This window comes from Eschrichtius robustus, chromosome X (genome assembly GCF_028021215.1).
Source record: "Eschrichtius robustus isolate mEscRob2 chromosome X, mEscRob2.pri, whole genome shotgun sequence".
Classification (NCBI taxonomy): Eukaryota; Metazoa; Chordata; class Mammalia; order Artiodactyla; family Eschrichtiidae; genus Eschrichtius; species Eschrichtius robustus.
In genome coordinates this window covers 10,612,631-10,684,719 of record NC_090845.1, presented here as the reverse complement: position 1 = coordinate 10,684,719, position 72,089 = coordinate 10,612,631, and the positions used below count along the sequence as shown (strand labels likewise).

At 44.5% G+C, this 72,089-nt stretch overlaps 2 protein-coding genes across 3 annotated transcripts; both read right to left on the bottom strand.

Moving 5' to 3' along the window:
* Positions 1-6,493: 6,493 nt before the first annotated feature.
* TLR7 (toll like receptor 7) lies at positions 6,494-9,652 on the bottom strand. Its single transcript, XM_068533363.1, has one exon. The coding sequence runs from the start codon at positions 9,632-9,634 to the stop codon at positions 6,494-6,496; it is 3,141 nt and encodes a 1,046-aa protein (XP_068389464.1). The 5' UTR covers positions 9,635-9,652.
* Positions 9,653-38,043: 28,391 nt separating this feature from the next.
* PRPS2 (phosphoribosyl pyrophosphate synthetase 2) lies at positions 38,044-69,540 on the bottom strand. 2 transcript variants are annotated; one of them, XM_068532988.1, is made up of 8 exons: positions 69,305-69,540; positions 63,847-64,030; positions 55,901-55,999; positions 54,740-54,864; positions 48,553-48,726; positions 47,469-47,628; positions 46,366-46,472; positions 38,044-38,170 (listed from the first exon to the last, which is right to left on the bottom strand). In XM_068532988.1, the coding sequence occupies exons 1-7, from the start codon at positions 69,424-69,426 to the stop codon at positions 46,380-46,382; spliced, it is 957 nt and encodes a 318-aa protein (XP_068389089.1). In that variant the 5' UTR covers positions 69,427-69,540; the 3' UTR covers positions 38,044-38,170; positions 46,366-46,379. The 2 variants fall into 2 exon arrangements, with proteins under 2 accessions (XP_068389089.1, XP_068389088.1); XM_068532987.1 differs by lacking the exon at positions 38,044-38,170 and having other exon boundaries at positions 43,867-46,472; positions 69,305-69,539.
* Between the last annotated feature and the right edge of the window lie 2,549 nt (positions 69,541-72,089).

Here is a 72,089-nt window from a genome sequence, read left to right as displayed (position 1 = left end):
TGTATAATAGCAAGTGAGCATTCCATCATCTCTGACTTGCTTAATGTTGCCTGTGGGAAGTGGGCATGAAACCCGCAAGCATCATGCCCACCCAGAGACAGTTTTCATGAACTCACAGTTAAGTAGGATGAAAAAGACCGCTAATCCTCAAACTATTAAATTACAGCAGGCTTTGAAGATGCCATTTATGGGCTGGGGTGGGGATGAGGGGGTGGTGGAGGAGAACAGTTAGTAGTTAGATTATTCAGAAATAGGAGAGAGGGAGAGAGCGCTCAGTGAGTGAGATTGGAATCGAGAGAGCGACAGAGGGCACTAGAGAGATGCTAAGACGGTGTCATTGCTACAAAAGCCACGGTTTAACATGGGGGCCACGCTGTATGAAAAGAGGAAATGTGTCATAGGGAAAAGAAGGCTGCTCACCTGGTTAACTCAGGTTTTTCATCTATGCCTGCGCGTGCAAAGGGCAATGCACGGCCAGCCCCATCTTGAGACACCAAATCAAAGCAATGGAAATGAGTGGTCAAAACAAAGATTTGATAGTCTATGGTCTCCAATACTTTTTACATTGCCCTCTCATCAATAAACAACATTGAACATACAGCCCTACATATTTCTGTATTAATACACTACGTATATGATAAAATAGCCACAGACACACTTTCTAAAAGATGATTATATCTATTCTTATATTTTCTTCCCACACCCCACTTTGGAGACCTAGCCAAGGGTCTCAGTAGCAGACCAGCAACACCCATGAGGTTCCATTAGGTGGCACTCTGCACCGTATACGTAGAACCACAGTTAGTGTCTAATTCAGTCAGATACTAGGAAAATTACAGTCAAGACATCCTTTAAACCGTGAACACAAGCAGCAGCTCTACTGGTCAGGACTTATGGGACCGCGAATCAGCTGTCCACCTGCCTCTGTCTCTGCCCAAATCTGCTCAGTGTGCTTGCCCAAACTGTCTTCACATGTTAGCCCTGAACAGAACCGCCCATCCTGTACGGGTAGCTTATATCCCTCCTGAAAACAAGTGCCTAATGGGAAGCAATTTGGGTTGAAGTGCAGCTCCGTTTCCGAGCAGTGGGTTAAGAACGCTGAGGGTTATACACAGAAGGAGAGAGAGAAATTGAGCATACCTGGGGGTTCAGGCTTTCCTTGCTGAAGTGATCCCTGAGTTAACAATCTCTGGTATCCCAAAGGAAGATGTGGCGCTTCCCAAACGGGGCTCCGCAGAGCAGCTGCTTCAGAAGCACTTGGGCTAGTTTCAGAAATGCAGGGTCCTGGGTCCCAGAGATCAGGATCTCTGGTGTGGAGGCCCGCAACCACATGGTTTCCAAGCTCCTTCGGTGATTCTGATCCCCTGTAAAATTGGAGAACCAGCTGACCTGGCCGGACAGAGCTGGGTCAGTTCGGGGCAGGGCCATTTACTGCCTCTGTGACCTTGGCAGTTGACTTAACATGTCTGATCCCACCTTCATCTCTGAGTTAACCCATCCTCTTTGAGATGGAGCTCTTAATACCAGCCTCAAAGAGCTGATGTGAAGATTTAACGGAATAAATGAAGCCTTGAACTTGGCTTTGCTGCTTAATAAATATGATTCCTTCCCTCCTCTTCCTCCTCCAGACCCCACTCGGTAACGCTGTCCAGGTACCAGTGACTTCACCTTACGCCCTTCATCGTTAAGATCCTCCTCGCTCTCTCCTCACCCCGTCATTCCCTTGGGGGCCTGTCCTCAGGAGTAGGAGACAAATTGGTGATTATTTTAAAACTCATTCTTCTAATTCAGCTTCCATCAAAAGGCAACTAAATGGTGGGAAATGAGGACCTAGGGGAGTGAGATGGGCACTGTAAACCATTTTATTTAATGCATGTCACCTGGTCACAAGGTCCTGCTTGGTGGGCCTCCATTTGGACCTGGCCCAGGAGTGTTACCCACTGTCCCAGGGTGACTGCAGGACAGCAGGCTAGTTCTAACTGCCAGAACAGCCCCCCCCCACCCCTGCTCTTCTTAGCAGCTTGGTCCCCCTGGACAATGGGCCTCAGATATGGGTTCATGGAGATGTTCCTACAAACTTCTATGGCTCAAGACGTAAGCTCAGGCAATTCACAATTCTGAAAGCCTCTGGAATCTCTGACCCGCTGCATCTCCTTGGTCAGTGAGAAGTGAGGCAGTCATGTGTATCATACAAGACAAAGATGGTGCCCTAGTTGGCTGTCTCTGTCTGGCCTTTGCTTCAGGGGTGCCACCAGCCAGAAGGACATTGAGAACCATTTTCTGCGTGTGGAAGCATCTGCCCGCCTCACCCTGACCACTGGTGGGCTCTAGGGATGTGTGAAAACTGCCACGAGGCCACGGGGGCTTCCTCTTATCCTCCAGAACCTAACAGACTCTTTCTGGGGGGTGCTTGTTGTGAGCCACTGGGACTCAAACCTCCTCAGTCAGTGTGTCTGGGCTCTTCCAAAACAATTCGTATAAATCACCAAGAGGGAGAAGGGATATATACATGAAGAAATACAATCATTGAAATGTCATGGCAAACACGTTAGAAATTAATTACAACCCAAGAGTAGGGTAATCTTGAGGCAGAGCACCAGATCTTACTCAGTTTCTTAACCCACATGCTTGAAAGTTGGGATAAGTTGAAAGAATATGAGTTTGAATGTGACAGAGAGTCCGGCCAGTGTCACCCAGGGAAGGTTTCACCATGCCAATTACAGAAGCTCATGCTCACTGAAGCAGGTGGGGATTTACTCTGTATGTGTGGGAAAGAGACCAGTTTTAAACCAAAAGTACACACCAAACCACCGCTTCCAAACAGAAGAATCCACCTGCAACAACGGCTCTTTCTGTTCATTCTTGTGTAGGACACGAGGCTGGCCGTGGGTGCCTAAAGCCGAAAAGGAAACTGAGAGGGAGGGGAAGGCAAAAGAAGAAAGATGGAAAAACATACAAAACCCCAAACAGTGTGAAACTGCCCTGTTGTCATCTCATTGTCACCAGCATGGATGGCCCCTGTGTCACCAGGCCTTCTTCCACACAATCTCGTCACAAGTTTGGGACTTTTTCCTCTCTTTGTAACCCTTCCCCTTCACTAGGTTGGTTGGTTGGTTGGTTGGTGCCCCTCGTGTTCTCCTTCATCACATTAACTCAATGACATGGATTCACTTTCAGTCCTCGTGTTCTCCAGAGAACATCTCCTTTTGAGTCGCCCTCTATCACGTTCTTTGGTCATTTCCCTCCCACACTGATATCTGTGCTTCAGAAGATACAAAGAATTCCCAGTGCTTCTTAGGCTCAAGGGTTCGAGTTTCCAGCAGAGGTGACTGGTGGCGTGTCCCACTACTAACTGCTCCTGAGGCCTGGTATCCCAAGGCTCCAAGGAGGGATGAGCTTCCACAGCCAGGCTAGTAAATCTGCCCCATAACCAGTGTTCTCTGCCCACTTGAGTGCGTGCAGGAGAGGCAGAGGACAAAGCAAACCCTATCCCCACCCCCGTTTTAAAACTGGGCCATAAATACCTCACAGGAGATGCAACCTGGTTCTCTCTGGTTAGGATGAGGAGGAGGAAGTAAATAAAAAGCATGTTTTATGGGGGTGGAGGGGGACAGGTTCCTGAGAAAGAAGGAATCCTTCTGTCCCCAGTGCATCCTTGCTGTCCCCATTACAGCTTCCTTGGAGACTGGGGAACAAGATGCCCAGGTTGTTAAGTCACCATTGCCCCTCTCATATACTCTGTATTCCCTGACTGCATTTAGGAGACCAGCTGGACCTAAGACCATTCAGACAGATAGAGCTGGAAGTAGATGTGAGGATGGGGCCAAGAGACCCTGACTCAGCAGCGGAGCTACGGTTAGACTCACCTTCTCTCCGTTCTATGGGCTGCGAACACTTGCTTTGCCTTTTTCTCAGCCGTACACTTACCTGCCTAATGCTTCCCTTGGCTTGGATCCTACAAATGCCCAAGTCTTGCTGAGGTACAGCCTCTATCCGAGGAGGAAGGACACATCCTGGCCAGGTTCAGGGTGGAAAGAGGTTGGGAACCCCCTGATGGTAGAGTGGGATTTATGGAGACTCGGGATTCCCTTCTAGAGCAGCGCCAACCAGAAGCGGGTCAGCTGAAAGCAGGACACTCGGAGCCTGGCAGGAGAACTAGCAATCATGCGCTCCTGGTGGCCTGAGTTGGTGGCTTTTGATCTGTGCCATCTATGAATGGCTCCAATAGAACAGGACTCCACAGAAGACCGTCAGGAGGTTCAAAGAGTGACTTGTCGAGATTACAAAGGAATTAAAATTAAAACCATCTGTTGAAGTGCTTTTGGTCATTTCTTACAACAAACCACTGTACACAATCTCATGTTGAAATACGTTGTGGTTTCTGAGTTGCATTGCTTTCAGTTTCCCTTCCTCTTGATCCATTTCAGATGTTTAAGTTGTCTTCAAGTGCTTCATGGTTTATAAATCACCAAACTAGCTTAAACCTTATGTATTTATGTGTGTGTGTGTTTTTTGGCTGTACCTCGTGGCACGCGGGATCTTAGTTCCCCGACCAGGGATCGAACCGGTGCCCCCTGCAGTGGAAGCACAGAGTCTTAACCACTGGACCACCACGGGAAGTCCCTGTATTTATGTGTTTTAATAGAAGAAAGTTTATCATGCCAAAGCCAATTTTTATGATGCTATCTTTGTTTTCACCGAAGAAGGCATCTATGAAGTACAATCAAGTTTACAGAGGTTGTCAGATCATTGGCTCTATTCAATCCAGAAATTAATCTGGGAATTTGTGACTCTTATTAATTGATTATGTGTCCTTTGGAAATAATTTATATACTGTGTATTGATAGCCATCCTTAAAGTAAAACCTTTGGCTTTTCCACATACGAGGAAAACACAGTATCTCCCAGCTCATACTCTCGGATTTGAACCCTTACACACTATCTTCCAAAGGGCACAGACACCTCTGTAGATAACTTCTTTCATGAAATAAAAACAAATTGGTCACGTTTCAAACTTTGAACTCATGCAAATTTATACTCACTTGGAAGGTGTGTCTCCAGAACATCTTGGTCCTTTCTGTTGTTTTTTTGAGTAGTGAAGCCGAAGCTCAAGACCGAAGCTTTCTCAGTGTTAAGGTCGATAAACCTCTGTTCCTCCCCCCAACCCCAAATTTAAAGGAATCCATGCAATTGTCATCCCTGCCTGACAACTCTAAATAAATACATGCTCTTGGGGTCCTTCTTCAGAGTTTACCGCCAAAATCGTCTAATGTTGATGGATCAAGTTTTCAGACGATTATAAATATACAGTATTAGTTAACAAAGCAGTTTGAAAGATCATTGGATGAGGCAATTTTTCTTTGGATACAGTACTTTTCAATGCAGATGAAAATATCTGTCTTAGCTTGGTCGCTATAACAAAACATCACAAACTGGGTGGCTTAAAGAACAAACATTTATTTCTCACAGGTCTGAAGGACGGAAGTCTGAGATGAGAGTGCCAACATGCTCTGGCTCTGGTGAGAGTTCTCTCGTGGCTTGCAGACGGCCCACCTCTCTTTGTATCCTCACGTGGTGGGAACACGGCAAGTTATGCCTCTGGCTGCTTCTTCTAAGGCAGTAATCCCGTCATGAGGGCTCCGCTCTCGTGATCTAATCACCTCTCAAAAACCCCACCTCCTAATACCATCATACTGGGGGTTAGGATTTCAGCATATGAATTTGGGGGTGGGCACAAACATTTAGTCCACAGCAATATTTAAGCAGGTAAATTATCATCAAAGGTAAAGACCATCATTTTGCATAAAGGCAGAGCACTTTATTTTTCTCCCATTTGTAAGTAGGCTATGTCCATCAATGGCAAAGGTGTTTCTGTTTCCCCACAGAACCCAATAACAGGCCCAGGGGAAAAGAGCGAGGAGCACCTCAGCAGCAACCACCTGTTGGGCGCCAACACTCAGTCTGCACAGAAGGGGGTGCCAGATTATACTCAAGCACTTGGTTGAGGAGTTAACTGTTTTTGTTTTTGGTTTATTCCCACTAATTAACTCTGGTACATTTTAATGTCATATAGGTAGACCCCGAGCATTTTTTTTTACCCTATTTCCATACATACCAGTACTTCTTAAGGGTAGAAATGCAGTTCTTCTCAATTTAGTGACTGTGTGTTTATGTAATAATCACAATTCCAGGAGAATCAAAGTGCCACGTCCTCCTCTACTTGCCACCCTTCTCCCAACAGTATTTTATACAGCAGCAGAAGGCAGAGACTCAAGTGCAAATGGAGACACAGAGAGCTAAGAAAGACGACTTGGTGCTTATATAAATCCCAATTTTCCAGTTCCTTTGTCATATATCGGTGACTCCTCTCCAATATGGGCAATCTCAGGGCTTGGAAAAGTTTAAAACACTCTTTCGGTGGGACATGCATGAGCCAATCTAGGCAGCCGAGCCTCTCCTTGGTAAGTTAGGCAGACACATTTTGCAAAGAAGGGCTAGGCTGTCTCTTTGAACACCTGGCTGTAGGTCACGTGATTGTCTGTGGCCAGGGCGTTTTTCAGACACTGCCAGAAGTACGGATGGGCCTGTGGGTTTGTTGGCCACTCAAGGACAGAACTCCCACAGAGCCTCTTCCGGAGCTGGAGAAACTTGGACTTCTGAAGGGGCTTCTCAAGGAATATCAAGATAATTACGTCCACTTTTTCATCCATGAGCCTCTGATGGGACAAGTAAAATGCTATCTTAAAATTCTCAGTCTTTGCATACTTGTCTGTCATGACAAACACTGTCTTTTTGCTAAGCTGTATGCTCTGGGAAAGATTTTCCAGAACAGGCTGCCCTGGTAACCAGTCCCTTTCCTCGAGACATAAATTAAAACATTTCTCTTTTGGGTCTTCCAATTTGGCCACCAGCTCATCCAAAACCCACTCTGTCACTGCTGGGTCTTTAGTGTCATACACAATAAAAGCGTCATAGCAAGAATTCGGTGATATCAGACGTCGATACCCCTTTATCTTGGCCTTACAGAAATGGTAACTATACCACACATCCCAGAAATAGAGATGGTTTGCTGTTGTGATCATCATCAGAAAGAGAACTGCCGATATGGAAAGTGAGAACAGGATGAAGTTAGTCAGATCTAACTCACAGGTATATAGATCCAGAGAGACTACACTCTGGCCCTTGTGTGCTCCTGGTCCCATACAAGTCACATCTGTGGCCAAGTAAGGAATCGTCACCTCTGTATGGTTAACCCACCAGACAAACCACACAGCGTCACAGTTGCACAGAAACCGATTGTGATGCAAAAACAAAATGTCCAGATTGTTGAGGACGTTTTCTGGAAAACTAGTCTTTTGGATAACCTGGATTTTATTTGAGCTCAGGTCCAGATGTCGTAACTGGAAAGCATCTTGTAGAAAATACTTTGTCAGGTGCCTGATTTGATTGTTCTTAAGTATGAATTTCTTGAGGCTGTGGGAACAGTTGGATAATCTCTCAGGGACAGTCTTCAGTTGGTTGTAGCTGAGATCCAACGTTTCTAGATTCCTCAGATACTGGAGTCTTCCCCAACTGAAAGACTTGAGCCCATTTTTGGCCAAGGAGAGAGTCTTTAGATTTGGAGGCATACCATCAAAAACTCCACTGGGTAAGAAACTCAGGGAATTTTCAGAGATGTCTAATTCCTCTAAGTTCAGCAGATTCTTAAAGAATTTTAAGTATCTGTTATCACCATCTCTCCATAAAATATCCAAATGATTTCCTCTGAATTCCAGAATTTTAAGAGATTCGCTCTCCATGGTCCTGCTGGTGGAGGTAGCGATGTCATTGTTGTTCATCATCAGTTTCTTCAGAACCTTTAGGTTCTTGGTAAAGTTTAGCATGTGAGTTATTCCTTCTGATTGAAAATAATGGCTGTTACTACTTATATCTAGGACTTCCAGGTTGCGTAGCTCCTCAAATGCTGTTGAGTAGAGTAAATCAAGTCGATTGTTAGAGAAGTCCAAATATTTCAACTCCACTAAAGGCTGAAATTCACTACCATTAAGCGTTTGGCTAATGGTATTTCCCGATAAGTTTAGGCATTTGAGGAAAGAAAGATACTGAAACTCAGAAGACTTGATAAAAAATATATTATTTCCACTTAGGTCCAAGGTCGGCCCATACTTGTAACAATCTTCATTAAGAGGCAAGAGAGACGGAGGCTCTTTGTTTTTGGACCTGCAACTCCTTGCAAATTCATCATACCTGAAATAATGTAATGCTTCAAGGACCTGGGGCCCATGACCTTCTACAGAAGTTCTCATGTTAGAGCAGAAGCCATCTTCACTTGAATCTCCTGAAGGTGATATTTTATTCACTGAGAGATCTATGAATTTCAACGTTTTAAATTGTTTAAACATGCTGAGGTCAGCAATTTTTATAAAGTTAGTGCCGAGATCAAGAACTTCAAGATTGGAAAGATTATGTAATGGGGAGAGGTATGAACTTCTCAGCTCTTTAAAGACATAGCCTTTGATCCGCAAAACTTTCAAGTTTTTCAGTGAAGAAAATGCATCTGACAGATTCATAAATGCATGATAGACCTGAAGTTCATAATTGAAAGACAGATCCAATTGGACAAGGTTGTGAAGAAGATGCAAAAATTTGGCATCCCCAATTTCTTTGGCCAAGAAGTTTTGGGAAAGATCTAGTTCTTTAAGTTTGTTAACGTTTTTAAACCATCTTTGGGGCACATACTGAAGAGAGTTACTGTGTAGACGTAAAACTTGTAATTCTGTCAATGCATCAAAAGCATTTAGGTCGATCTGTAGGGGAGAATTATTTTCACAGGGTGTACAAGGAAACGGAGCATTATAACAGCGAGGGCAATTTCCACTTAGGTCAAGAACTTGCAGTCGATTGAGGTTATTAAAATCATCTTCTTGGATCTTTGCAATGATGTTGTTATAAAGATAGAGTTCAGTTAAAGTAGGTGGCAAAATAGTGGGGACAGCTGAGATATTGTTATCTTTTAGGGAGAGCAATTTTAAATTTGTCATATTTAGGAAAGCATCTTTTTCAATGGAAAACGAAACATTACAAGGATTGCGATAGTAACAGTTTTGGCCCAGGTAGAGTATTTCTAGGTTGGCCAGCTCTGTTAGATTCTCTTTCATGATCGAGAAGATGCTGTTGGCCTCAAGGCTCAGCAGCTGTAAGCTGGGAGGAAGATCCTGAGGTATTTCTAGAAGCTGGTTTCCATCCAGGTAAAGAGATTTTAAATAAGCGAGTTTACTAAAGCTGCTGGGTTTAATCTGCAGCCTTCTGGTGCACACATTGTCTTTTGGCCCCGGTCGAACAGGTACACAGTTGCATCTGAAATCGATCTCTACCAGATGGTCCAGCCGGTAGAAGGACGCTGGAGAGATACCCGCTATATGGTTAATGGTGAGGGTGAGGTTGGTGGCATTGGTGGGAATACCTCCAGGAATTTCTGTCAAATGCTTGTCTGTGCAGTCCACGATCACATGGGCGTTTGGAGCATCCAGAGTGACATCACAGGGCAGAGTTTTAGGAAACCATCTAGCCCCAAGGAGTTCGGAAATTAGGATCATGTTAAAAAGGATGAGAAACTGTCTCTTCGAGGTCCACATTGGAAACACCTGAAAGCATAAGAAAGAACAAATCGCCCTTCTAAAATACACCAAGAATCAGAATTTAAAATTCCCGTTTGCTGCCTCTCTTTTGCTACATTTGAAACTAAACAGTCCGGCTTGATGCTTCTCAGTGGTCTAAACAGCACCCGGACCTCCACCCCATGACTGTAGTTGTCAATTACTGAGGTTCATAAAAAACTTGGTTACATATTTAGCTCTTAGCATCTTAGCTTTTCAGTATTATAGCTTTTAAGTTGGGAGAAGCAGTGTTTTCCTATTCACTGTTATTTAGAATGCTGCAATGGAAGAGCCATCAATTAGCTGCCAAAGTCTGAAATTTGAGAGGGGTGTGGGGCGGTGAAGGAATGTTAAAATGCAGCTACATCTGGGAAGAAAAACTTTAGTGCAGTTAATGTTTGTTTGTTAAGCCTGCTCTGGTACACATCAGAAGAGTCCTTCACAAGACTCGAGCCTCTTAATATTCTAAGGAGGGAAACAAAGGTGATCCATTACCCCCATTTTACAGATTAAGACACAGCTCAGCAATATTAACTGATTTGTCTAAGGTCGTACAACTCCCGCCATTTTGGCACTACTATCTATAAGCCGGGCTTTCCTCTTGGACTGTTTTTGGAAATCATCTCCGAGATGATTTGGGGATGAACGTTTTCCCTACACATTGGGTTTACATTACACAAATTTGGAAAGGGGAGGGTAGAGAGTCAGGGCACTGCCTGGGTGACCCCCGATTGATCAGACAGGATACTCACGGGAATGAAAGGGGAGGGGCTGTTAATAATTTATGCCAAGACCGCAGGCATAAACTAAGACTCCCTCGGGCCAACTGGGACATGTGGGAACCTACTCTTAACGGCGATTCTTGGGCATCCAGGTTTAGCATGAGAGACACTTGCACCCTGGGGAGAAAGCCCTTAAAAGCGAACATGGGACACACTTGAAGAGCTTTACTAACCATCATATTAACTCGAGCTTGCCCTGCAGAGAGGGTGGTTTAACCACAGACTTGTTCTCCAGTTTCAGGACTTCTAGCAGTATCTTCCTCCAGAACACTGGTTTTCATTTAACCGGTGTTTATCCATGGAATGATCCAGCCTGTGTCTCTACAGCAGACTTTCAGCTCCATTAATGCTTCTGTCCTCCCAATTGACTGAATCAACCACTCATACTGATATCTAATAAACCAAGTGCCTACTTCCCTTAATTCCTCCAATAGAGGGTAAATAAGCAAAATTTCCCCTCAGCTTTCTTGTTCTCTAATGCAAGATGGTTAAGAAGGATCTCAAAGAGCTTCTTCACATATCTTTACATGCCTAAAGTGTGTTGGAATTAGAGGTACAATACTGTCTTTTTCTTCTTTTTCTTTCACCACTCTGTCTCCTCCCCATGATTAAAACCATTCACTGTGGGCTTCCCTGGTGGCGCAGTGGTTGAGAATCTGCCTGCCAATGCAGGGGACACGGGTTCGAGCCCTGGTCCGGGAAGATCCCACATGCCGCGGAGCAACTGGGCCCGTGAGCCACAACTACTGAGCCTGCGCGTCTGGAGCCTGTGCTCCGCAACACGAGAGGCCACGATAGTGAGAGGCCCGCGCACTGCGATGAAGAGCGGCCCCCGCTCGCTGCAACTGGAGAAAGCCCTCGCATAGAAACGAAGACCCAACACGGTCAAAAATAAATAAATAAATTTATTATTAAAAAAAAAAAACCATTCACTGAGTCCAGTTGACCTCCTTTGTTGTCCTTCTTGACGTCCTCCTTGCTTTGCCATTTTAGCTGATACAATCTCAGGTGAGATTATCCCATCCTTGGTCCGCTCCAAAGCCTCACCCTTGTCCCCAGGCTCTCACTCCTCCAATCCACCTATCCATCAAGCTTCCCAAGCAGTAATCAGATGATATTGCTCTGAAATCTTTAAATGGTTTTCTTTTTCTTCTTTCTTCTTTACCGAATGAGCCCTAACTTTTTATCATGGTGTCCAAAGTCTTCCATAATTTGGCTCCATCTCCTTGTCTAGGTTGACCTCATACAACTCCCCTACCAGCTTCTCTAATCACTAAGCCCAAGACCAGCTTGCAGTTCCCTGACCTGCAAGTCCCTCCACCTGGAGTACTCTTCCCTACCATTTCCACCCACCAGAATTCTGGTTACCTTTTAAGGCTGTACTTCTCAATCTGGAGCACTCAGATCCCTGGGAAGGTATGGCAAAGGCCGGGAGTATGGCAAGCCCTTAGCTAAATAGTGTACCTTCCTTGGGCATCAATCTTACTCAAAGATTTAGGAAAAGCGTCCACCACTCAGGGAAGAGGGATTAAGTCAAGATGGGGGGGAAGGGCTTTAGAAGAGGGAAAGGGGAGAAGTACAGTGAGCTATTTGTATGGTCCCTGTAACAGGATCCCAGACCCTGAACCCATCCTCAGCTATGCGTCTGTCGGAAGACATGATGGGTTCATGAATCCCACTATCAAAAGGCAATAAGTAATGCTGCTAAGAGTGATATTAAGGACCAGGGAGGTCCAGGCGGGGACTAAATGGATAAAGGACAAAGACAAATCATGAACCAGGTGCCCTCTTCCGATCCCATTCCCACGAACCCAGATGAGACCCTGGGAAAGCAGCAGAAGGACCCCTGAATTGAGTTAAAAACATGAAGTGACTGAGACAGCATTCATCAAGCTGAGTTTTCCAGGATATGCCTAGTTCAAATATTTTTTGATTAGGGGGAAATGAAGGCTCTAAGAGAAAGGAAGCTAGTTATAGAAAAAAATAACAGTGGTGTGCTGGTAAATGTTTAACAACCAGCTTTCTCTCCTGCACCCCCAATTTCTGATTTGTTAAGTCCTGATTTGTAGCGTTTGCCAATGCCCGTAGTGTAAATACCCCCATCGTGGTCAATTCCAAGCTGCCAGTGTGATGTCCCTGAATGCAGAGTTGGAGAGAGATGTGCAGAATTGCTCTGGCAAGCCTGTAGGAGCTGGGTCCAGCAAACCACTGACCTTAACACACTGGAGACCCTGGCTGTGACATTCGCAGCCGCTATACGTGGACATGTTATAAATTACAACGAATGCAAAATTAATCAGAAAGTCTTCTTCTCCCTTATTTCTAAACTTTTTCTCACACCTGTCCACTTTTCTCCTTGTCTGCTACCCCAACCCTACTCCACTTTGCCATGAGGTCTCACCTGTACTACACACTGGCCTCCAACCTGGTCTCCCTAACTCCCCTCCTCCTCCACAATTCATCCATCAAGAGCATCAGAGCAGTCTTTATAAACACGAATCAGATCAACTACAACGATTTCTTATCACATTTTGAATGAAGTCCAAAGTCTTTACCATTGTTTATATCGTGCATGTTCTGACTCCAGCCTACCACTCTGACCTTGAACCAACTTTCCCCTTCTTTGACCACATACCAGACATCCGGCCTGTTTTCTGTTCTGCACTTGAGCCAGTCTTGGCACTTGCTGTTCCCTCTTCCTGAAGTTACCTTGCTCTTCCTCTTCCCACAGCCAGGTCGTTCTCATCCCTTGGGTGTCTGCTTAAATGACACATCCTCAGAGAGGCCGTCTCTAAGCAACTTTTCTAAATACCCTCCCATGTAATAATAGTGATAAAGGCAGGAACAGTAAGTAACTTAGCTGGCATTTACCATATGCTGGGCAACGGTTTCAGTGCTTTACATATATTAACTCATTTAATCCTCATAATAACTGCGTGAGGTCTTCAATCCCTTATCCACAGCCTTTGGACCTAGATGTGTTTTGGAACCCAGAATTTTTCAGATTGTAGAAGGTAATATGATGCATGTACCTCGTATTATGTAATACTCCAACTGGAGTCTGGGGTAGCATCTCATAATCAAACACACAAAAATTTGCGCAGTGAAGCACAGGACTGTCCACTCTAAGTGGGACTTTAAAAAAAGAAGAAGAACAACAACAACAACTACTACTACTACTACTACATCATTCGGTTCAGGTCACGATGCACTTCCAAATGAGTTCAGGTCAAGTCGTGTTTGCCATCAACTGAATTAGGACAAAGCTTTCAGTTAGGGGGTTTTGGAACTGTAGACCTCTATTATTATCTCCATTTCACACATGAGTCAACTGAGGCACAGAGAGGTATATGTACTCTGTACTAGACTACTCTGGCTTTATTTCTTTCATAGCCTTAAGCACCATCAGAAATTATCTTGTTGATCATTTATGTGTTTCTGGTTTATGTGTTTATTTGTTTTATATCTATTCTGCATGAAAATGGAAGCTTCAAGAGAGCAGGGTCTTGTGTGTCTTCATAAACGACAATGTCTGGCACTTAATGCTGCATTATGCTTGCTAAATACACGAATGAAAGAATGAATGCGTACATGAATGAACAGTGAAACAGAGCAAAATAGTTAAAAGAAATTTCTCCTTGGAGTAGGTTCCTTCAGGCTACACCCCCAGCCTCCTCAGGGGTCACATTCTGCCTCTTCTATTTGCCCTGGGGTTCCTTGGGGGGAAAGGTTTAGGAAGCTCTGCTTTTATAATGCCCAGTTCAAACCTATCTTCTTCAAGAAGCTTTCTGGGATCAACCCAGACAGAAGCAGTTGCTTTCTCCTCTCATCTCCTACTCCATTGATTACACGTGAGGTTGTGAGAAGAACTCCAGATGGAGGTTGGACCAACTGGGTCCTGCCCTGCCTTCGTAGTTCACTCTCTGTGTACCCTTCAGAGGTGGGCACTGTGCTCAGGAGAAGATCCCCTACAAGAGGATGATGGACACAGAAATAACAATATGGGATACCAAGGACCCAGACAACCTTCCTAGATCAAGACAACGGACTTGGACTGGAAAATTCCCCAACAGTTCTTTAGCTTGAAACTGTACCAAGTATCTGGTGAGAAAGAATTTATTTAAAAAAATATCAGAATTCTACTGACTCACTCATTCTTTCATTTGACAAATACTTACTGGATACCTACTAGGGGCAGCAGACATAGAATCTCTGTCCTTAAAGAGCTCAAAGCCTAGTGGAGAAGGGAAAAGATATACAGATTTAAAATAGAATGTGAAGGACTTCCCTGGTGGCACAGTGGTTAAGAATCCACCCGCCAGTGCAGGGGACACGGGTTCGAGCCCTGGTCCGGGAAGATCCCACATGCCGTGGAGCAACTAAGCCCGTGCGCCACAGCTACTGAGCCTGCGCTCTAGAGCCCGTGAGCCACAACTACTGAGCCCACTCGCCTAGAGCCCATGCTCCGCAACAAGAGAAGCCACCGCAGTGAGAAGCCCGTGCACCACAATGAAGAGTAGCCCCTGCTCACTGCAACTAGCGAAAGCTCACGCGGAGCAACAAAGACCCAACGCAGCCAAAAATTAAAAAATAAATGAAAAATAAAATAAAATAGAATGTGGAACACCATTAGTTCTTTCCAGATGAGATGCTGCCAATTCCTTTTATTATTCTCAGAGGCTCCAGAGATTGTTCTGTATCTATATATTTTTTTCCCCTTTCTTTCATCTCATAGTGATTGAATCTCCATTTAGAGTTGGGCATATGCCACTCTGAAAAAAGATTACATTTCCCAGACTCCCTTGCAGCTATCTATGACCATATGACTAAGTTAAAGCCAATGTGATGGGAGAGGAAGTGAGATGTGTAATTTCTGGGACATATCCTTAAACAGTGAGACTCTTCCCCTTCCTCCTGTCTACTTCCATCTGGCTTCTTGTAATATGGATATTGTAGCCACCATCTTGGACTGATGCAAATGAGGAAAACGTGCTAGGGTTGGTGAAGCAACAAGGTAGATGATCCAGAGTATCTAGATCCTTGCATGACCTCATAGAGCAGAGTGGAAACAAAAGGTCTGAACTGCTGACTTCTAGGAGTTTATGAGAAATCACAAGATTGTTATGCTCAGCCAGTGTTAACTGGAATTTCTATTGCATGAATGCAAACCTAATTTTAGTGGCGTAGAATTCAGAATGACACAAATGTACATATCTATGTACATATCTATGAAACAGAAACAGACTCACAGATACAGAGAACAGACTTGTGGTTGGCAAGGGGGGGCGTGGGGGAGAGATGGACTGGGAGTTTGGGATGAGCAGATGCAAACTAATATATATAGGATGGATAAACAACAAGGTCCTACTGTAGAGCACGGGGAACTGTATTCAGTATCCTGTAATACACCATAATGGAAAAGAATATGATAAAGAACATATACATATATGTATAACTGGGTCACTGTGCTGTACAGCGGAAATTAACACAACATTGTAAATCAACTATACTTCAATAAAATTAATTTAAAAAGAAAGAAAGAAAGACTCACTTTTTTATTGGAAACTAAAAAACTAGTGACCCATGTTATGCTGTCACAAAAACACTTGATACAACTCTCACCTATGCTATCTTGGAAGGCAGAACACCTGCCAACTGTGACTTTTGTTTTTCCGGCCTTATTGAAATATAATTGACATACAGCATTGTATTAGTTTTAGGTGTACAACATAATGATTTAATATGTGTATATATCGTGAAATGATCACCACAGTAAGTTTGGTTACCGTGCATCACTGCACAGAGTTACAATTTTTTTCTTGTGATGAGAACTTTTAAGATCTACTGTCTTAGCAACTTTTAAATATGCAGTATAATATTATGAACTATAGTCACCACGCTGTACATGACATCCCCAGAATGCCAACTGCAACTTTACTCTTAGGGGAGATGGTTTGACAATATTCATAATGATGGCATGTGTTGATGACTTCTTCTTGTTCTAGGCAATCTTATGAGAGAAATGACCTAGGGCTGAAGTTAGTTAGCCTAGCAGGGATGGAAGGAAATATAGCTTTGCTAAGTGAGGTTTTCTCTGCCTGCAGCCTGAACTCTAAAGATGATTAAGACTTCCTTAATTTGGGGCCTTGTGGGGTTGAAAAAGCCAACTGCCTCACCCTAAACGACAGCAGATGTCGCGGATACGGCTTTAAGAGGAAGTAAGTGTATGCTCTCATGCATTTTTCGAGCACTTTCCATTACGCATTTTCTAGCAGACAGTGAACGCCAGTCCAGGGCCCAAAAAATCTGATTAAGAGTGTTGCCTTCCTCTTGACTCAGACAGCCTCTGGGAAGTTGATTAAATTCAGAGAGAAGAACACTGAGAGAACACAGAATCTTTAGACTCAAAAGGGTCTAAAGCTGCTCTGGCCAATGTGACAGCCACCAGTCATGCGGTTGTTTAAATTTAAATGAATTAAAATTAAGTGCAATTTTCAAATTCAGCTCCTCAGTCACACTAACCATATTTCAAGGGCTCAAAGTCACATCAGGCTCATGGCTACCGTATTCGAGCATGCAGATACGGAACATTTTCCATCATTGTAGAAAGTTCTATTAGACAGTGTTGGTCAGGACCAGGGCTTGGCAAACATTTTCTGTAAAGGGCCAGACAGCCAATATTGCAGACCAAATTGAGGCTGTTATGTGGCTACTTAAATAACTATTTAGAACACAACGAATTAAGGTGGTCAGAACCATTCTTACCTCACAAAATCAGGTGGTGGGACAGATTTGGTCCACGGCCCATAGTTTTCAGGCCCCTGGTCTAGACAAAACCTTCCACTTGCACATGGAATTAGCTCTAAGCAAACTCAGGCCAAGTCTGCCAAATATGAGAAGAAATCATATTACCTGTGACCCTCTAAGTCCATTCACGTGCCACTAATTTCAACCAATAGCGTTTAGCCAATTATTTCACCCTCACCCCGAGAAATAGGTACATTTACAGTGAGGACAGTGAGATGCAGAGGCTAGAGAACCTGCCTGCCGTGAGATCCGGGCAACTCAGATACAGAGCTGGCCCTCAGCCATCCTGCTAGCCTACCTTTCCAGGAGTCTTGGTATCAACTCACCCATCTCTCCCTCTAGGTGCTAAACTCTCTGAGGTTCACGGCCTTGTTTGTCTTTACTGGTGATGGTGACACCTGCCACCTCCTGAGCGCAAGGTAAGTGTCTGCTGAGTAAATCAAGGCGTTGAACATTCTTAAAATCCCACGGAAGGCTCAATGATCATAAATAGTAAAGTCTTTCCAAAGATCAGATTTTTGACAAGGGGACGAGGAGAGACCAGGAGGGTTGGGGGCCTCTAAAAGAAGGGTTGAAATGGAAAGAGAGCCACAGAAGAAAAGGGGATGGAGTCAGAGGGAGGCTGTGGGAAGCAGACCCGCAGAAGAACTCTAGGCAATCTGTTTTCTCAGAAGTTCTGCCCCCTTGAGCCCGAAACCCTAGTGAGAGCACAGAGCTCATCTGTCTCTCCTGGGAACAGACACAGCCAGGACGGGACTGTCCCCGTCTTATACTCAGTCGCTGAGTCCCAGCCCAAATGGCCCTTGGAACGCTGTATGCAAGGCAAGCCCTCTCTCGGCTCTCTGCGCAGGCTGCCTGGAACTCACAGACGGACCCTGATCAAGCAGGTGAGGAAGAAAACTGAGTCAATGAACAAAGCCTTTCTAAATTTGTTATTACAGAGAAATAATACCTTTGAGGCTTCTGAACGAAAAGATATTCTTGAGAAGATGACTTCAAAATGTGAAATATTCCTTTATTCCCGTGGAAATTTCTCCTTTCAAACCATGGGGAACTACCTGCTTCAGACTGAAGCTAGGACCTTCGCTTCAACTAATGCTATTTTTAAATGTAAGCGTTCGTTCAGCATCACGCCAGGTCTCTTTTTTTTTCATTTCATACAAATAATCCACGTTATTTTGTTTTTTTGCTTTTTTGGCAGTGATTGCCCAAAACGTAAGTCTTTCAGGAATTTGATTTGTAAAATAGCATAATACACCATAATAGGCCCGGCTTTAGTCATGAATCATAGCTAATTACGCACGCAAATACACTGGGTAAATTTGGATGCTCAATTAGTGAGCTAATTATGGTAAAAATGGGAATGTTTGATTCTGTATGCACAGGTGTTCTGTTCTCTCAGTAAATCATCTCTTTTTGTTAAAATGGAAAATGTAGAATTCACGTTGAAGCATCATCAGACAATCATTTGTGTTCGTTTTTTTAATAACAACTGCCATTTATCAGGTATTTATCATGTGTCAGATGCCAAAATAGATACATTGTTTATATCACATCACTGAGCCCTGACAATGAAGTTGAAGAGACATAAATATTCCCATTTCACTGCTCAGAAAACAGAGATCAGAGAGGCATTTTCAAACCAAGATTCCAACTCCATTTTGATCAATTATCTTCCATACTGTTCCACTTGGTATGATGCATACCTGCATCTTGGTTAATTTCCTTTTCAGTTAAAGGGTTCTTGGCTGTCTAATGTTTTGATATTGTGCTATTTGGAGTTTTCATAAGAAAATGTCCAAATATTAAGAAAAGACATTTATGATTTGACTGGGACCAACTCGAGGGGAAAAAAGAGACTTTTCGGATCATATATTTCTTATGAGTGCATTCATGCCCAGTAATGCTATGTTAGCATAGTTTATGAATTTATAAATTTAAAGGCAGGCTGAGCTTTAGCTTCATAATAAAGAAGTATATGCTCACGTAGTCATTCAACAAACATTACTGGGAATCTCCTCCACGCAAGGCACTACGTTAGAGGCAGTAGGGGAATGATAACGAGTTACACACCATTCCTGCCCAATTAGGAACCAAATTCCTCCACTGCCGCGTCTCAGAAGCCGTGTGTATTCCCAAGCAGAGAACTCTTTACTTTCAGGGAAATCCACGGCAGGGGAGAAAGAAGAGTTTGTGGGATGGGGGCTAGTCAGGCCTAAAGGTAATGCTGCCTGCCCACCCTTCAAACAGAAGCTTGAATACACAACCCTTTGAAGAGGCGACGCGTGTCCCCTTAGATGCCTCATTTTTGTGGCAGGACTGTATTCAAAAGTGTATTCTCCTGATGTGAGATCCATTTTAGATTCCTGCTAGAATGTCTTCGGTTGTAGAGCTATGACTCCTAATAGGAAAACACATGGACTCAGATGAGTCTAACTTTGTGCTTTGCTGACTGTTTTTAGCTTCAAGACTTTGCAAGCTCCTGACATGGATGCAATCTGAGGAGACAGAAGGACAGATGGCAGGAGGGAGGAACTGAGTTTAAGTGGTTTGAGTTTTGCAACAAGTTAGAGGAAGACCAGGATTAGTCTGACTTCTCATGTTTATGTATTCTGGGGCTTAGCTCCTGTGAACTCAAAGTCAGATCAGGAGTCAGCCTAGAGATTATCACAGTAAGTGAAGTAAGACAAATATCATATGATATATGTAGAATCTACAAAAAATGATACAAATGGACTTACTTACAAAATAGAAACAGACTCACAGACATAGGAAACAAACTTACGGTTTGTTTGGGAAAGAGAGGAGGGATAAATTGGGAGCAGCGGATCAACATATACACACTACTATATATAAAATAGATAAACAACAAGAACCTACTGTAGAGCACAGGGAACTCTACTCAATATTCTGTAATAACCTACAATGGAATAGAATGAAAAAGAGAATACAGATACACACACACATATGTATGTATGTATAACCGAATCACTCCGCTGTACACCTGAAACTAACACAATATTGTAAATCAACTATACTTCAATAAAAAATAAATAAAAATTAAACTTAAAGAAAGTCAACCGCTCTGATGAACACCTACTGACTGAATTCTCCTAAACCCTGACTTTCTCATCTACACACTATGGCGACTGAGCTAACTGACCTCAATGCTCCTTCCTAGCCCCCCAGAACCTCAGGCTGCTGTTCTTTCAAAACGGTCTAAGCAGGGCTTCACTGGTGGTGCAGTGGTTAAGAATCCACCTGCCTATTGTAAATAGAGCTGCAGTGAACATTGTGGTACATGACTCTTTTTGAATTATGGTTTTCTCAGGGTATATGCCCAGGAGTGGGATTGCTGGGTCATATGGTGGTTCTCTTTTTAAGGAACCTCCATACTGCTCTCCATAGTGGCTGTATCAATTTACATTCCCACCAACAGTGCAAGAGGGTTCCCTATTCTCCACACCCTCTCCAGCATTTATTGTTTGTAGATTTTTTGATGATGGCCTTTCTGACCGGTGTCAGGTGATAGCTCACTGTAGTTTTGATGTGCATTTCCCTAATAATTAGTGATGTTGAGCATCTTTTCATGTGTTTGTTGGCAATCTGTATATCTTCATATATACACTACCAAATGTAAAATAGATAGCTAGTGGAAAACAGCTGCATAGCACAGGGAGATCAGCTTGGTGCTTTACGACCACCTAGAGGGGTGGGATAGGGAGTGTGGGAGGGAGACGCAAGAGGGAGGGGATATGGGGATATACGTATGCATATAGCTGATTCACTTTGTTATACAGCAGAAACTAACACAACATTGTAAAGCAATCATACTCCAATAAAGATGTTTAAAAAAAAAAAAAAAGGCAAAAAAAGAATCCGCTTGCCAACACAGGGGACACAGGTTTGAGCCCTGGGCCGGGAAGATCCCACATGCCGCGGAGCAACTAAGCCCGTGCGCCACAACTACTGAGCCTGCGCTCTAGAGCCTGCGAGGCACAACTACTGAGCCCATGAGCCACAACTACTGAATGAAGCCCGCGCGCCTAGAGCCCATGCTCCGCAACAAGAGAAGCCACCGCAATGAGAAGCCTGCACACGGCAACAAAGAGTAGCCCCTGCTCGCCGCAACTAGAGAAAGCCCACGCAGCAACAAAGACCCAACACAGCCAAAAATAAATAAATAAATTTAAAAGACAAAAAACAAAGAGGGAGGGGCCCCAGGCCCACGCCAAGGATGCCTACAGGGCCTAGTCGGCCATCCCAACAAGGAGCGGCAGGCCGATCCATTGCAAGTTTTTCAGCCAAAGAGTGCTACGGTCTGACTTCATGTTAGAAGGATCACGCTGGTTGCTGTGTTGAAAGAGACAACGAGGGGAAGCGTGGAGACCAGTCAAGAGGCTATTATGGTAATTCAAGCAAAAGCCCCAGCTGGCAGGGGTGGAGGTGGTAAGAACTTGCCAGATACTGGATAGATTCTGAAGGTGAAGCCAAAGCAAATATGACTTCCAAGTTCTTGGAAGAATGTGAGGGCAGGAGCTGGAGGCGGCAAACATTTCTGGGAACAAAGATACTGGTGGTAGTTCCCGGGGCCAAGAGGGTCAAGAGGATATATTTGAGGATGGGAAGCGGAACAGCATGTTGTAATACTGGTGAGAGTGGGAAAAAACTTCCCAAAACCCCCATCATTAATAATAATGCCGATGAAGATGCAGGAGAGACAGGGGAGGGGAGGGTGCGGGCGCGTTGAGCCCGGGGAGGAAAGCAGGGAGGTGGCCCAGCGCACTAGCGGGGCGACTGGCTTTGGCAAGGATTATGAAAATTCCACCCTTAGTATAAGAGTCTGCAAACTGGTTCACCTATTTGCATCTTCCTTTGAACCTGGGCAGGCTTTTTTCCGTATCTGGAGGAGAGCAGCCGAAGAAGCGATGTTGCAGGACTTGCCAGGCTGGGACAGAAAAGGTGGGAGAGTTTCCACCTCACCAAGCGCTCCTTCTCTCCCGATCTCTTTGTCTCTCTCTCCACTTGAACTGGAGCTCTGAGCCACCAGCCTCGGAAGCAGCCCGGGGACAGCACAGCTGCCATACTGGAGAGACCACGTGGAGACAGTGGCAGCCCGCAGCTCTGGAGTCTCCCCATCCAGGCACCAGACCTGTGCGGGGGCGAGTCCAGCCGCAGACACCGACTGCAAGTGGGGGACACACCCAGCGCCAGAGCCGCCTCAGTGAACCCAGTCAACCCGTGGGCCCGCCACACGTAACACTCCAGGACAGTGGTGGTATCAAGCCAGTGGCTTTTGGGGTGATCTGCCACGCGATGCTGGGTAACTTGACAGGAGGTGAGGCAGGACGGGTGGATGCAGAAGCTCTAGGCGGGCACACAAGCAGAGGGGAGCCGGTGGGCCATCCCTTCCAACTGCTCTTCCAATTCTCTGGTGCGCTCGGGGAAGCAGGAAGCTGGGTTATCAGCTAAGGGTGAGCAGCCGGCATGAGGGGCTGGGGGTAGAAGAGAGGGGAAGGTGGACAGAGCCCTCCAGGAAGAGGAAGTTGGGTGTGATTACCTGGTGGCAGGTAGAACCTCTCACCTTTCTGTATTGCATCGGTATTCCCCTTCCGGTCTTTATTATATAATTTTGCATGGCTATGATCTGGTTAGATTTAATAACTTGCAGCAAAATTCTTCTCCATCCTCCGCTCATCTACCCAGTAGCCAGTCTGAAGGCCAACATACCAGACAACCCCTGCGGGCTGCTATGAGCCAGACTTCAGGGGACAACAGCTAGGTGCCCTCAGCTACTCCTCCCATTTATTTTCAAGATCACAGAGCAGAAAAAAAGCCAAGTTGCCTGAGTTGAAAAGGAAGTGTTGGAATATGCAGTTCTGGTGGAGGGAGTCACCGAAACCAAGCTATGGAAGCAAAGGATGTCATGGCGCGGTGGGGATCCCGCAAATGGATGGGCTGCGTTGCACCAGAGGTGATGGCCAACTGGAGAATCAGGAGAAAGAAACCTGCAGGAGGCAAGGAGTGGGGAGCAATTGTGGGAAACCCTTGAATTTGAATTCACTAACCTTTTGTCATGTTGCCATGACACTGAACTGTTTGAGAACTAGATGTGCATTGTATACATCACCTTAGGGGCTAACGGAGGGCAGAGAATAAGGGAAGTTATGTGCTATTGTTTTATAGGCCAGCCTCCACTGGGAATTTCCCTAAAAGACTTATGACCAAATATCCCCTTTTCGCAAATTTTGAAATACTCCTAATTATAGGCTAACCTCTGTAAAGTGTAATTACCATGGACATCAAAGTTTCATTATATAACAACCAAAAAATTAAGTACAAGGATATAACCCACTTACTTAAATAAAGAGACTTTTTATCATTTCCCTTCTACCATTTTAGCCCAACAGACCTAGCTTTCAAAATAAAAGAGTAAAATGATATAAAGTAGTCTTACATAAATTAGGAACTCAACAGCTACTACGCATCTCAACAGGCACCAAAGACCGTAAGATATTAAATCTTACTTGACATTATACCCTATCCCCCTTTTTACATAAATCACAATTGGCACACTTTTTTTGTAATGGGCCAGTCAGTAAATATTTTGTTTTGCAGGCCACATGGTCTCTGTCACAACTACTCAAATTTGTCCCTGCAGGGCAAAAGCAGTTACAGACAACATGTAAACAAATACACAAACAATAAAGCTATCGTGGGCACAAAAATTTGACTTTAATATAACTTTTATGGGCCACAAAATAGTATCTTCCTTTGAGTTTTTCAATCATTTAAAGAGATAAAAAAAAATTCTTAGTCTGTGGGCTATACAAAAACAGGTGGCAGGCTGGATATGACCCACGGCCATCACTTGCCATCCCAGGCCTAAACTTCGGTGGGCTTCAGAGATATACATGCTCTATTCTTGGGGTGCAAAGACACTGGTTGGCTCATCTGTAATGACTGTTTTAAATTTCAACACCATCTTCCCTACTTTTAAACCATCAATTTTGATTAATTTAGTATACGAATTCCTTACTATCTCTTCGGCGATGAAGAACTTTGCTACAGTTAACTACTGTTGTTTTGGCATGTTCCCTCTAACACTCATCTCCCCCTTCCTGCATCTATTTCACACAGTGAGAAGCAGTTCAGTACTAGCGGGGGCTTCGTCAGTGGAGAGGTTTGATTGTCAATCCTTATTCTGCCACCTGAGCGCTCTCTGACTTCGGTGAATCACTTTCCCTCCTGAGCCTCTGATTTCTCAACTGTCAAATGGTTAGAACGCAGGGCTCTCTTGTGAAACTATTAAGAAAAATAGGTAACCCATTTACTCAGGCAAACCGTCATCACAGATTAACCAACATTTAGTAAGTGTCTAGTATGTGCATTAAAAACATCAGGAATATACGATACTTAATTTCTAGCTTGCTTTTTCCATTTACCATTATATCATGAGTATTTTCTTATGTCATTCACTATTCTTTTAAGAAATATGATTTGATGGTTACATAACATTCCACTTAATGGGTGGACCACAATTAATTAACCCCTTCCCAACACTGGACATGAGATATTCTCTTTGCCATGCTGCATAGACTATCTTCGTAAATTGTTTGCGACATCCCTGATTGTTTCTTTAAGAGTTTCTAGAAGTGGAGTTTCCATATCAAAGGGTCTGACCTATAAGTATTCATAAGATTGATTGATTCATAAGATTTTCCTATGCTGTCTGGCCTTTTCTATTTCTTCTTTTAAAAGTTGTTTTCATCTCTTTCCTTATAAAAGATGTCCCAATTTTTTTTCAGGAGTAAATTATCATAATTGAAGCCCACGGTGACTGACTGTGTCCCGGGTGGAAGTGTGTGCCGGGCCGGCTTGGTCGAGGTAGAGCAGAGGGGTCTCGCTACCAGAGTCGAGCTGCCCAGCCAAGACCACAAGCTCTTACCCTCTTGAAGCCCCAGCTCCCTCACCTGTGCCTCACAAGGCTGCTTGGAGGGTGAAATCGACACAGAGACATCCAGCCCTTAGCATGAATGCTCAGTTTGTAGTAAGTGGTCAATAAATGTGACCTGTCTTTATTACGATCAATCATATCATGCCATCCCTCAAGGGGCAAAGGCAGATGCGGGCATGGGTTTGCCTAAAAATAGACATCTGAGTTTCTAGGAAATGAAACTTTAAGCGCTTGCTTCCTTTGCAACATAGTGCCCTGTGGTTAACCCTTCATTAGACCTTAGACACGAAATGAGCCCAGGCGCCAACATTCAGATCCAGAAGTTAGAGTGGGTTCCTGGTGCAGGCACTCCATTGTGTCTAACTGGGGTGACAAAATCATTTCAAGAAAAGGTCACTGATGTCTTTTTGTGAAGAACTTTGGGCATACCTAATAACGCACAGCACTTGCAAAGGATTTGAACATATATTTTGTTATCTGAGCCCCTGCAATGGCCCTGCAAGGCAACTGGAGAGGTGCAGTGATGATCATTTTATAGCCAAAAAAAGTTGAGCTTCAGAGGGCTTAGGTGATACGCCCAAGGTCCCCCAGCTAGTGACTGGGAGAGCCAGCACTGACAGACCCTCTCCTCGACTAAACTTTAGTCAGGCTCCTCTAAGTCACTAGGCCTTGATTTGGGGGCTTCTGTGTCCGTGTGGCCAGTTTTAGCAAGAATCCTGTTAGGTCAGTTTAGCAAGAATCCCTCACCACGATATGTGATCATCCTTGCTATCTGATCAAGCCTCTCATCCGTACCATCCCCCAGGTGATACCCCATCTCCCCGGCCCGCTTTCAGCAAGAGCCCTGTCAGGTCGGTCCAGCCAGAACGCCCCCTAACCCTGATGTTTCCTCTTAGTAATTTTCCAACCACTGACCCCCACTCTGCTCCTGGCCTATAAATCCCCATGTGTCTCTGCTGTATTTGGAACTGAGCCCAGTCCTATACTAAGGTCTCGTTGCCCCACCTGCTTTACCTACTGTCCGCTTCTGGTTTCTCTGACCATACGCGAGCCCAGGCTCCTGTATTCCCCGTCCTGCCCGCCTCCCCCGCTGCCACACACACATACTCGTTCAGTCGCCACCAAATGCTAGAAAAGGCAGAAAGGAACTTCAGTGATTTCTACGGCGTTAAAGCCAAAAAGGTGAGGTGAAGAAAGTTAGACCCATAGAAGCTATTTCCCCAATTCAAACGACCGCTCCTCCTCAGGGCGGGACGCAGTAACTCCCGTCGGAAGTTGCACAGAGCAAGTATTGATTAATCTGAAATTACAAAAGACCCCCATGAGTAATCGTGATTGTGAAAGATCATGGAAGAAGTTTTCCTCAGCAGATAACCGAAGTACAGATACTTCAACATCTCTCTTGCCAGCCGGTTTCAGTTCTTCCCACAAAAAAATGACAGATAACACTTTTTAGGGATCTCTTAGCTGTCCTTACCATTTTTAGTCTTCTTCCAAAATGAAACAGAGAGGTCTGGTTGAAGAGAGCAGAGCATGAGAGGTGTCAAGATCAGCCTGAGATGGACCCAATAGCATCAACTAAGGTAAAGAGAAAACACCAAACTTTACATTTCAGAGACAGCAAAGTACTGAAGCTTCAAAGCGTGCTGGGAGCATGGCTCTAATACATGCTGCTGAAAACACCTATTAATAGTATTTACTTCCTGAAAGTTACCTAGACTAGAGACACACTCCAGAAAACCATTTCTAACATTATTCAAAAGTCTGACTTTATCTTCGAAGAAATGACATTTGAGACTACCAAAACTCATTAGATTCTAAAAGAAATTTTTCTTTTGCATATGATTTGGGTTCCCTCTCCTCCCCTCCCCTCTCTCTAAGAATGGCTCATAGATCTAGTTATTTAAATGATCTGAGTCTGTCCCAGTGTTGAAAATACCTTTCTTGGCTGCATGGAGTGATTCGAGGTCTGGAGTCTTCTGAAGTGAAGAGATAGGCTGCAGGAAACCTAGAGTCACAGAGACTCCAGGCTGCCAGCCGTGGAGTTTCCAAGTGCAAAGACAAGGTTAGGGGGTTGGGGGGAGGAGCGTGACTATTTAAGCCATCGCAGGCATGAGGTCTGCAGAAGCAGCAGGTTCCTCTTATTTCTACCACCACAATCGGGGCAATGTCATGTCTAAGTCCAAGCAACCTGGTTGATCGATCTCCTTTTTTCTAGGAGTTTCTGCACCTCAGCACTACTGCCATTTTTGGTGAGATAATTCTTTGTGGCATCATAAGATGTTTAGCAGCACCCCTGACTTGAACCCACTAGACGCCAGTAGCACTGCCCCTTGACAATCACAGATACCTCCAGACATTGCAAAATATCCCCTGGGGGGCAGAAGTGCCCCAGATTGAGAACCACTGTTCCACAAGTGTCTTAGAGACACGTCTAAATTTCCCTCATTCTGTCTTAGGCCCAGCTGAAAGGGACTCTGGTTTCTAAGCAGGGGCAGAGCTTCCAGTTGGTTCCCTCGCTTCAATGAAACGAGGGCAGCTGCACTCGCAGTCCAGGGTCATGTAAAACCTGCTTCTCAAAGTGGGCTTCCCGGGAGAATCGCTCCCTTCTGAACTGATTATTGGCGCCTTTTGGAGGTAGAGTCAAAATATCAGTAGTTACGTTTAAAGGTCTTTAGTCCGCCTAGTCGCCCCGGAGAGAATTTGAAAATTGCCAAGTGTGCCACAAGAAACACAGCTGACAGCCATCAGCCATCAGGGTTAATCTACTGAATTGAAAAGTCAATAGTGCCCCAGATCAGCTGAAAACCTATTAGATACAATAATAAGTGATCTTTACTGAGAGTTTATTATGAACCAGACACTGTTTTAACTGCCTAATGTGTATGATCTCATCAAATACTAAAAAAAATGAAGTAAATATCTTATTATCCTTTCTTTTTTAAACAAATAATGGAATTAATGCAGAAAAGATACTGGGCTTTCCTCAGGTCACACAGCATGTAAGTGATAGTCACACAAGCAAAAATCAAATGCCCTCTTAGCAAACCACTTTGCCACGCAAACAATATGTAAAAATCAATAGCTTTCTCACATATAAACAATAACTAATCCAGATGGATAATAGGAGAGATTCCACGCAAAACAGCAACAAAAATACGAAATACTTGGGAAGAAAACTGACGTGAAACGCTTGGGAACGAAGCAGGTGGTAGACGGGCAGGGTACAACGATGCCTTACCTAGTAGGCTGCTGGCTATGCATTTGCCCCTCAAATCCACTCTCCATGCCTTCCCACCCGGCTCTGTGTCCCAAGAGGCTGAGCTGTACGAACTCCATCACTAGCTGGCAGACTTCCGGTTGGGTCTGGCCAATGGGGAGAAAGGTCAGAGTATTTACCCCTGGGCTCCCTCCCTCTCCAATGCTGTGGGCTGGCTGCCACCCTGCAACGATGCTCTTGTCAGGGGACGCTCCCCTCATGGCCACTCTTCCTGAATTCCACTAACTGTTCCTCCGCCTTGCCACTTTAAGCCTGGGGTTGTGAAGACTCAACCCTTGAAACGCTGCACCACTGTTGGGGATTTCCCTAAATCCTGTCCACACTGTCATGAAGAGTCACTTTGCTAAACTCATCAATTTCTGACTCTGAGTGTGCCACTTGTTTTCTGTCAGGACCCTGGAAGATGCAAAGAAGATGTAAATAGATGAAGAGAAAGAGATGGTTATTAGGGCTAGAGGTCACAGCTGGGCATTTTTCATTTATCACAAAGATTAGGGTTATGTTATCCATAAATGTCATCTCCTCTGGATAGTAAAGGGTACGTGACCAGATATCTCTCATAAAAATGAGGCATTGGATCTGACTGGGTTAAGACCCCTGGTGAGAATAGTCAGGTAACTTCTGAATGAAAAAGTAACAAGGGGAGGATTTCTCTTCTCGATCTATAAATGCATCATAAACGCTGCATTGCCTACAATGGCATAGTGCCAGTACATCAGTGAAAAGGAGGAGATAGCAAAGTTAAGTAAAAGCACACATGGGAGGGACTTCCCTGGTGGCGCAGTGGTTAAGAATCTGCCTGCCAATGCAGTGGACATGGGTTCGAGCCGCGGTCCGAGAAGATCCCACATGCTGCGGAGCAACTAAGCCCGTGCACCACAACTACTGAGCCTGCGCTCTAGAGCCCGGGAGCCACAACTACTGAAGCCCGAGCGCCTAGAGCCCGTGCGCCACAACTACTGAGCCCACGTGCCACAACTACTGAAGCCCGCACGCCTAGAGCGCGCGCTCTGCAACAAGAGAAGCCACCGCAATGAGAAGCCCGCACACCGCAACCAAGAGTAGCCCCTGCTCGCCGCAACTAGACAGACGGCCCGCGCGCAGCAACAAAGACCCAAGGCAGCCAAAAATAAAAATTAATTAATTAATTTTTAAAAAAAGCACATATGGGACATTAAAGTCACATCAATGGCAAAAGGAATTATTAAGATAAAGTTGGGCAACTGGCTTAAAGTTTAGAAAAAAATTAAGCTGTAGTCTTACCTTGTTTCTTACATCAAAATTAATTTCAAATGGCTCAAAAATTTAAATGTAAGACATTGAACATTAAAAGTACTGGAAGAAACCACAGATAAATATTTTTATAATCTTGAAGTGGGAAAGTCATTCTAAGTATGACAACAACAAACGAACACCAACAGCAACGACCCCCGAGTCTGAAAGAAAACATCAAAAAATTTGACTACATAAAAATAAATCTGCTTACTCATCTATAAAGTGAGGCATGAGGCTGTGTGATCAGTAAAGGCACACCCAGGTTTTATATGGTAAGCTCCCGAGGGATTATGATACGATTATGCTCTCTTGTATTGTTATTTATCTTTGATTCTATCTGCTAGGTCCCCAATGATATTGCAGACCCCTTGAGTTAAGGATGCACTGTCCCCAGTATCTCGTCCAGAGTTGGTATTTAAAAATCATTCTTCATGATGATAAAAATGAAAGTGATCATGAAAATAAGAAGAATTTGATCACTTAGGTCAGTTTTGAGAAGAAGAGCTAGTCGTGGCCCCCGTGAGCTACCCGCATCTGGGTGACGTCGTGGGCCCAGGCCCCCCCAGGTTAGTTAGCTCAAGAGAAATGACTGGATGAAAAGGATAGAGTGCTTCTATTCATCTTGGGAGGACAGGCCTCTCATTGGCTGGGATACCTCATACTTGGTTTTCTAAGTCTCACCGCATTTCTTTTTTCCTTTTAGATAGAAACAAAGAAGATGGAAAGGGCCCTTGGTGGGGAGTTAAGGTTTAGTAGAGGGTTGGTAAATTTAGGAAGTTGGGACATGCCAATATTAAAAGATTATTTGCTGTTTGTCTGAAGTTCAAATTTAATTGGGTATCCTGTATTTTATCTGGCAGTCCTAGTTTAGCGTCATATTTTAATCTAGGGAATTAAACATTGAAGGACTCCTAAGATTAAGTTTCTGAAATTAAAAGGAAGTCCAGGCTTAAGTGGCATCCAGAGTGGTGGGTGAACAAGTATACAGCTGGGTACAGAAACCCCACGTTTGAGCCCCAGTGCTGCCATCTGACTCTGACATAGACATCAAAGGGGTTGAGTGGAAACTTAGCATCATACATACTCTCCTAAAGCTGCTGGGAACCTAAATAAATCCCTTAAATAAATTGCTCTAGTCCAGCTAATGCTGTGTTCCCAGCATGGGGAAGTATAACGTCTTAACGTTTCTCTATTTGGGCGAGCATGTGAATACAAACAGGACCCCACTGCTTCCCCAATTTCTGTTGGCTGTTTCCACTCTTGCATGCTGAAAGTCAGGGTTGGCTTGAGGAAAAGGAGAGAGAACTTTAATGACAAGCATCATAGTATTTTTATAACAAGGCTGAAATGTTAACCCTTTCAGTTAGATACAACCATGAACGTTTTTCAAATAAAACTCTTTACTAGAAATTTTCAAACTAACACAACATTGTAAAGCAACGATAAAACTAATAAAACCCCAATAAAAACTAATAAAAAAAAGAAATTTGCAGATACCATGAGCCTGCTCTTTGTAAAGGACACGTGGAAATAGAACACAGCCTCCATAGCTCCTTCGCATATAGTATATTTTTAGCATTGTAAAGCCCCAGTGTCATAATTAACCTTGTCTTTTGTTTCATTCCCCCCCTTTTTAAATTTTTTAAAATTTCTATTTTATTTTTTTTAACATCTTTATTACCCCCCCCCCCCTTTACACTGAAATGTGAAGCACTTCTCTGCTTAGTCCTGTAAGTTTCATTTTACCTTGAAATGAAAGTGTTCTGAAAAAGTCCTTGACAGGATATGCAAATTCATATTAAAAAAAAACCTTCTTTCGTGTTGAGGGCTGGTCCCACATAAACATTAGAGTTTACCAGATGAGTCCAAAGGGTCAGATGCTTTGAAAAAAGGCCCTGATGCAAATAATGGAGTGGATGACTTAGTTAAAAAGAGAAAAGGTTATTTATGGAGGTAATGGTCGCTAAGCAGCTCTGCCTGCTGCCTTGGAAAATCAGAAGCAGTTTTGCCAGGTGGGCATCAAAGATAATCCCTCTTGCCACTTGGTTTTCGCAGACTCATAAGTGGATTCATTAGGACTGAGGTATAGTGGCAAGAACAATTGCTTGGGATACGAGAGACATGGCTTTGTAATAAAAATGTGACCTCACACCCGTACATTCCTTCATGTTTATCACGCCATTGAGTTAGAAGCTCCATCACTCGCAAAGCCTAAGAATAAAACACCTGTGAGGTGTCTATTGTTTTTAGTTATTTATTTATCTATCTACCTATTTATTTATTTCTGCATTGGGTCTTCACTGCTGCACGCGGGCTTTCTCCACTTGTGGCGAGCAGGGGCTACTCTTCGTTGTGGTGCGCGGGCTTCTCATTGCAGTGGCTTCTCTTGTTGCGGAGCACAGACTCTCGGTGCGCGGGCTTCAGTAGTTGTGGCGCACAGGCTCTAGAGCGCAGGCTCAGTAGCTGTGGCGCACAGGCTTAGTTACTCCGCGGCATGTGGGATCTTCCCAGACCAGGGATGAAACGAACCTGCGTCTCCTGCATTGGCAGGCGGATTGTTAACCACTGCGCCACCAGGGAAGTCCCGAGGTAGCTACTGTTAAAACCGGGTTTGCCCCCGAGGAAGCTGATACTCTAAGAAGTCATATATCTAATATGCAAAACCGGGTTGCAATTGATGTTTTTTTTGACTCCACTGCCCATGTTCTTTCTGAAAGTCATCTAATCAGCCAGGACCTCAGCAATTCAACCAGATAATAACAAAAAGTCCTTTTTGAGCTTATTTTCCGTATTTGATGTAACTGTTCATATTAAAAGTTATCATGTTTCAATGATTTATTGCTGTGTAACAAACCACTCCAAAATGTATCGGCTTAAAACAGCAACCGTTATGTTTGTTCACCATTCTGTCATTTGGCTGGGGCTCTGCTGGGCTGTTCTGTTTGTCTCAATTGGGGTCTTCCATGAGGTTGCAGTCAGACGGCTTTGTTCACCTGTCTGGTGCCGCGGTGGGGATGGTTGGGAGGCTGTGACTTCTTGCTCTTTTTCTTTCCATGTGGCTAGAGTGGGCTTCTTTTCACGGTGGTTAGATCCTAAGAGTGAGCATTTCAATACAGATAAGCCCCAGTGTGCAAGCACTACTAAGCCTTGTTTGCATCAGCCTTGCTAATGTCCTACTTATTGGCCAAGCCCAGAGTCAATAAGGAAAGGCACTCCGCAAGAACGTGAATATTGGGAAGCATGGTTCATTCAGAACCACCAAAGTGATGGTCTACCACTTGTGATATATACAAGAGAAAGGTAAAGAGATATGTATTTAAGGCAAAATCTGTTGTTTCAGATTCTTTGAAGGATACTGGATTCAAAACATTTTACTTTAGAATACTATGCAGCCTCTAAAAGTCATGTATTAGAATACTGAGTGAGAAAGGGCAGACAGCAGAAGCAAGAAGAACTACAATCCTGCAGCCTGTGGAACAAAAACCACATTCACAGAAAGACAGACAAGATGAAAAGGCAGAGGGCTATGTACCAGATGAAGGAACAAGATAAAACCCCAGATAAGCACCTAAATGAAGTGGAGATAGGCAACCTTCCAGAAAAAGAATTCAGAATAATGATAGTGAAGATGATCCAGGACCTCGGAAAAAGAATGGAGGCAAAGATTGATTAACAAAGACCTAGAAGAATTAAAAAACAAACAAACAGAGATGAACAATACAATAACTGAAATGAAAACTACACTAGAAGGAATCAATAGCAGAATAACTGAGGCAGAAGAATGGATAAGTGACCTGGAAGACAGAATGGTGGAATTCGCTGCTGCGGAACAGAATAAAGAAAAAAGAATGAAAAGAAATGCAGACAGCCTAAGAGACCTCTGGGACAACATTAAACGCAACAACATTCACATTATAGGGGTCCCAGAAGGAGAAGAGAGAGAGAAAGAACCCGAGAAAATATCTGAAGAGATCATAGTCGAAAACTTCCCTAACATGGGAAAGGAAATAGCCACGTAAGCCCAGGAAGCGCAGAGAGTCCCATACAGGATAAACCCAAGGAGAAACACGCCGAGACACATAGTAATCAAAGTGGCAAAAATTAAAGACAAAGAAAAATTATTGAAATCAGCAAGGGAAAAACGACAAATACCATACAAGGGAACTCCCATAAGGTTAACAGCTGATTTCTCAGCAGAAACTCTACAAGCCAGAAGGGAGTGGCATGACATACTTAAAGTGATGAAAGGGAAGAACCTACAACCAAGATCACTCTACCGGGCAAGGATCTCATTCAGATTCGATGGAGAAATCAAAAGCTTTACAGACGAGCAAAAGCTAAGAGAATTCAGCACCACCAAACCAGCTCTACAACAAATGCCAAAGGAACTTCTCTAAGTGGGAAACACAAGAGAAGAAAAGGACCTACAAAAACAAACCCCAAACAATTAAGAAAATGGTAACAGGAACGTACATATCGATAATTACTTCAAACGTGAATGGATTAAATGCTCCAACCAAAAGACATAAGCTTGCTGAATGGATACAAAAACAAGACCCAACACAGCCAAAAATAAATAAATAAATAAAAATAAGCTATCAAGTTAGATGTGGGTGAGATAAATAAAAAGGGGAAAATATCTGGAGAGTCTGTACTCAGATTGTTGTGCATATGTTTTTAAGTTCTCACTCCAGTTAAAATTTTAAAAAAATAAAGATAAATAATAGCTAATGTATTCCAGGTACGGTCTGTGGAAGACAGGTAATCCTGGACCCATACTCAAGGGGTCTTGGCCCTACCTAAAAATAACTGGTGAATATAATTGTCAGGCACTGTGAAAGGTTTCAGATAGTACCATCCTTGCCAGCTAACAAGTTCATCTGCCACAGGTTCCCGGATGCTGATAGAATACAAGAGACTCCTGGGTCAGGGACAAAGGACTTTAGCACTCGTGGCACAGCAGGTAGCGGTTCCCTTTGTCCCCCCAATGCCACAGAGCGGCTCTGGGTGGATGCTATGCATGAAGTGGGTTTGCATCACAGCTGAGGAACCCCGAGTTTAGAGAACCCAAACATTTGTAATGGGCTGCAAGCAAACCTCACTGAATTTTGCCCAGAGGGAGGCACTGTCATTATTAGACCGGACAGCAATCAAACCTGCCACCTGCCCCAGACAGGGACGCTACCTCTGTCTTCCAAAACTATCCACTATCTTCTGCTTGCTATATAAACATCCTTGAAAAGATTATCCAGAACCAAGGCTCTCAATGACTCTGCTCATGAGATGTACAGAACTGCAAGAGACCCGTGGAGAACTGTCTCCCCAAGTAAGTCCATTTGTATAATTCAAGTTAAAATACAATATTTAAGTCACGTATGGATCCTTTTTTAATAAGAGTCCTTGGGTGTGGAGAAAAGGGAATCCTCCTATACTGTTGGTGGGAATGTAAATTGGTGCAGCCACTATGGAAGACAGCATGGAGGTTCCCTAAAAAACTAAAAATAGAACTACCACATGATCTAGCAACCACACTCCTGGGCATGTATCTGAAGAAAACCATACTTTGAAAAGATACATGCACCCCAATGTTGTTCACAGCAGCACTATTCACAATAGCCAAGACATGGAAGCAACCTAAATGCCCATCAACAGATGAGTGGATAAGGAAGATGTGGTACATATATACAGTGGAATACTACCCAGCCATAAATAAAAGAATGAAATAATGCCATTTGCAGCAACAAGGATGGACCTAGAGATTATCATACTGAGTGAAGTCAGACAAAGACAAATATCGTATGACATCAACTATATGTGGAATCGAAAAAAATGATACAAATGAACTTACAAAACAGAAATGGAGTCACAGACATAGAAAACAAACTTACGGTTACCAAAGGGGAAGGGGGGGAGGGACAAATTAGGAGTTTGGGTTTAACAGATACACACTACTTTATATAAAATAGATAAACAAGGTCCTGCTGTATAGCAGAGGGAACTGTAATAAATATCTTGTAATAAACTATAATAGAAAAGAATCTGAAAAAGAATATATACATATACACACACATCTATAAAACTGAGCCATTTTGCTGTACACCAGAAACTAACACAACATTGTAAATCAACTACACTTCAATAAAAAAAAATAGACTCCTTGATTTAATTGACTTTTTGTTGCGGTTGCTTAACTGATCGACGGTGTTGAAAAATACGGTGTTAAATAAAACTGCTTCTATTATTTTTCTCTTGGTTCCAGCTTCCCTCCTAAAAACACTTTTTTAAAGGAGAGTCCCATATTAATAAAACCACTGGAAATTCCTTAGACATTAAGGAGTGTGTGTTGAACCCATTATTACAAATGATGAACTACTGTTAATTTTAACATTTTTTTGGTAATAACTCTATTTTCACCAATGGAATCTTATACTTTGTGTTTCTAGAAAATAAACATTGTCTTTTTCTGTCCATAAAACCAAAGCATTAGAAACAACTCAAATGTTCCAAGTTACTAAGTGCCTGGCAATTATAGTTTTTGGGTAAGTGAAAACAAATATCAGAAATCTCTAATCTAGGTACATTTGAATCTTCAGATAAACTGAAAGCTGCTATTCTCTCCAAATGTCCGCAGAGTAGGCATAACTTTTCAGCTGAATACAAGAATTACAATTAAGTGTAATTAAATTGATTGTAACTTACTAGAGTCAGAACCATCTTCTTCAAGAAGGAAAGGATCGTCCCCTGTGCGATGCGTGGGGGTGGGGTGGCACGTGCGCTCGGCGCGCAGCACGGACTCAGCCATCAGGGATGGTTCAAGCTTGGCTGCACAGTGGCATCACGTCATCGAGGGTCTTTAATAAACCTGATACCTGGTTGCTCCACAGGCCAATTAAGTCAGAATCTCTGGGGGGCAAGGCCCAGGCATCAATTTCATTTTCTTTAACGGAGGTGTAATTGACATATAGAATTTATTAGCTTCAGGTGTACAACATAATGATTCAATACCTGTATATGTTGCCAAATGATCACCACTATAAGTCTAGTTAACATCCATCACCACACAGTTATACATTTTTTTAAATTAATCTCATTTTCAGCAATATTTTAAAAAGCTCCTTAGGTGGCCCCATATGCAACCAAGTTTGCCAACTACTAAACTAGAGGACTTAGCCTTACAGTGTAGTTCTCAAACTTCAGTGTGTCAAACCCCGTGCCTGCCACACCCCTACACCCAGAGTTTCTGATCCAATAGGCCGGGGGTGGGGCCCGAGAATCTGCATTTCTCCTAAGTTCCCTGGCAATGCCGCTAGCCCAGGACCACACTTTGAGAACCACTGCCCTACAAAATTACTGTCACCTTAAAAACACCCATGACCCAGGGTTGTTATTTTAAATCTCCCCACGTTAGCATGACTATGAAGAAGGACCAGGCAAATGCCGTGAGTGCGACGAAAGACCTTTTTTTGGAAGAAGGAAAGCGAACAACCAAATCTGCAGAAGCAAGCATTCCAGGTTGATGGAAGTTACCGCACCATATTTTGTGCTTTCTCTCACTGCCCTGAGGCTTAATGATAAACTCCTTCACCCTCCTGAGATAGTGATCAGAATGTTGGAGGAAACACCTGGGCTAGAGGAAACACCTCCAGTGGCAGAAGCAAGAGGCCCATTTACCACCCACAGCGTTTCTTCTAAGGAACAGTGTGACCTTAACTGAGCCGGTCACTTTGTCTCTTTGGGCCTTAGTTTCATCTGTAAAATGAGTCTCAAATGTTCCATCTAACTCCGAAATCTTATCAATTCCACGACATTTGACAAGAGAGGTGAGTTGCTCTACGGTGTGACCATGTTAGACTCTGGCCATCTTATATGAGAGTTCAATCACGGAAGGGCCAGGATACCCACCACCTGCAAGGCGCACGGGAATCTCTGCTCTCTGGATGTCACCGTTGAAGTCAGACTAAAATTCAGTCACCTCTTTAAAGATTACCTTAATCAGTTTCGTGATTCAAACAAAAAACGTGTCAGGCATATGGATGGATCATAAAATAAGTGGCTTTCGTGTCAGGCATATTTCTGTTTTTGACCAGAACAACTCAGTTTGATAGCTAACAAGCCAAAAGAATGATAGATTCCACAAACTTGTGTGGCCTTGTCTTTTCCCATCCCAACCCTATTTTTTATATATAGGGTGATGTCTCCCATTTCCTTCTTGAGGGGCCTCTATTCTTCCCAAAGTCAGAATTATGCTTTTCAAACATATATCCCCCTTTTTATTTCACACATGATAATATGCTGCACATACTTCTTTGCTGTGTTTTTTTAAAAGCGGGTTCCGCCTTAGCAACAGTTCCGCAGCTGTGCAGTAGGGATCTCACCCCAATTCATGGCAGACGTAGGGATCGGTGTTTGAAGCCCTGCATCAAAAGGATAATGCAATTATTTTGGTGTAAAATTTCATGTCGTAGCAAACACTGGTGTTTACGTTTTTAAAGTGACTTATGATTGCCACTGTCTTATCCACTTCGTTCTAAAGTGCTTTTCTACTTGAGAGTGGACCAGGGGCCAGGGGCCAGGATGGATCTCCTCTGGAATTCTGACCTGAACGTCAGGAGGAGGATTAAGGAAGAAGGTCCTGGTTAAAATAAATCAATGGTTCTCAACCAGGGGCGATTTTTGCCCCCAGGGAATATTTGGCAGTATCTGGAGACATTTTTTGGGTTGTCACAAGTGTGTGTGTCTTGGCCCCCAGGGAAGAGGCGGCGGGCTACTACTGACATCTACCGAGTAGAAGCCCAGGATGCTGCTGAACACCCCACGATGCACAGGACGGCCCCACGACAAGGAATTATCTAGTGCAAAATGCCAATGGTGCTGAGCTTGAGAAACCCTGAAATAAATTATCCTGATATACACACTACTACATACAAAATAGATAATTAATAAGGACCTAATGTATAGCACAGGGAACTCTTCTCAGTACTCTGTAATGGCCTATATGGGAAAAGAATCAAAAAGAGTGGATCTGGGGCTTCCCTGGTGGCGCAGTGGTTGAGAATCTGCCTGCCAATGCAGGGGACACGGGTTCGAGACCTGGTCTGGGAAGATCCCACATGCCACGGAGCGACTAAGCCCGTGTGCCACAACTACTGAGCCTGTGCGTCTGGAGCCTGTGCTCCGCAACAAGAGAGGCCGCGATGGGGAGAGGCCCGCGCACCGCGATGAAGAGTGGCCCCCACTTGCCGCAACTAGAGAAAACCCTCGCACAGAAACGAAGACCCAACACAGCCATAAAAAAATAAATAAATAAAGAGTGGATCTGTGTATTTGTATAACTGAGTCACTTTGCTGTACACCTGAAACTAACACAACATTGTAAATCAACTATAATCCAATAAAAATTTTTAATAAATAATAAATATGTGCAATTCCCACCCCCCCCCCAAAAAAAAGAAAGAAATTATCCTGGGAGGCAAAAGAAAATGGCCAGAGGGGCAAAGGGGGGCAGGAGCGGAGGGGCTCTTTCCCCGAGGGGAGGTGTCTGGCCCCAGAGAAAGCCTGCTGCGCCCTCCTTCATCCAGCTTCCCTCCCCCAACCCCATCCTGAAACACCTCCGTCAGGGACCTTGAAACGTTTATTGAAGATAAAATTGGCTCTGAGGACAATATGTAATAAACTTAAGAAGCTAATAATCATAGGAAAAAAATGATTAACAGCAGAAGCGCACCAGAAATGGCTATGAAATCAATAGAGTATCTTAAACAGGTTTTTAAGCTGGAAGAGATGTAGTCATGCACCTTTTAAACAAGCGCTCCTTTGTTCTATTTACATTTTAATGCTGAGTGTGACTGTCTTGGTAGACTTGACATAAATGATTCTGACTGTAGATTTTCGTTTTTACAATACTGAAAGGGAAATACACCAACAAAAATACTAAAAAAAAAAAACCCCAAAACAAAAAAACAAACAACAAAAACCTCGCACTGTTGCCCTTGCTCCGAATGAATGATCATGTCTGCAAGGGCAGGGCGATCATCCTCCCACGTTGCCTACATCACATGCTTGTGTATAAAACAATCCACGTAAACGCTAATGGCTTAATACATGTAAGCCTTGGTCACGTATTTCATTTATCTGGTATTTACCTCAGAGCCCCATCCTAACGCAACGGCCTCCTGGTAACTGCTCCATCAAGAACGAATGGGTGAGTGAGTGTGAGACCCCCTCCTTCACTTTGCCCGTGGAAGAAATCATCAAGGCAGCCCAGAAGACTACAGATACAAATCTTCCATTTGACATCTGTCTGAGCCAAAATGTTCATAAGAGTCAAAAGACAGAGGAGCAAGAGGTATCTCTCAGATGAATTATAGTTCCTATAACTTGCACACATAAAACAAAACACCTCCAAATGACAAGGGTCGAGACCGCATTTACGGCCGCACCAATGCAAGTCAGTAAGAAATTACTGACTCACCAAAAACCAGCCTTCTTGTGCCATGATTTTCCTCCATGTGCTCTTGTATCTTTTTTAATCTTTTAAAAAATTATTTATTTATTTATTTTTGGCTGCATTGGGTCTTCATTGCTGCACGCAGGCTTTCTTTGGTTGCGTCGAGCCGGGGCCACTCCGCTACGGTGCACGGGCTTCTCATTGCGGTGGCTTCTCTTGTTGTGGAGCACGGGCTCTAGGCACGTGGGCTTCAGTAGTTGTGGCACATGGGCTCAGTAGCTGTGGCTCGTGGGCTCTAGAGCGCAGGCTCAGTAGTTGTGGCGCACGGGCTTAGTGGCTCCGCGGCATGTGGGATCCTCCCGGACCAGGGCTCGAACCCGTGTCCCCTGCATTGGCAGGTGGATTCTTAACCACTGCGCCAACAGGGGAGCCCTTTTATTCATAGGACACTGTTCATGAGTTGTGTCTTCATTGAAGTGTTGCTCTTTGTAAGGCTATGAAAGCCGTCAGTGGGGAAATCAATGCACAGTTACTGCCGAGAGGGGTCTGTCCCTTTCAATACTTTAGGAGGCTGCTCTACAGCCCTGGTCCTAAAAACAGGATATTCTGAGGCTTCAGGAAGTTTCGGGTCCTTCCTTGGTTCTTCAGACAAGTATACTGTCAGTGGCACTTCCTGAGTTCATTCTATAGCAAACATACACTAAAATGTGCCCCCAAAGAACCCCTCTGATGATTTGACAAAGTGACACAAGTTCGGTCTAAGTCCTCACAACTTTTCTGTAACTCATGGTCAGTCTTAGCTTCGAGGCAAGAAGATAGTAGATTTAACACTCTCTGCATAGGGAAAATCAGAGAATCATGCATCCTCAGACACTGAAGGTCAAGTGCTCACAGACCTAAGAATCCCTCAAAGCACAGAAGGGCGACGTCCATCAGCAAATATTTAGGGCACTCTGCCTTCTGCCTGGACTGTTCCCCGGGGTCTCTAAAGACCACTTATGGCTTTAAAGGCAGCTCTGCCAAAGGACTGGCAGTCAAGCCAGGTCTTGAATGCGTTTCCTAAAGGTGTCCCCCCTTTTCCCTCTTTTATTTGTGACTACAGCCTTCAGCTTCTACAGTTAATTGACAATGGATTTTTTAAAAACTGTGACGCCACAGGTCGTTGGCACATTGTTGGGCTTGTCATATAGCCTCCTTTGTGTTGCAACTGGCGCAAGATCAGAGCCATGCTTGTGAGATTCCTTAGCCAAGGTGGTGCTGGGGATCCAGAACTATCCACATTAGAAGAAAGAGAATGAGAGTGACCGAGCACCCTGGCATGCCCAGGACTGCAGGCTTTCCTGGAATGCAAGACTTCCAGAGGTAGCACTGAGAAAGTCCCCTGCAAGCCCAAACAAGTTGTTCACCTGATGGAGAAGGAACCATCTTTGCCACATTAGGACCACAGCCTTCAGTTAGAAGTAGTCCAACTAAATCTAGCATAGAGGTCAGGGCCTGTTCAAACTGCTGGGGACTTTAGCAATCATCTACCCCTTCTTTTTCACAAAGATACTCAGACTCAGAGTGGTATAGACATTTTCCCCAGGTCACACAGCTTGCTGGTAGCATGTCAGGAACCAGACCCTAGATCGCCACAGCCCCAATTTAGGGCACTTTCCACTGCATTACATTTTTTGCTCTGCCAGTCTCTTTCTATTGCTCTTGTGGAATGAGTTCAGCTGGGTTTTCTTCTGACCACAGGACTTAGCCGTTAGAACAGTGAAAACTGCTGTTTACATTGGGCACTGCTTTTTTTTTTTAATGTTGTGATAGTGAATGGAATCAGGTTGCTGTAAACAGCCTCAATTGGTCACCATCTCCATTACCACATGTCGTCCATTCCTGTCATTTCTACAGCCCAGCAAAGTGTCTTCAACATGCAACCATTTGTCATCACCAAATGCTACCCTTGGTGGAGACGGTCACGTGCCAGGACAATGTACCCCTGGGTGAGTGGATCGTGTTTGTGACTAGCTCACAGGCACATGGATTAGCATCTAGAGAGTGCATGAAAATCTTGCTTCTTCATACTTCGATTCTTTCAAAGGGAAGAAATAAGATGCCTGTTCTAAAAACTGAGGTTAATGTACAAAACCATCGGTTCCAAGCTCTTTACAGATATCATCTCGTTTACTCCTCATCACATCTTCTGACAGAGGTACTATTATCCCATTTCACATACAAGGAAACTGAGGCACAGAGGGGGTAAGCAACTAGCCCAAAGAGGGTTTGTTGTTGTCGTTGTCTTAACTCTAGTAAGTGGTGGAGTCTGTTTCTGAGCACCACGCTCTTTCAGGAGAGAAAACAAGAGCTCAGAGGTGACAATACATCAAACCAATCCAGAACGTGGACTTGGAAAGCAAGGGAAAAGGTGGAGGGCTGTGTTCCCGGGGTGCAGGAGATAAACCAATTAGGTGAAGATCTGCAGCGAAAAGGATCCACTCTGTCAACTTCTGCATGCAATGTACACAAAGGATAAGGCAGTACGTTTCAGCCCAACTTCCATCTTCACTGGCTATCCTCACTCTAACATAATAAGTACCAGACACCCTGTGCTGTCCTGCTTCAGTCCATGCTGGAGTACAGCCAGTGGTGCTGGAAAATTCTGCTGTGAAGTACCATCGGTAACAGCAGTCCCTTCACAAAGCCCTGTCTCACCTCCCCAGCCTCATTCGACCCTCTGAACCTCTCAGTATCGCATCTTCCCCTTGGATGCTTAGCCCGTCCAGCCAGTAGGCCAGCTGGTGGGTTGGGGAGGACCTGCCATATGAAATCAAACACTTCCAAGGAGGCATGTGTGACAGCATTAATGAGGTGAAACTGTAAAGTTGGTGAAGTGATTTTGGTGTTTCCATCTCTCCATTTTCTTCCTCCCTTCTATTACATTTTATCCTGTTTTGTCTTAAAACTGTGATCTTCTCCAGCTGACTTGGTTTTAGCTCTTTATGTTTCACTGGGACTTTTTAAGACAAACTGTTGCCACTCTCAGCATTACCCACACTTTAAAGCTGAGCTTTCCTGGGAGAACCGTAATTAGAAGTTTACTTTGTCCAGGACTTCCCTGGTGGTCCAGTGGTTAAGACCCTGCACTTCCACTGCAGGGGGCGCGGGTGTGATCCCTGGTCGGGGAACTAAGATCCCACATGCTGCACGCACGGCGTGGCCAAAAACAATTTTTTTACTTCATCCCCACGAGAGTAAAAGTATCACAGAATAGGTGACAGTTGTTTTATGGGAGCGGGAAACTCAAACTCTTCCTGGTGCTTCTGAATTCAAAGCATGTGAAAAACTTCTATGGGGCTTACATTTAAGTTTGGTCCATTCCAACCTACGGATATTGAACATGACTACTCTGATGTATAAACACACAGTGCAATCTTCAATTTTATAGGCAACGTCTAGAATTCTTACGTGGCCCAGATATTATGCTTTGGGGCAAGGAGACTGCTCATCAGTTCTTCGGAAACACCTTCAGAATGGAGAAGAGCTGACTTCAATGAACTTCTGGCTTTTCTGTAACTTTATATGCTGGGCTACAGCCATGATGTAGCGAACACTTCAAGGCACCCATCAAAACACATCACTCCATCAAAACATATTACTCCACAATGATGATACAAAGTATGAAAGAAAGAAGGAGCATGATTTTATTGAAATGTTTTTAGTACAGTGTTGGAAGATCTTCGAATCCTATATTCTCAACCAATACAAGCACTGCAAATGATGTAGTTCCGGAATCTATTTGACATCATATCTACCAAAGGAAAGTTATAATACGAATCCCTTTAAGTTGGTTAATGTAATTTAAGTTGGAAACTGAGCAACTTTGGTATATTCATATTTCTCTGGCTCCCCTTTATGGCTAGATGTACTCCAAGTCAACCGCCATGCAGCAGAGTCAGACAGGACCAATGTATTTGGTGGTTTCACTGAAATGTTTCCACATAAGCAGCAAGGGACGCACAAGTTCTGGGATTAAGCTGCTCTCAAGGCCGTCTTCATCATCTTTTTTGAACTGGACCATCAAAATAGTTAAGGTCTACATTGCTGCTGCGCAGGGCTACGTCTAGTCTATTTAGTTGATAGATGTACCAGAAGTACTTTAAAATACAAAAGTGGAGATAAATAACCATAGAAACAATCAATTCTTAATTCAGAGAACGACAATACCGATTTTTATATCTTTATCTGAAGATCATTATTTTAAAACTAGCTCTGTGTGTTAGACTCTTAAATCTTGGACGAAATGACTACCTTTAAATCAACTGGTTTTAGTCATTGTCAACATGTCTACACTGGGATGCCAAGCTGTCTACCTGCGTGCGTTCATAACTACATTTTCATTTCTCTATGCATAGAAATTTCAAGAAATACAGATATCACTCATTTGTCAAAAATAAAAATTACATACATCTAAACAGGCTCTTTACATATCTCAAATCAACTCTTGTCTAGATAGAGTCCATCGTATTGCATAGCTGACCCTAACCAGGCTACGCTATGATTTTTTCTCAAAAGCCCTCTTAAGGTACAGCAAAATGCTAGTCTCTGCAATGACTAAAACGATACTTTTAAACTTTGATTCACCCTCTGCTGTAGTGAAGTTTGAAACCTTAAAGATTGCTATTCAGATTTGTTAACAACTTAAACAGATTTCATTTTTCCACCCACAGAATTTAGATCAGAGACTTTCTTCTCTTCAAGTTTTGAGATTCAGCAGAAGGAGGAGATTGTTATTTATTATTCCTGGGCTTTGTCTGTGCAGGCACATTTTCTTCTCTGGGGGCGGAAGCACTCAGTTGGTTGTCCACCAACGCGCACTTAGGAAAATTCAGAGTTGATGCTTGCCGCCTGCCACCGGGGATGGGGGCACCTCACTCAGGAGTCATCAAAAGCCACCTGTGGATAAAGCTATCTTCCCTCCACCATCACTCCTGGGCCACCATTTGAACATTAACTTCATGGAGCAACTAATGTTTCCTTATTTGTCCTTTTTTTTGTAGGCCTTTCTCACCCACATTTTTCATGTAACAGCTTTAGTTAAAATAATCTGTTGCCTAGGAGGCTTGCTACTTGTGATTACAAAAGGCAAAAGACCATGAGATCAACACTAAGGAAATAATATTTAAATATGTATTTGGAGGCACCCACAAACAATTCACCTTTTTCTCATGTCAAAAGCAAAACACAGATCAAGACTAGTAAATGTGAGGGGACTTAGGGAAGAAGTCTTTGTTGTGATGGAAATCCACAACATGAAACTCTTGGAAAAAAGGCAAAGTAAAAGCTAGAGCTAAAAACAGGACATTAAAAAAAAGATGGCAGGACATGAGGTGTATCTGGGATGGACACAGCATGGATGTGACACTGAACTTGCAGACTACCTCAAAACAGTTTCTCAGTCAGCTCTATTGCTGAACATAATTTTGGAATTTTAGAACAAGGTATTTCAGAGAAGTGACAGTTATGATTTTTAGAAGTGGCAATAAAAAAATACTGAACTACATTGCCTCTGATATGTCTAATGTTTACCAGAAACAAACGTGTCAGTGGCCATCTTCAGCTACATAAAATTTGGTCCAAATTAAGCATAATAACCAAAATGGCTTATTGGAAACCTGCTCACTAAAACAAATACTCAAAATTCAGGGTATTATAAATTCTCTAAGGTTCACTTAGAAGCAAAAGGCTAATTCTCTACAGGGTTTCACCCAAATGTCCATAGGCATTATCATTCTATATTTACACAGAGGCTTTAATCTGAGGTGACCTTTGGTAACCCTGAAATACATAAACTATGAACTTCCACAATGGAATTATAAACTTGAAAGTTGTGGCCTCAAAGCAGTGACAGAACAAAGGAAAAAAAGGTCACCTATCAGAACAAATCAAGATAACAAAAACATTTCTCATTTAAGACTGCTCACTTAAAGATCAAATAACCACTGCCCTCCCCACCAAACTGAAAATAAATGGTCGAGAGCTTTAAGAGGGGGAAAACCAGTGGACCTCGGAGTATACAAAGATCTGATGCTTTTGCATTAATATAACTGCTTAGTCCTAAAGCTAATAAATCAGACAAATGCACGCAAGTCAGAAGCCAGAGCAGGCTTGCTTCCACACCTCACATCCTGGATTTACAGTGGGACGTGGCTGAACAGGTAAGACACAGATTCACCGTTGTGGGTCCTTCGAATCGCCTCGGCCAAGATCATCGAAATGTCAATAACCTAAACACCAATGAAAAGACAGAAAAGAGGAGAGGAAAGTGGGACATCTCAGTCATGTTTAATTAGAAACTTAGAAGCCAGAAAGCCTAGAAACGCTCTCTCCAGCACATAAGACGTGCCACTATCGAACCTCCCCGCAGCCATTTCTTCTGAGAGGACAGATAGTTTTGGGTCTGTCTTCAAATTACTATCCTATACGGGATCCTGGAAGTGAGATTTTTCAGTGCAGATACTTCAAAGGCTTTTCAGGGCCGCTGTTAACCAGACACATCCTTTACTTTGGGTGCTTGTTGTTTTAAAATTAAATTTACTCAATCATTATGTGGAAGGTTTTTCTCTCTCTTGGTTTCTGAAAACACAGAAACTGTAACGTCTGACAGCACACCACCACTCTACTTCCCCTTTCTATGAACCTGACTACTCTAGGGCCCTCAGGAAAGTGGAATCTAGTTCACACATCACACAATATTTGTCCTTTTGTGACTGGTTTCTTTCTCTTAGCATACCGCTTTCAAGGTTCATCGATGTTGTTGCACGTATCAAAGTCTCCTTCGTTTTCAAGGCTGAGGAATATTTCAACGTATGAAGAGGCCACACTTCGGTTAACCATTCAACTGTCAGGGGACATTTGGTCATTTCCACCTTTTGGCTACCGTGAATAAGGCCTGCTGTGAATACTCGTGCATAAGGTTTTGTTTGAACAGCCGTTTTCAGATTTGGAGGAATAACCCTAGAGATGGACCAGGGGGGTCATGTGGTAACTCTGTTTAGCTTTAGCACAGCCCGTTTCTTAATGTTCTTTACTTTGGCTTTATTCACTTACTATTTATAACTTTGACCTCTGCTGGCCCCAGCCTTTCCCAGACATCTAACATGTTATCATACCTTCCCACTACGGGAAGCTACAACCTCTACTGACATCTGCTTAGCAAGTGGTCACACACGCAAGATGCTAGTTGCCTCCCTGCTTGGCTCTGCCTGCAGTGTAGCCAGTACCTGAATCTTGGAGCAGTGTTTCATTTTGTCCTCTTGGGGAATAGTGTTTGTCACAACAACAGCCTCAAAGGCGGCATTATTTATTCTGGAAATAGCTGGCCCAGAGAAGATCCCATGGGTAAGGATAGCATAAACTTTGGTGGCTCCGGCCGAGAGTAGCCTATAAAATAAAAGAGAAAAAAATTAAGTGCACACAAATATTCTTGAAATATTCTCCCCTTAGTGTGAATTTAAAAGCAACAGCGTGTTCCATAAAGGAAAACAGGAAACCAATTTCACTCACATTTATCAGTCTAAAACAGGATCTTTTAAGGTATGTGCTGGCCAAACACTTTACATTCCCTTAAATCGGGGATTATCAGCCTTGACGTCGGGCCCGGATAATTCTTTGCTGTGCAGCACATCCCTGGCCTCTACCCAACAGCAACGCCCCTCCCCTCAGTTGTCACAACCAAAACTGTCTCCAGATATTGTCAAATGTCACCCAGGGAACAAAACTGCCCAGGTTTAAAAGAGTAAAGCCAAAATGTCACCATGTTGCCATACAATCAGTACACAAAACTGAGGTATTATACACTCTTTGCTCCGTTCTGTCTCTGAAACCTGCTGTGCATTCTACCCTCCCAGCGCATCTCAAGTCAGACGGGCCACAGTCCACGCGTTCTGCAGCCGTGCACGGCTGGGGGGCGGCTCCCACGCGGGACAGCGCAGCTCCAAGTCCCTGGAAGCCAACGGCTGAGAAGGCTGGAGCGAAGGCGAGCCAAGGAAGCGAGGGCCTGAAGAGGCCGAAAGACTGTCTTTTTCCTCCTGTGCTCAGTTTCAGGAGAAGCACCTTCTCTGAACTTTTTTAAAAACACACTGAAAGTTCAACCTTGAAAATGAAAACCAGGCCATAAAGGGCCACAGTTTTTTCCCTACCGAGAAAAAAAAAAATAGGCCTAGGATTGACTTTGGTCTGAAAAACTACTACTAAGCTATCAGTAATAATTAGGAAAAGTGAGCCTAGTTTTTAACAGCTGACATTCTTCCTTTCTTAATGAGATGCCCCACCCCTCTCCCCAGTGGTCCCAAAGCACGCGCATACTTGTCCGCAGCGTGGCAGATGGTGCCACATGTGTCGGCCATGTCATCCACAAGGATGGCCACGCGGTCCTTCACGTCGCCCACCAGCACCATCCGGTCCACTTCATTGGCCTTCTTCCTCTCCTTGTGAATCAAGGCAAATTCCACATTCAACCTGTCTGCGATTGACGTGACCCTGCTCAAAGACACAGACAGTCACAGACTCAGAGAACAAGCTTATGGTTACCAGGGGGGAAGGCGGCGGGGAGGATAGATTGGGAGTTGGGGATTGACATGTCCACACTGCTATAGTTAAAATAGATAACCAACAAGGACCTACTGTATAGCACAGGGAACTCTGTTCAATATTATGTAACAACCTAGATGGGAGAAGAATTTGAAAAAGGATAGATACGTGTATATGTATAACTGAATCACTTTGCTGTACACCTGAAACTAACACAACATTGTTAACCAACTATACTCCAATATAAAATAAAAAGTTAAAAAATATATATAGGGAAAAAAATTAGACTAATTCTGAAAACGTACTCCCAGAATATTAAAAAACTCTAGATTCATTAAAAAAAAAAAAAAAAAAAAGACACAGACAGATACATCAAACACTGTCAATACAAAAAAAATTGTGTTCTTCACAGCTGTATTTTAGGACTGTCGTGACCAGCCATACTCAAGATAATGCAAGAATCAGGCCTCCCTTGCAAAGCCAGGCCTGGTCTGGGATATGTATTAAGCAACCCAAGGGGAGAAACATGCTAGGATGTGGCCTTGCGTTTGTGGCAGCTGGGGAAGAAAGCCAGGGCGCCTTGACCATGGGCTAAAACTCCTGGCTAAGAAGCTGACACTCAACAGGTTAGTTAGTGTTCGTGGGTACCTTTTAAAGTCAGGGGCACAACTAAAAGCAAGTTATTTAGAAACTACTAACTGCTCGGTGTAGGGAGCGGCCAGCGGGGACAAAGTCCTGGTGAGCGTAGCCATGTAATCTGTACGCTTAGGACAAGGGGCTTCACTGGACTCGAGGCCTCCAGAGATGGTAATCACAGACCAGGCCTCTGTGCAACTAGGGCAAATGCTCAAAAGTCATCAGCTCTGAAAGTCCTGAACTGGCAAAAGGAGGAGAAAGTGGCAGGCCAGGCTTGCTGGTGAGCCCGGAACATTCTAGATTTTTCCTGTGAAGAATAGATTTCAGTGGTGAAACTTAGCGCAAAATAACTCCATAGACATAAGGTGACATGAAGATTTTCCTGTTTCACTTTTTGAAATGACGGTCACTCATGATGCAATTCAGCTGAAAAACTTTTTATTGAGGAACCAAAACATATACACTCACACACCCTAATTTAGTATGCAGTGCCTGGAGGATACAACCTCTGGACGCTTTTTAAGTCCTGGTCCCATTCACTGCGTCCTCCTCAGCTGGCAACCAAGAGTGGCGCCCCATGGGTGCTCTGATCAAGCCGAGTGTGGCCAAGTCGCTGAGAGGAACCCACTTTCTGGGGCCAAGAGGGCAGCATGAAGGGGACTGTGTACCACAGGTTACCCCTGCTTGTTTCTGAGAACATTCAACAACCAGTATTTTCTTAAATTGTGGCATATATATATATATATATATATATGAATAGAATTTGAATGCTGACCAAAATTTTGCCCCATAATCGCCCTAAAACATATACTACTATCTATATGCCAATTCATAAAAGATAAGCCATTTAAACTCCCATTAAGGAAAGCTAGTTTCTCAGAACACAAGACAGGTTTTCCCAAGAAAAGACTCCTGAACACCTCATGTATGTGCGTATATATTAAAATTTTGTTTATTTGTAAGGACCAGGAAGATCTCGGTACGGTGGGGGAGCGCCACCATTTGGGGCTGAAGTTCTGAAGCAACTCAAGTCCAAGCATAACCTGCGTTCTGCCATGTGATCCGCTCTCCTAAGCCTGTGCACAAACACACCAGCAGGGGGCGCAGAGGCCTGCGTGGGAAAGAAGCTGAGCTATGCGGTTTTGGGGGGTGGGGACAGGCGTGGAACATGAGTGGGGGAGCTCCAGCCACTTCAGGTACCCAATGGTAACATCAGAAGCAGAGAATAAAGGAAAATATCCCTGCAAAAAGCCCCCTGGGTTGCGAGAACATTCCTATTTCTCCGCAGGTTCCAACTCTTCTTTTCCTGGTGTATAACTGAGACTTAATACCTATTCCTAACATACGATGTTGAGACAGTGCATCATACAGAAATCTTGGGTGGAAAAAGCTAGGACAAAAATAATACATAGTTTGATTTCCATTTCTTCTGGATACACTATTATATTCTCTTTAAAAGAAAAGCGAAAAAAGTCAAATCTGAATTATTTCGTTTCACCAACTTCCCAGACCAGTTTTACGTTAATATTGACTATCTCAACAGTGGTGTGTTTCCCAAGGTTTATTTTTTTCTACCCACAAGTGACCTCTTGTGGCGATATTAAGTTTTGTGGAGATACTAAGTTGTACCTGGAACAAATCAAGCCTCAAAGTTTTTTCTACGACAACAAGTTCCAATTTGTCAGATAGATATCTATTTTTCTTGGTGAAATACGACTTCTTGCATCAAACAAAGAAGCCACAGATAACGTCAACTGTATGTATCATGCGTTACCTGCGAGGCTATTTTGTCGGTTGGGGAACAGCTTACTCCAGGATATGAGGATGACAAGGATATCTAGCAAAAACTGGGGAGGAATGGAGGTGACAACAAATCTGAAATGCACGCCCCTAAAAAGCTTGCCTTTCCCGGCAGAGAGGGAGCAGGGGCGATCGGAGCGGAACTGCTCTAAAGGAGATCTGAACAAAAACAGCATCTTGCTGCTGGCCATTTCCTCTGGCTAGCTGACTCTGCATTTTTTCAGCAGGAGTTGGCAAGTAGATGGGGGAACCTGGTATATAATAAAAGATGGTATTTCAAATCAGTGTGAGAAAAATTGATTATTGAATAGTTTTGGGGACAATTCAGATAGCTGGGGACAGGGGGAGTTGGATTCTTAATTCACTCTTTATTCCAGAACAGATTTCAGATGGAAGAAAAATCAAAACATTAAAAAGGAAAAAAGCAACCCTTAAAACATATGAAATCATGGGAGAAGAAAAATGTTAAGGGTGATCCTTCATAAACCCAGAAGCCATAATGTGAAACAGAGATAAATGTGAGTACATAAGAATGTTTTAAAAGTCTTGCAGAGAAGAAAAATACAAAAAGGGAAGAAGTGAAAAACTTGGGGACTTACTTGCTACACACGAGAAGCAAAGATGTCACTTCCTGCCTGCACAGAACTCCTAACAAGCCAGAGGAAGAGGCCTCCAGCTGACAGAACATGCAAAAGGTATGAACAAAATATAAACGTGCTAGAAGGAGCGCTCAACCTTATGCACGCAACTGGAATTTACAGGAGGAGATGCCACGTATCCCTCAGCCGATCTGTAAAGTAAAAGAAGTCCGATCATCTGCTGTGTAAGCAAGCCTGTGTACAAAGTCACTGGCATCCATACTTGGGAATGTCAACTGGTCTATCTTCTTTTTTTTTAGTTGAAGTATAGTTGATTTACAATGTTGTGTTAGCTTCTGGTGTACAGCAAAGTGATTCAGTTATACATATATATATATATATATTTATATACTCTTTTTCCGATTCTTTTCCATTATGGTTTGTTACAAGATACTGAATATAGTTTCCTCTGCTATACAGTAGATCCTTGTTGTTTACCTATTTTATATATAGTAGTTTTATCTGCTAATCCCAATGGTCTATCTTCTTTCAAAGACCAAATTTTGACCCTGTGCATCAAAACCTAAATAGCTCATGCCCCTGGACTTGGCAACAGCAGTTCTAAGAACGCATCCTACTTGTACAAGTATATGAAATGTGAAAGTGAGTGTCGTGCTGCAGGAATGTGCCTAAGAACATAAACAACAGCACCTACTAAAGAGGAACGAGAGACTGGTTAAAGGAATCACTACATCCGCACCCAAGGGACTATCACCCAGCTGCGAAAACCAAGAAAGCAGACCTACTGCACAGCTGCGGAACTGTTGCTAAGGCGGAACACGCTTTTAAAAAAACACAGCAAAGAAGTATGTGCAGCATATTATCATCTGTGTGAAATAAAAAGGGGGGGTATATGTTTGAAAAGCATAATTCTGACTTTGGGAAGAATAGAGGCCCCTCAAGAAGAAAATGGGAGACATCACCCTATATATAAAAAATAGGGTTGGGATGGGAAAAGACAAGGCCACACAAGTTTGTGGAATCTATTATTCTTTTGGCCTGTTAGCAATCAAACTAAGTTGTTCTGGTCAAAAAAAGAAATATGCCTGACACGAAAGCCACTTATTTTATGATCCATCCATATGAACCGCCCAGGGAGACAATTCCCTAGACACAGTGGAGATTAGTGGTGGCCACGGGCTGGAGGGAGAGGGAGTGGGGAGTGACTGCAAATGTCCTGGAATTAGACAGCGGTGACAGGTGCCTAACTCTGAACACACAAAAACCACTGACCTGCGCACCTTAAACGGATGAATTGGAGGTACGTGACTTACATCTCAATAAAGCCGTTACTAAAAACAAGTTACATCTCATGCTCTCAACCCACGTGTTCCCCTCTAACCTTCGAGCAGGCCAGTGCATTCGCCTGCAGATTCCACTGTGTGACTTCAGTAAGTTTCTAAGTAACTGCAAGCATTTCCAAGAGAAATTACTCCAAAATGTTGCTCACATTCCCCTGTCGTCTTAAGCAGACAACACTCGGGGCTGCTTGCACCCGAAGGGGAGCTTTTAAGTTCGATTCTAGGTCCTTAGCTTGGCCATGGAGGGGATGAGGGATGGGCATTTGCATTTTAAAGATGTCCCCAAGCTTGATGGTCACCGCTCTCTTGTGGCAGGTTTTTAGCGTGCACAGACTTAACGAGCTTCCTTGCTTTCTCTCAGGACTGGTGGACGGAGCTCTCTTTCACCTCTCCCTCCCTGACGGAGGCCCCTGCCCGGGGAATTAAAACTCCATTCCGCTCTTCCCCCCCCCCCCCCCCCCGCCCCGACAGAGAGCATCCATTCCGCTCTTTCCCCCCCACAGAGAGCAGCTGCGCAGTTCTACAAGGTGACTCTGACTCACTGAGTCGCGGCGCACAGTAAAGCACTCTGCATCGGCGTTCCATCATCTTCACCCCGATCCTCAATGTCTGTACTGATTGCTCTTTAATTCCCTGAGTCTCTGCAAAGCCCCCCTGGATTTGCTGCTCAGTACCGTTAGTTATGCCATTCACTGCACCTGCGCTCTGATACTTTTAGTGCCATGTCAATTTCCGTCCAACATCCTCCTTTTACAGCCTAGCAACTATCCTGTGAGCCCACGGGGCTGGCTGCCCGCCGCCCTGTTATCTGCAGGCGCTGTGGCTCTCTGTGGGCTGAGCCCCCTCGGCTTCCTAACTGGGATCGTCAGGCACAATGAGGTGGTCTTCGGCGGGGAGTGCTTACTGAACAGCTGGGCTTGTGGAATTCTCCCTCGGCCGTGGCTCTGTGGCCTGGGGTCAATTTTCCCAGCATCGGGAAAGATTGGCTTTCCTCCCCAGGTTGCAGGGAGGGGTATCCCTGCCATCTCCCTTCTCTCTGGAGGCCCCCATGAGGGCATGAGCCTCTCCCAAGCCACCCGCCTCTTCCTGGATCTGACACCCATACCCCAGGCCACCCCGAGCGTGGCTGTCAGCCTTCTTTATTTCTTGGCCACAGACATCTCCCTTTCTTTCTGGCTGCTCTGTGGACACGGATTTAAAAATTTTTCTATTTTGGCTTCCATTTCTAAGTGTTTGTAGTAAGAAGAACTAGCTTGGTCAATCGTGTTGTTAAGTAAAAGCCTTATTTTCCAATTAGGCTCACTGCTTTTATAATCAGAAATGAAAACTTAAAAAACTCGAAACATTCTTTGCTAAAACCAAATGTCTGTGTGTGTTTTTTTTTTCTTTCATGAGTGTTGAAATGTTAAAGATGACAGCTCTCTGCTCTGGAGGTGAAGCCTGTTGGCTACTTACTTGCTCATTTGCAAAATAAACTGTTCAGTACTTTAAGACATGCTTCCTCATCTGACACACACGGAAAGGAAAAAGCAGTCGGCAAACACACAAATCGAAATCCGCCTTGTGCCGCCTGGGCCTGTGCAGTACCTTTTGGCGCCCCCGGCGTCAGGTGAAACAATGATGCAGTTTCTCCACTCGGTGATGTTCTCCCGAATCCACTGCAGGACCGCGGGCTCCGCGTACAAGTTATCCACAGGGATGTCAAAGAACCCCTAAGGGGAGAAGCGGGTGTCACGTTATCACGGGGTTTTTAAAAAGATCTTCTCTTTCATGAAATGAAACTTGAATTTTTTATTCAAAAGAAGCCTTTTCAACTGACCCCCCCTTTTTTTCTTTTTTGTTTAATTTCTTTTCTTTAAATTGAAGTATAGTTGACTGACAAGGTTGTGTTACTTTCAGGTGTCCAGCAAAGTGATTCAGTTATTTATATATATATATATATATATATATATATATATATATATATATGTATTCTTTTTCAGATTCTTTTCCATTATACGAGATACTGAATATAGTTCCCTGTGCTATACAGTAGGCCCTTGTTGTTTACCTATTTTATATACAGTAGTGTGTATCTGTTCATCCCAAGCTCCTAATTTATCCCCCCCCCCCCCCACCTTTCCCCTTTGGTAACCGTTTTTCTATGTCTGCGCAGACTCCCTTTTCTTAATTCAAACAGAATGAAATCAAAAGACAGATAAGTTCCAGAAGCAGATTTCAGTTCTATACGGGGACATGGTCCGTTATCTTATGATCAGCTCTATCCTAAGGAATAGGAGAATGGTTTTGTAGATCAGTGGATGAGAGGTTTGCTGTTTCTTAAACACCTTATTATAAGCCAAATAAGTCAACATTCACTATATCACAGAGTATGCATAGTGTAATTTGGCCTGTTTACCAGATTACGGAACTAAGTTATGAAGAGTTTTAAAAAACCTACATTACGACTCTCCCATTCTAATTATTTTCCAGAAGTTGAGATGGAATTATAGTTTACTACCAAGAAGCCATTCCTGCTCCTCCAAAAGTGAGTAGAGGGAAGGTGGTGCTGGAGACAGGCGATATCAACATTAAATATATTTCTAAGTTCAGTAAAAAAGATGAAGATCCAAGAGTTGCCATATACAAACTTAAAAACACACGTCGTGTTACCTCCGTCAAAAATTATTTAACTAACAGGGTGTTAGGATTTAACCACTTGCACTAAGCCCCCTCCATAACCAAGGACAACAAAGAAAATGCTGGAACCTGGATCTGAGAGGCATGCAGGTCCATGGTGATGATGTGATCCGCCCCAGCGACCGAGAGCATATTGGCCACAAGTTTCGCCGAAATCGGAGCACGACTCTAAAATATAAAGGCACGGATTTTATAACAGGGGAGAGATGGAGACCTCCAGATTTCTCCCACTAAGATTTACAGAAGAAAGAGGAATCACAGATGCTTTATTACACGTGAAGAAAATTAACTTAATAATTCAAAATTAATACTTCAATAATTTAAACTTAGTAATTTAAATGATTTCATTATTAATAAAGAAAGTTATAGGTTATAATAGCAAAAGATACTCATCCCGTTTTATTCACCAAATATTAATTATTTACATCTACTACTGTGAGACAGTGTGCCTGACACTGGGTATAGAAAACAAATATCAAAGAAGCAAATAATTAATCATAAATACATGTAATATCACAATTTATATAATTCCAATTGTGACAACTGTGCAGAATAACAGGTCCCGGGAGAGAGACAGACAGACAGACAAGAGCATGAAGGACACCAAGTTAAAAGACACTGGTCGTCAGAGGCCCCTCGGAGGAAAGTGCTTTTTAAGGCGAGGCCAGCAGAAGCGGAAACCAGTGTTGCAGCAAGAGCAGCCCATGTGACGGCATGGAGGCCGAGAGATCACATCCAGGGACGGAACGAATCCTAGCGTCGCTACAGGCAGTGGTCCAGGACAGAGTGTGAGGGGATGCCGGGAGAGAGGCAGGGGCGCATCCTGCAGAGCCCTGAAGGCCAAGGCCAGCCCTTAAAGACGAGTTTCTGCACTACAGCTGGGAGCGAAGGCTGTTACAAATTCGACAAAAACCAGATCCAAGAAAGAACACCTTAAGGTGATGGATAATTTGATATTCAGAGAAACGGACGCAGCGTGACGCTGTATCCTCTCTGAAGGTACCCAACTTCTCCATAGCTTTAGGGTCCGCACCATAAATGACAGACAGTAACTCTGTCCACGTCAAAACAACCCAAGGGACTATACAGGCGTGAGGAGACCTAGGGAGAGAGCTCAGCATTCTGCTGTGAACAGTGTTATTCCTATACAGCACAGAAAAGGAAATGTAAGCTTAACAGAAGATTTCATTCAAACTCACAATGTCACATGTCAATTATATCTCAAAGCTGAAAACAAAAAAGATTTCATTCAAAATAGTAACAAATGATCTCTGTTAAATACACAGACACACACACACACACACACACACACACACAGTATATTCATGTAAAAACACACAGGAATTATATCACAATGTGAACAGATTATTTTTATTTTCTCTAATAACACCATTCTTTTATAAAAAAGAAACCTATTACTTGATGATAATACACACACACACACACACACATTTTTTTCACACACAAAGAATGAGAGGAAACAGCCCAAATGTTACCAGTAGATGTTTCTAGAAAGTGAGATTATGGGGATACAGTTTTCTAATTTTTTAAAAATTGTTCAACCTGCTCAACTACGTCACGTTTTCATCGTGTTAGCTCCCCTGCTCTGGTCCACATTGCCTCTGGGATAAAAAGCCCTCCCGCCTGTGCGGCTCTAGCTACTGAGACCTGGTCTGCCCCACCCCCATCCCTGTGCCTCCAGGAGGGGTCCTCCCCGCAGTGGCGACTGGGCCCGCTCTCTCCCTCTTCCGGACAACACTCTAAGCCTTGCCATCTACACCTGCACACCCACCTTACCCTTATTCCACCCGCATCTCTGCAGACCTGATGTGTTTGATCCTCCAGATCTGGTTCCAATCTCCAAACTTTAAGGTACTCCGAGAAATCTCGAGAGAAATGATCTATCCCTTCTAAAGGGACACAGCATTTGGTCCCCACCATATGGGACCACCTTATGCCGCCTGCTTAAAGACTGACATCAGAAGATATTTTACATAGGATGCATAATTCACAACTAGACTATGCGTCCCTCAAGGGCAAAGAGTTGGTTTTGGAGATTTCCACATCACCTGCAGTCCCAGCTCTGTACCTTGCATACGACAGTTCTTCGATAAATATTTAATAACAGGATCTCCGTAACACCAAGTTTCCGAGGCTTAGTCACTCACCTCACTAACTGTGAGAATTATTTAGCCTAACAAAATTCCAAGATAATTGAAAGAACAAATCGATAGCTGGGAATCTGACTCACAATGCTCATCAATTTGGGGCTCTTCCTCTAAGCTGATAACCTACAAAAAGAGTCCTCCGCTCTCCATGGCGTTCTCTCCATGGCGTTGAGCATTTCTTACTTCTGAGAGCCAAAGCACAGAGGTAATTTTTTTTTTTTTTTAATAAATTTATTTAGTTAGTTAGTTTTGGCTGTGTTGGGTCTTCGTTGCTGCACGCGGGTTTTCTCTAGTTGCGGCGAGCGGGGGCTACTCTTCATTGTGGTGCGCGGGCTTCTCATTGCAGTGGCTTCTCTTGTGGCGGAGCACGGGCTCTAGGCGCGTGGGCTTCAGTAGTTATGGCACACGGGCTTCAGTAGTTGTGGCGCACGGGCTTAGTTGCTCTGTAGCATGTGGGATCTTCCTGGACCAGGGCTCGAACCCGTGTCCCCTGCATTGGCAGGCGGGTTCTTAACCACTGTGCCACCAGGGAAGTCCCAGGGGTAATTTTTAAATTCATACTTTCTGATCTTCTTCTTCAAACTCTGTTTTCAAATTTGGTTTTTGGACCGTCTTTCGCAATTTGCCTCAACCCCCAACTACATCTTGCAGGAAAAATGATTCACAAGTTTCAACTGACTTTAGAGCCAAGACAGAGAAAAATTTGTACGACATTTCAACAAAGGTAGTCAAGGTACAGCAACCGAAGATAAAACGTTCGACTCCTCTAATGAAAAATGGATAAAGGTCAAATATTTTGTGAGCCAGACCAACCTGGACAAAGTCTCTCCAGAGAGCCCAGATTTTATTTAACGTATCGGCTGCTGCCCTGCTCAAAAGTGTAAACTTCGCAGGCTTTAAAAATTGACAAGATTGTAGAAATTTGTGTCAGCACAACTGTCCTCAAATTTTCCAGTTAAGAAATCAAAAGAAACTATTTGATCATTGAAAATAGAACATAACCTTGAAAATTTGGGGAAAAAAAAAAAAAAGCTCCAAGTCTTCTACCCCCTCAAAAGTAATTATTTCCAGCTGTGCCCACATCATACGATTTTTAGCAGGGAAGGAAACTAGCAATTATTGAGCACCCACTATAGCAGAGGTCAGGGGACTGGTGCCCATGGGCCAAGACAGCCCATGCTCTGTTTCTTCACAACCTGTGAGCTAAGAATGGGTTTTAGGTTTTAAAGTGGTTGAAAACCAATCAAAAGCAATATTTTGTGACATGTGAAAAGTATGTGAAATTCATATTTCAATGTCCATAAATAAAGTTTCATTGGAACACAGCCATACCCCTTCGCTTACATATTAAATATGGCTGTTTTCACACCAAATGGTGAAGTGGAGCAATTTCAACAGAGTCCCAGTGGTACACAAAGCCTCAACAATCTGACACCTGGTTCTTTTGGGAAAGTCTGCCCACTTGTGTGCCAAGCACTTTATCCATAGTACCAAATACCATCCTTAACTTCCAGAGGAGGAAACTAAAGACACAACAGAACAAGAGTAAATAATGGCACTAAAGGTCAAACCCAAGTCCACCTGACTCCAAAGTCTTACCCCAGAACTCAGACCACCCTGCACCACACTTTGTACAATGAATACTACATTGTTATCTTTCTTCCATGTGCTGATGTGTCATCATGAAACCTTTCCTTCACTGTCAGAACTTGCCCCTGGTTTCTTGCACATACAAATAAAAGCAAAAATAAAATTTGACAGATGTGCAGCACTTGCTTAAAAACAAGCAGTGAGGCTAAAAATAATGAAACGAGCTTTGAATCTGGTTAAAAGGCTCTAGCTTTTTCTGCGCTTCTTTGCAGGTAACTCTAAATAGATCGACTGCACAGAATTCCATTGTGTCTTAGACGCCATAGACAGTACAGTCCTATGGGAAGGAAAGGACAAGTCTGTGGGGCTCCCCAGGGCTCCTCCAGTGGCTGAGGAGGAGAATTTCTTTCTGAGCCCATAGAACAAGTGTGGCCGACGACTTCCCATCACATTCAAACACTACGTGGCCTTTAGCCTACCTAAGTGAAGCCAAAAGCGGGGAGAAGTGTTTTCCCCCATCACCCTGGGTCTCCTCATCACTCACCCTGGCTGGTATATGAATTACATATAGGCTCAGGCCATTTCTCTTAAGTGCTTACTAAATCCTTTGTTACCCTCACTTCAAAAGTTTCCTGATACAAAGCCAGCCCAGTTGGTCTAAGTAAAGAAATGAACAGTTAGAAAAGTTATTAGCAGCAATTTAAAAAGTCCAAAAGCACACCTCAAATAATAGACAAAATTAAAGATTTCCCTTTCGACCAGCATGGTGAGAGAAACAGTCTCTCTCCTTACTGCAACAAGAGTCAGCTTGACTAGAGATAGGTCAGAAATGATAGTGCCAGAACAATCGACATGTCCTGGCTGCCTCCAAGGTCAGTCCCAAAGAGCCAGGCTATACAAAGGGTGGTCAAGAGTCAGACTCACCTGGGACAGTTGGGTGAACACTTGTTTCCTGGCATCATTATTCACAGAATCCCCTTTCATCTCTCAAGTAGCCTGACTTCGATGATAAATGATGTAATAATGACACTATCTCAGAGCTTGAACTGTCCCTAAATACCCACTTATTCACACATCAGTGACCTGTCAAGGCCCCCTGGAGTGGGCTGAATGGTGGCCCCAAAGATCTCAGGTCCTAACCCCTGGAGCCTGTGTGACTGTTACTTTATTTGGAAAGAGGCCCTTGCAGATGTGGTTTTACTAAGGATTCTGAGATGGGGAGATTATCCCAGAGGGCCCTGGATGCTACTGTATGTATCCTTAAAGAGGGAGATCCGACAGAGGCAAGAGAAGCCCACGTGAAGATGGAAGCGGAGGTCAGAGGGATACGGCCTCAAGCCAAGCAACGTGGCAGCTGCCAGCAGCTGGAAGAGGCCAGGAAGGATCCTTCCCTAGAGCCTCCAGACGAAGCATGGCCCTGCCGCACCTTGATTTTCAACTTCTGGCCTCCACAACTATGAGAGAATCCATTTCTGTTGTTTGAAGCCACCCAGTTTATAGTAGTTTACTACAGCAGCAATCGGAAACTAACAGAGGCCTCTGTGATTCCTTTTTTGCTATCAGCTTTCTCCAACAATAAGGCGCACCATTTCTGAACTCCAGGTTCCCTCTGCTGCTACTGGCGCCGTCTCTCAACTGCTATCATGGCCTTGCTTCTGTGTTGCTGACGGTGACCAGCTTATCTCTTCCATCAGCGGTTAAGTTCAGAAAGTCGTGGAACTGTCTGATCGGGGTAAAAACGAAAAGCAGCTACCATGTCGTTTCCAAGAAACACACTTACAGCAAAGTGACTAAGGAACAGTGAAAGGAAGGAAAGAAACTGGTACTCAAAATGGCCCCCAAAAGAAAACCCATCTCAATGTCCAACAATAGGAACATGGATCAAGAGACAATTGAACAACACAGTTCCAGACAACAGTTAAGCCCACTGGGGCTTCAAGAGCTGGGGAGGGCTCTCCGTCAGCGTGGTGACAGAGGGCAATGCTGGCAAGTAGAGGCCAGAGGCCAGGAGTGCCGTCACATCCCCTGTGTGGGGGAAGGACACCAGGCATGCAGACCATGCTAGTTTCTCTATGCGACAAAGACTTCATTATGATTAAACATAAGAAACAAAGTTTGAAAATACAATCTTGGAACAAGACGTAACTGCTAATCAGATACTTGCAAACAAAAAATGCAGGTGTCTCAATATTTCTATCAGTTAAAAAGAAAGTTAGGGTTAAAAAAAAAAAAAAAGAAAAAAACAAAAACCAAAAAAAAAACCCAAAAAACAAGTTAGGGTTCCAAATCGTTAACACAGTGGGAAAGGGCCAAGTAATAATAAAAGGAGTAATTTACCGAAGAAGCAGCAATGTATCAAATATCTTAGTGCCAAGTGCAAAAGCTACTAGAAATAAAAGGAAAATCTGATGACAAATGACAGAATACAGAATTTACTAAACCTCCTGTTACATGGAAGAGAAATGGTAGCAGAATATGAGCTTCCCTATGACACAGACAAGAATGAAGATGCTGAACAAGCCCACGGAAACACACAAATGGGAGGAAGAGCTAAGACAACAGACTACACTGATGGGACAAAAGAAATAAATTGAAATTTAGCAGCTAAAAACACACATAAAACTTGCAAATCAAGTTTAGAATAAAAGCAGCTCCATAAATGACAAGTGGGAGGTCATATGCTTCACAGGAACAGGTGGGACCTCAGGTTTGGGCAGCTCACAAGCTAAAGCCAAGTCACAAAGTGACAGACACACACACAGCCCCCGCCAACACACACCCCAACATTTCATGGCATGTGGCAATTATCTGAAATTCACATTTCAATGTCCATAAATATATGTTTTATGGATTTATGTTATACGGAACTGAAAGGATTGCCGCAGAACCGACCATCTATTCATAAAATACAAGGCGGACAACAGCTTAAGAGTTGCTCCCCATAGAGAGTTGAATGGTATCCCCAAAACTCACGTCCACCCAGAACCTCAGACTGTGACTTCATTTGGAAATCGGGTCTTTGCAGATGTAACTAAGGTGAAGATCAAGATGAGGTCATTCTGGATTAGGGCGGGCCCTAAATCCAATAACTGTCCTTTTATAAAAGACGAAAGGACACACAGAGACACAGGAAGGCAGCCATGTGAAGACAGGCAGAGATGGAAATGATGCTACCAGAAGCCAAGGAATGCCAGGAGCCAAAAGAAACAGGAAGAGGCAAAGAAGGCTCCCCCAGAGTCTTCAGAGGGCGTGCAGCCTGCTGGCACCTTGACCTCTGACGTCTGGCCTCCAGGACTGTGAGAGAGCACATTTCTGTCATTCTAAGTAAGCCTCCCAGTTTGTGCTCATTTGTTTTCGCAGGCCCAGCAAAGTAATACAATCCCCTTTCAAGTTCCCCTCCAACTCCAACTTCTCTGATTCTTCTTGAAGGCAGAGGCCGTTATCTTCTTCAGTTTTTCTAGAAACTCACAAAGCCTCCTACAGTGCTAGTGTTACAAAAAGAATAATTCAACAATATTAACTTCATTCTTCTTGCAAGGTTAAAAAGAGATAATGGTATAAATTAAACTTGGTATCTTGAGATAACTGTAGACTCATATGCAGCTGTAAGAAACAATGCTGAGATGGTGCAACCTTGCCTCAGTTTCTCACGGTACCATTTTGCAAAACTAAGGTAGGCTATCACAACTGGGATCCTGACATGGATACAATCCAGTGGTCTGCTCAGGACTTCCCCCAGTGTTTTATAGTCACGTGTGTGTGTGTGTGTGTGTGTGTGTGTGTGTGTGTGTGTGTGTGTGTGTGTGTGTGTGTGTGTGTGTGTGTGTGTGTGTGTGTGTGTGTGTGTGTGTGTGTGTGTGTCTAGTTCTATCCACCACCACAAAGATACAGAATAATTTCATCACAAGGACTATAGTAATGTGTGTGCGTGTTTGTGTTTAGTTCTGTCCCCCACCACAAAGGTACACAACAATTTCATCCACTTTCATTATATGTAAAGTATAATAATTTCATATTATAGTAATGGTATTTTCATACCTGCAAAAATACGCTTTATCTGTTTCTATATGTACAAATATTAACGTGATGGCTGGTCCAAAGACAAACCTTTGGTAAAGCCAACCAGAGAAGGCATATTTACTCCATCCTGACAGTAGAGAGCAGACATTTCCCGGGGATTCAGAGGTACACAGTGAGAAAATAAATGTAGCCGTTAAGGCAGAGCAGGTTCCTCCAACAGGAGCCCCGCCCCCATACCTTGTCCTTTTTGTCTTGGCGGGCGTAGGGGAAGCACGGGATCACGGCGGTCACCCTGGAGGACGACGCGATCTTGCAGGCGTTGATCATGATGAGGAGTTCCATCAGGTTGTCGTTGATTTCTCCGCAGCCACTCTGGATGATGTACACATCTTCTCCCCTCACACTTTCGCCAATCTCGACGCTAGGGGAAGGAAGATGCCACCCGTTAATAGGAAAGCATCCCTGTGACCACCTCCAGGGTTGTGATTCCCTAGGACTTGGCAGGCGGTGGTCCTCGAGGGTATGACTTCTTCCACTGAGAGGAGACAGAGCAAAATCAGCGAAGGGACAAGTCACACGGGCGAGGTCTGGGGAGACCAGGCACAAGCTTCCAAGAGTCCTTACCCTCGTGGAGTCACAGAGGACGTGTGAATTCCCCCGGCAGCGAGCTGTGACAACACACGTGAAGCACTGACTCCCGGGGAAGCTCATCAGAGACTCAGCGCCTGGGCTTTTACTGGGGGCCAGGGACTCGGTGTTAACCACGTGGTTTACGCTGTTCAGCAGTGAGCTATTCCCACAGGGAATGGCGGGAAACCTCACGAAAGCTAAGCTCCCAGAAGCCAGCCAAGGGCCACCTTGCAAAGGGACCTTTTTCATATATGAGGGGATCCCATATGCTCTTTAGAAATTGTCTCAGGCCTGTTACATTAACTCTTTTTGGCTCAATACTGTATTTTAGTTTTTCACTTTCGTTAAGGTTACACATACACATTGCTTAAAAAACTCCAATCGTTCTGTAAGGCTTAAAACAAATAAACAGCCCAGAGGCAGCCAATTTCAACTCTTGATATGGTCTTTAGATATTTACCTTCAAAGTCCCTCCCTTACGTTTGTATTGCTTCATCTGGATTTTCCATCTTAGGCATCACGTGTTGACTTCTCACTACGGAGGAGGAGGATTTACCTCTATCTCCTCCCCATCCCATCACCCGCACCCGTGTGCAGCCTTGCCATCTCATCTTGCCATCCTCCTGACATAGATCAGCATCTTCCAACTAAATCTGAGAGCTACACTTTAACTGTGTCAGTGCCATTCAGAGCTGAGTCATACAGTAAACTGAAAACCAAGTTTGTATTTCCCTTCTATGCACAACTTTTGGGGGTCTGTTTACCCTGGAGGAAATTATCCAACCTCTTCATCTACTAAGTTTTCCAAGTACTGAATACAAATAGCAGCCTCAACACTTGGCTAACAAACTAAATCCCACAGTGTCAATGTCAAAGGCCTCGAGCGCGATCTCCATTCCTCGGCCTGCCCGAGTCTCTCCCTGAGCTGGCTCTCTTTCCACCTGTGCACAGCTGTCTCCTGGGATTCCCTCCACCCCTCTCCTGCCCTCGATTTCCCACTTTCTGTGCCCCTTCTGGATGCACTTCCTTGTTCTACTGATGGGCATCCTCCAGTAGCTTCTTGAGAAAGAGCAAATAGGAGCTAAAGTCTTTGAAAATTGCCTACCAGAAAGTTTCTGTATTTCAGGTATAGGATTCTGGGGGTTCAACAAGAGAACGAGTCAGCACAACACTGGCATACATACACAATTACCTGTATCCCGTCTCTTGCAATCAGAAACCCATTATACCCAATGGTATTGTTTTATTAAAAGAGCTAATTATTTCTAAAGAAAATGTAAATACAAATGGCATTTTGAATACCATATAGCAAGCGGTCTATCTGAATCAACAGAAGCTTCTACCCAACTTTAAATAGAATAATTAGAAGACAAAAATGCCATTTTTCAAGTTGACAGGATCTGAAAATGAGTTTTGATAACAGTGGGACTTAACCCCGCACGTGCTCTGCCATGGATGGAAAGAGTACAAGGCCAACCTCGGGAAGAGCATGTGACAGACCGAATTCTGCATGCTCCCTCCAAACTCGAGTACTAGGGAGCTAAGTGTAATGCCTTCGTGAACATCACATCAACTGTGAGGCGAAGTCAACCTGGAAATCACAGTATCATAGAGCTCAGGGGTCAATAATCTATAGCCCGTGAGCTGAGAATGGGGTGGGCAGAATAATGGCCTCCCAAAGACGTCTATGTTCTAATCCCCAGAACCTTTGAATATATATGTTCGTTTATAGGGCAAAGGGGAAGCAAGGTGGCAGATGGAATTAAGGCTACTAGTCAGGTGACCCTAAAACAGGGAGATTACCCTCGATTATTCTAGTTGGCCCAATGTGATTACAAGGGTCCTTAAAAATGCAAGAGGGAGAGAGAAGAGGTCAGAGAAAGAGATGTGAGGACTGACGTAGGGTCAGAGACGTGCTATGTGGCTGGCCCTGAAGACGGAAGAACGGGCCAAGAGCCAAGGAGAGTAGGCAGCCCCTGAGAGCTGGGAAAGCAAGGAATGGATTCTCCCCAAGAGCCTCCAGAAAGGAACACTGACCCGTGACGGACTTCTAACCTACACAACTGTAAGATGCAACAGCAGCTGGAGCCACCATGGGTCCACGAAGCCTAAAATGTTGTCTGGCCTCTTACAGAAAAGGTTTGCCAACAACTCCTGGTGTTATGACTGTTTAATCCCCGAATTTCAGCTTCTTTAGCCTAGTTTTTTCTAAGGAACCTCAATCCCCATATGACTAGCGGTCTAGGGGAAGACAGAAAATACATACAATCACCATGGCAACTTCTCCCCAAAGCTGTTCCTGCTTCTACTCGTAAAGATGGTCACGACTGATCTTTACTCAAGGCCTTTTAAAAACTGTGGCCAGGCGGCAGCGTCCATTGGTCTTTACTGGCCCTGAAATAAGAAGGTTGATGAGTTTATCTGAGCCAACAACGAATGGGTGTGGTAATTAAAAGACGGCCACAGACTAACGCTTTTCCCATCAAGAAGTGCAGTCTATGGCCTCTTCCCCCGGATCTGGGAGGACTCCGTGCTTGACAACACAGTGTGACAGAAGTGACAATGCACTGACTTTGGGGCCCAGGCCTTAACAGACTGGGAGCTGCCACTTCCTGTGTTTTGGAATCCTTGTGCTTGGACCCCAGTTTCCATGCTCTAATAAGGAAGCTCCAGCAGCCCTGTGGGGAGAGGTGCTGAGCTTCCTAACCAAGCTCTCAGGCCAAAGCTAGTGCCAACTTACCAGCCATGTGAGTGAGCCAGCTTAGAGGTGGACCCTCCAGCCCCAGATGCCACCACACAGGGCAGAAACAAGCCTTCCTTGCTGAGCCCTGCCCAAATTGCAGGTCTGAGAGTCAAATAAACAATTAGTTTCAAGCCGTTAAGCTCTGGGGTGACTTGTTACACAACAGATAACCAGAACTTTGGGTCTCAGGATCCAGCTGGCTGCTCTGGGCATGTCAACTGACCAACATAACGGGTTACAATAGACTTTCAGACACCATCATCAGTGCTGTCCTAGGACATCACTGTGGCACTTCAGTGATCAATTGGAGAGCTGGAGCCAATGTCTTCCTGCAGAGCTTAAATAATTTAGAGATGAGAAGGTAAAATCATGAGGCTCTGTGTCCAATCAGATAGTGTTTTTAAAATGGGTAATGGGAGGAGTTCAGGACCAGGCGCCAAACCAGATTTCTGGTCTTGGTTCAGGGAGAGAGTCAGGAAGGGGCCCCTGGACATGAATTGTATCAATTCTCTCTTCCTTTTGCCCTTCTGCTTCTCACCTCTAGAACCACACGGTAAAAACCGGATCACTAGTGCAGTATCTGGTACAGGGAGTCCTCTTTATAAAAAAATCAACCTCTGGGCCTAGACAGTTCATGGGAAAGAGAAAAGTCAGGAAGTTAACCTTTTATAGTCTAGATATTAAAAACATAAAACGTAACTATATAGCAATTCCCAGACTTCATGCTGAGTGGTTTCTGACACCTCATGATTTCTAATTATTGAGTGGTAGTTAAAAAATACTCAAAACCAAATAAAAATTTTTCCTTGACTTATATGACACCGCCTCCGGGAGACAAACTATCATCCCATTCTTCTGAAAGCTACTGCAACTTAAACAGGACTGCCAGATATTGTGGCATTCAAACCTGAATACACTATCCTTCTCCAGAGCCCTGGACTTCCTCTGAGACCTCTGGATAAAACTCTGCCAAGTGGAATTCTTTAGCTGAAGGACTCGTGCATTAACACCACCTGATACTCATTCACAAATGTTTCTTCACTTATAGTATCATCAGGGTTGTGCAGTGGTGATTTCCCACCTGGAAGAAGGGTTTCCCGTAGCCTAACAAGCTGAAAACAACAACCTCCACCTTCTCTCTATGTAATAATAATAACCCCTCGGTATCTAAGCAATCTTTGCCCACCTCAAGGGCATCAAGCTTCTTCTCCGACGTTTTCTCCTAGAAATTTCTAGTTGTAGGTTTTACATTTAGGCCTGCGATCCATTTCAAGTTCATTTTTGAAATGGTGGGAAGTATGGATGGACTTTTTTTGGGTTTTTTTTGCAGCTGCCAACAATTGTTCCAGCACCGCTTGTTGGAAATGTTGGCTGAACTGAATCTTTGCCAAAGATATCAAAATGATCGGTAACTCAAAAAGAAAAAAAAAAAAAAAAAGATCAGTAAGTGAGTAGAGTGGAAGATATTTAAGTCGGGGGGAGAAATGGGACCAACTTGAAATTAGTCAAGAGCTGCGTGGACTCAGGCAAGTGGAAAAAAAGGAGACGCTGGTCCAGCTTCAGAGGGGGCCACCAGCCTGACTCCACTGAACAGAGGCGACCGCTTCCTGTGGACCTGAGACATGGGCAGCAGTTACATTCAAGCCATGGCCTTGCTGCGGGACACAGCAGAGTCCCAGGACGACGAAGAAGCTGAAAAGAAAAGGTCCATCATCTCTGAAGCAGAAAAGTTAGCACAGGGGATCCCAGCACGTGAGCCCTGGAGTTCTCAGGTTCTTTAAACCCTTTGCAGGACCACAGCCTGTGGAGAACTCAGAAGTCTGCACTCTGGCAGCTCAGCACTGTCACCTGGGAGCTTTTAAAAAGCCGACCCCGCAGCCCTCGGACCGGAATCTCTGGGGCAGGGCGGGTAAGAGGCACTTTCAACGGCCCCAGGCGAATCCAGCGCGCAGCCGGGGCTGGGGACGTGGGCGGGACGTTCCCTCGCGCGCCCGTGGTTTGGGATCGGCCAGGCAGGAACGCGGACCTCGGGGCGAGCACGCCCAGGCCCGTCCCTCCCCGCGTGCCCCGCGTGCCCCGCGGTTCCCGCCAGCTGCGCCCACCTCCTCCCGTGCCCTGTGACCGCCCGGAGGTCGCTCTTCCGGGCTGGGGCCGCCCTCTTCGGCTTCTCCCGGACGCCGCGGCGGTGGCGCGGAGGCCGCGTAGTGGCCGTCCCGCCCCGGAAGGGGGAGCGTGCAGCCGCGGAGGGGGTCCCAGGTAAGCGCCGGCGCCGGCCCGGCACCGCAGCCGCGCGCCCAGCGCCCTCCCCGGCCCGGCCCCCACCTGGTCTCCTGGTTGCTGAACTTCTTGGTGACCACCTTGCCCAGCTCCAGGCCCAGCCGGTCGGCCACGCGCTGGGACAGGTCCTGGTGCGAGCTGCCGCTGAAGAGCACGATGTTGGGCATGGTCAGGCGCGGGGCTCCAAGCGGCGCGGGGCGGCGGAGGCGGCGGTAACACGGCAGCCGGCGGCGAGAGCTGGAAAGCGCGACTGGCGGACACCGGCAGGAGCGGAGCTAAGAGGAGCTGGAGGGGGCGGAGCTGGAGGGGCGGAGCTGGGAGAGGCGGAGCGGGAGGGACGGGACTGGAGGAGGAGGAGCTGGAGGCGGTGGAGCTGAGGGAGGAGGAGCTGCGGGGTGGGAAGAGTGGGAAAGCGCAGCCGCGGCTCCCGGAGGAGGAGCTGGAGGGGGCGGAGGCGCGGCAAAGCGCAGCCGCGGATCCCGGAGGCGGAGCTGGAGGGGCGGAGCTGAGGGAGGAGGAGCTGCGGGGTGGGAAGAGCGGGAAGCCGCAGCCGCGAGCCGGGTAGGAGGAGCTGGAGGAGGCGGATCTGAGGCAGGAGGAGCTGGAGGCGGAGGTGGAGTGGGAAAGTGCCGCAACAGGACCCGGAGGAGGAGCTGGAGGAGGAGGAACTGAGGGAGCGGCGCGGGGGAGGAGGAGCTGGAAGGGAAAGGGAGGAAGAGGGGGCGGGAGGGGAAGGGATGTTGGAGAGGATGGGGGCGGGAGGAGTCGCTGGAGGAGCGAGAGAGGGAGGGGCAGGAGGATTGGAGGAAGAGCCCGAGGGTGCTGCGAGGCGGGGGCTGCGAGGCGGGGGCTGCGAGGCGGGGGCTGCGAGGCGGGGGCTGCTACACACCGAGGGCGGTAGGATGAGAAACCCTGGGGGGCCTGGCTCCGTGGGAGAGCTCCAGGCCCTAATCTTGACCTTTCTGTCCTGCTTCGCGGGGGAGAGTCAATGAACCAGATTAGCTGGGCACAGAGGGAGGGTGAGGGAAGGGCGATGAAGGTGCCTCGCAACCAGGAGCGACCCCCCAAGCTGGAATACCCCCAAACCCACTGCAGATCACTGGTGCAGATCACAAGGGTCTGCAAACTGGCCTGCAGGCCAGATTCACATGCTGCCTGTTTGTACCAGAGAGCTAAGCATTATTTTACACTTGAACATTTGTGTATGTATGTGATAATAGCTACAATACCATTGAACCCCAATTAAGAGACATATTATCCCCTTCAGAAAGGAACTCCTTTCCTCTCATTAGTGGGTGTGTACTGCAAAAAACTGTACTCTATTATTACAGTTTGGATTTCATCAATAAAAACATTGTGAATTTTTTTCTCTCTTGTTATATAAGTACCTACATAATATCCTCTCCATTTTGCCTCTTGGCCCTCAAAGCCTAAATTATTTACCATCCAGTGCTTAGTCAAAGAAAAGAACTGTCCAGGGTTCTTGAAAAATTCACAGCGCCAGTGACCATCTGAGCCCTGACCCCAGGTGGAGGGGGCAAGGTTGCTCTCGACGTGATGTGCGATCGAACAAAGGCCCCTCCAGATTCCTCATTTTTAGGTAGATGTGGTGGTCCTTGTGCCAGCTTCGCAACCTCCTGCCTGTCGCTCTCTCAAAGGCCTGACCCCAGGAACGCAGTCCGCCCAGGTGGCCCCCAGCTGAAGCCCTCCACATCCCTGGAGGCCCCGCCTTCCCTTCCCTCCCTGCAGACAGGAGCAAAAAGTCTTTCTCAAGAAGCAAGTAACACTCCCAAACCAACCTCTGGGCACAAACCAAATGTCGGGGAAGGGAATGTGTTACATGGGGGTGGAGGACTCGCGTGTTGATGATGCTGGTCACAGTTTAACGTTCCTCAGTGAAAACAGATTAAACAGGTTCGATAAATGGCTGGGTTTTACCTAATGTTGCCAAGAATTGGCTCTCCATCAAGAGAAGGCCACTCGCAGGTGGGCTGTAGCCTGCTCTAATCTGACTTCATATTTTTGGGATTTGGGGGATTGTTGGGATTATTCATATCATTGGAATTTTTCATCTGGGTCCATGTACTCTGCAAATTAGACTGCCTAGCACATCACGTGTTTCTTTTAAACTCCTGCATCTGCCTGCTTACCAAAAAATTGTCCAAAGCGTTAATTATGGCAGCACCTCTGCCCCTTTTTCATTCCGCCTGGAGATGTATATGTGCTCTATTAATTTTGGGGGGGAAAAACCCTTCTTGCAATGCCTTATCTATGTATTCTATGGATAATTACCATAGCAATGAGATTTATACTCATACTCAAACATATGTTTAAAATTTTTATTGAATGAGTCTGCCAATGTAATTATTTTAAACTCTCCTAATAAAATTTACTACCAACAGTATTACTATAATTTTTATGTCCTTAAAATTTCTCTCATAGACAAAATATATACACATTCTTCTCAGAGGGAAAGTGGCTTCTTGTTGGCATGGTGGGGCTGCAGTTCTTTGATAACAAAACGGATGGACTCTATAAAACAGTAGAAGTTAAAGCCCCTGTCCTCCGAGTCTGTTTATGGTCGGGCACTTGGAAGCTATGATTGAATTGTCACAAACCATGACTTCAATACTACCAGGGAGAAGCAATATCTGGGTCGGGGCAACTAATAAAATGGTTGTCGGTACAACACTTTGATGAGTTACTATGCTTAAATGCTGAGGGTAAACAAGGGGAAATATCCCACTGGGATGGATGAGAGTCATCTAAAATCACCATGAGTAGCAGACTGTCCAGAAAGCTGATCTCTATTTAAGTGTGAACACTTTCT

Excerpts from the sequence above, each read along its gene's own strand:
- PRPS2 (XM_068532988.1), bottom strand. The coding sequence starts at position 69,426 with ATGCCCAACATCGTGCTCTTCAGCGGCAGCTCGCACCAGGACCTGTCC. Across the intron at positions 54,865-55,900 it reads TGCATGCCTCTCAGATCCAG|GGGTTCTTTGACATCCCTGT; the intron begins GTTCCAGCATTT and ends TTCTCCCCTTAG. Across the intron at positions 48,727-54,739 it reads GACGCCGGGGGCGCCAAAAG|GGTCACGTCAATCGCAGACA; the intron begins GTACTGCACAGG and ends GTCTTTGAGCAG.
- TLR7 (XM_068533363.1), bottom strand. The coding sequence starts at position 9,634 with ATGTGGACCTCGAAGAGACAGTTTCTCATCCTTTTTAACATGATCCTA.